General features: G+C 32.6%; 8 protein-coding genes and 1 pseudogene across 11 annotated transcripts; 4 read left to right on the top strand and 5 right to left on the bottom strand.

Annotated features, from left to right (window-relative positions):
- Positions 1-2,913: 2,913 nt before the first annotated feature.
- Positions 2,914-4,169, bottom strand: LOC108476220 (ethylene-responsive transcription factor ERF039-like). The gene has a single exon (XM_017778366.2). It carries the CDS (start codon positions 4,082-4,084, stop codon positions 3,461-3,463), a length of 624 nt encoding a protein of 207 aa, XP_017633855.1. The 5' UTR covers positions 4,085-4,169; the 3' UTR covers positions 2,914-3,460.
- A 5,919-nt stretch (positions 4,170-10,088) lies between these two features.
- LOC108476231 (protein DYAD) lies at positions 10,089-12,880 on the bottom strand. The gene is made up of 8 exons (XM_017778377.2): positions 12,832-12,880; positions 12,657-12,757; positions 11,892-12,571; positions 11,431-11,814; positions 11,203-11,320; positions 11,041-11,124; positions 10,327-10,941; positions 10,089-10,235 (listed from the first exon to the last, which is right to left on the bottom strand). The coding sequence occupies exons 1-8, from the start codon at positions 12,878-12,880 to the stop codon at positions 10,089-10,091; spliced, it is 2,178 nt and encodes a 725-aa protein (XP_017633866.1).
- A 1,939-nt stretch (positions 12,881-14,819) lies between these two features.
- Positions 14,820-17,830, bottom strand: LOC108481087 (uncharacterized). Of its 3 annotated transcripts, none has more exons than XM_017784260.2 (5): positions 17,167-17,830; positions 16,656-16,797; positions 15,942-16,168; positions 15,512-15,769; positions 14,820-15,341 (listed from the first exon to the last, which is right to left on the bottom strand). In XM_017784260.2, the coding sequence occupies exons 1-5, from the start codon at positions 17,206-17,208 to the stop codon at positions 15,036-15,038; spliced, it is 975 nt and encodes a 324-aa protein (XP_017639749.1). In that variant the 5' UTR covers positions 17,209-17,830; the 3' UTR covers positions 14,820-15,035. The 3 variants fall into 3 exon arrangements, with proteins under 3 accessions (XP_017639749.1, XP_017639756.1, XP_052886683.1); XM_017784267.2 differs by lacking the exon at positions 17,167-17,830 and adding an exon at positions 16,368-16,559 and having other exon boundaries at positions 16,656-16,787; XM_053030723.1 differs by lacking the exon at positions 17,167-17,830 and adding an exon at positions 16,368-16,498 and having other exon boundaries at positions 16,656-16,775.
- Positions 17,213-19,616, top strand: LOC108476237 (hexose carrier protein HEX6-like; annotated as a pseudogene).
- A 2,068-nt stretch (positions 19,617-21,684) lies between these two features.
- Positions 21,685-24,677, bottom strand: LOC108458930 (uncharacterized). Its single transcript, XM_017758322.2, has 5 exons — positions 24,225-24,677; positions 23,712-23,853; positions 22,734-22,960; positions 22,304-22,561; positions 21,685-22,133 (listed from the first exon to the last, which is right to left on the bottom strand). Exons 1-5 carry the CDS (start codon positions 24,483-24,485, stop codon positions 21,828-21,830), a joined length of 1,194 nt encoding a protein of 397 aa, XP_017613811.1. The 5' UTR covers positions 24,486-24,677; the 3' UTR covers positions 21,685-21,827.
- A 640-nt stretch (positions 24,678-25,317) lies between these two features.
- Positions 25,318-29,442, top strand: LOC108483814 (hexose carrier protein HEX6-like). Its single transcript, XM_017787409.2, has 3 exons — positions 25,318-25,737; positions 27,056-27,378; positions 28,258-29,442. The coding sequence occupies exons 1-3, from the start codon at positions 25,608-25,610 to the stop codon at positions 29,338-29,340; spliced, it is 1,536 nt and encodes a 511-aa protein (XP_017642898.1). The 5' UTR covers positions 25,318-25,607; the 3' UTR covers positions 29,341-29,442.
- Positions 29,443-44,572: 15,130 nt separating this feature from the next.
- LOC108472229 (U-box domain-containing protein 35) lies at positions 44,573-49,485 on the top strand. 2 transcript variants are annotated; one of them, XM_017773741.2, is made up of 11 exons: positions 44,573-44,968; positions 45,245-45,319; positions 45,416-45,652; positions 45,808-45,929; positions 46,009-46,130; positions 46,393-46,592; positions 46,667-47,034; positions 47,373-47,474; positions 47,639-48,067; positions 48,166-48,918; positions 49,096-49,485. In XM_017773741.2, exons 3-11 carry the CDS (start codon positions 45,451-45,453, stop codon positions 49,276-49,278), a joined length of 2,481 nt encoding a protein of 826 aa, XP_017629230.1. In that variant the 5' UTR covers positions 44,573-44,968; positions 45,245-45,319; positions 45,416-45,450; the 3' UTR covers positions 49,279-49,485. The 2 variants fall into 2 exon arrangements, with proteins under 2 accessions (XP_017629230.1, XP_017629235.1); XM_017773746.2 differs by lacking the exon at positions 45,245-45,319.
- Positions 49,486-50,759: 1,274 nt separating this feature from the next.
- LOC108468135 (acid phosphatase 1) lies at positions 50,760-52,547 on the top strand. Its single transcript, XM_017769002.2, has 3 exons — positions 50,760-51,479; positions 51,563-51,772; positions 52,228-52,547. The coding sequence occupies exons 1-3, from the start codon at positions 51,067-51,069 to the stop codon at positions 52,403-52,405; spliced, it is 801 nt and encodes a 266-aa protein (XP_017624491.1). The 5' UTR covers positions 50,760-51,066; the 3' UTR covers positions 52,406-52,547.
- A 1,068-nt stretch (positions 52,548-53,615) lies between these two features.
- Positions 53,616-55,985, bottom strand: LOC108485990 (L-type lectin-domain containing receptor kinase IV.1-like). Its single transcript, XM_017789824.2, has one exon. The coding sequence runs from the start codon at positions 55,756-55,758 to the stop codon at positions 53,731-53,733; it is 2,028 nt and encodes a 675-aa protein (XP_017645313.1). The 5' UTR covers positions 55,759-55,985; the 3' UTR covers positions 53,616-53,730.
- Between the last annotated feature and the right edge of the window lie 4,963 nt (positions 55,986-60,948).

Raw genomic sequence — 60,948 nt, 5'->3', positions numbered from 1 at the left:
TTTTTATCTTATTTATTTTTATTATTTTAACTTTTAACTTTTAGTTTAATTTGTTTTCTTTTAAATGAAAAAATTAATTGAAGCATTAAAATTTTAACAATACTGACGTGATCATTCGTGTACAATACATGTACAATTCATAAAAATAAAATTATTAATAAATTTAAAAAAATTAATAATTATTCATGTTAATAGTGAAATATGTGTAGACAATTATATGTTCTGTCACAGCAATACAATTAAATTTTATTTAAAAATTAATTTAATTAAAATTTGAAGGTTAAGAGTCGAAACAATAAAAATAAAATGAGCAAAGTCACAAAATAGTAAAAGTGAGGAGCTAAATTTATCTTTATACCAATTTTAAATTAGATAATTATTAATTTAGGCCCTAATATTTACTTATTTTATCACTTAGTCCTTTTTATTATCACTTTAACCATTATCCTTTAAAATTTGGTTAAATTACATTAATATACATGGAGTGCAATGTTAAATGTGATGCCAATACTAATACAATTTTAGTCCATCAGTCAAAATTTTCGTTTAAAAATTATAATTTAATTAAATTTAGAAAATTAAAAGTAAAAAAATTAAGATCTAAATGAGATTGTAAATTATTCATTATGTATTTTTAATTTTATAAAATTTATAAAATAAAATTAAAAGAATGGATTTTTAGCACCATGACGTGGGCTAATCTTGTCCAACCATTGTCTCTCATTTACCACAAGCGATGGTTTTCCTTTTTAACCTTGGTTAATACCTTCTTTAATGCCTCGTTTTTCATTCCTTTTCAAATCGTTTTCAAGTCAAATCAATTTTGATGTGAAATCATACTCCTCATATGTATAAATTATAAATATGATTTAAATTAAATTTTAAATAATTTTATATTAAATGTTAAAAAATATAATAATATTAGCAATGAGTTCTTATAATTTTGTATACTTTATTATAATAATTTAATTCTAAAATGATATTTCATATATCATAATATTAACAAAATTATTTTATTATTATTATTTTATAAAATTATAATTAAAATGAATATTTTAATTTTATAATATTTTTAACTTCACTGCTAAACAGTCGAAATTTAAAAATATTTTTATAGAAAACAATGTTAAACTAAAGAAGATAGAAATAGTAGATAAAGGAAAAATCCAGATTTAGAAAATATAAACGAGTTTAGTTCTTTTATTAAATTTTTATATTTCTTGTTTTTTTCTTTGAAAGTAATAACTCATTCAAATTGGCTGGGATTTAATGTAGATGGGGATGATAGGGGCAGTACGGTCTCTTTGGCTGTTCTTCCTTTTTCTTTAATTAGACTTCAATTTGTCAATTTATTATAATTATCATAATTTTCATGCTCTCTTTTTTTTTTTTTACCAAAAAAATAATTTACTTTTTGGGTTTGGATCATAAATTAATTTTTTTTTAAAATTAAAAATGTTTCTAAAAAGTGATTTTGGACTTAAATGTAAAAAGAAAAAACAGATTTGAAATCAATGACGGGCAATCTAAAAAGGCTGATAAGGGCCTTGATCCCCTGAATAAAAGGATTGTATTGCAATTTTAAACTTCGTTAAAAATTATCAATTTAATTTAACTTTTTAGCTTTAGCCCCTCAATGATTTGTATTTTTATCTTGGTCCCCCAATCAAGAATTTTGACTTCGTTCTTATTTTTAACCTTCATTTATAATTCGATATATTTTTATGTAACATTTATATGAAATATATAGCATTTGAAATTGTAATGGTTATATTTTAATATTTAAAATATAATTTTATATTCAAATAAATTTTTACAAATAATTAACATTAATTGTTTAAAATTACATAAAATTTATATTTTAATATTTAAAATATTAATAATGAGTTATAGTAAATTTTTATTTTATTTTATTGAAATATCATAATATTAATAAATTACAACATCGTTTATTTTTTAATTTAACAACATCATGTCTAATACTTTTTTCACAATAATATTAAACATTTAAATTTTAAACTAAACTTTTAAAAACAATACTAAACTAACTTTTATTCTCGTCAATTTTATAATTTTTCTCAACTTGGTTTTCGGACTTTTTCTATTCATATGATTCCTCAAACTTGAATTTCATCAAACGAAATAAATTTTTTTCTTAACACCATTAAGAGATTATCAAAGTGTCACAATATCACTTGAATTTTTTTTAAAAAGAATATTAAAATATACTAAAAATGGACGTCGTAAAACATTCGTAGTCATTTTGGACATACATTTTTAATAATTTTTAAATAAATATTTTAAAAACCACAAAAAACACTAAATTTGTCTTTTATCTTTTTGTTTTTAAATCAAGATCGTGCCTTTTTTTCTTCTTTTCTTAGGCTAAATTATTAAAGCCCCAATTTTTCTTTAGATGAAAAGAGGAAGGATTTGACTCTTGCTATTTGCCATTAAGAAATGACATGAAATAAATTAAGACTTAAGGAAAAGCATAAAGCAGAAGACTTTACTCTAGTTGTACGTAGCATGCTTCACACTTTCAGATGACATTCTGCTGGATTATTTGTATCAGAGATCTCCAAATTATTATTTACTTTTTAAATTGATCCTTAAACTTTAAAATATTCTAGTTGAATCCTTAAATTATTAGTATCTTTTATCAACCATGTAATTGAGTCATTCATTTGAATGTTAAATATGCTCCAATTTGAATTAGAATTGATGCCTAAATTAATAGGTTATTGATATTTTAAGATGTCAATTATGTTTTGAAATTTAAGATCAATAGAAAATTTCAGTCATAATGTGAGAACTTTTGATGGAATTAACCCCATCCCTAATTTAGCCTAACAGATAACTTTACCTTACCTGAAAGAACAGAGAATAATTACAAACTCCAAACATACACGATAGAATAAAAAGTTTGATGAGATTATTATTATTATGAAATCTTAGCAAATAGAGTGGAACCCATTATAGCCTGACCTAAATGAAATCTTCAGGTTCCATTGTTACAAATACAATGAACTAAATAGTCTTTATACATGTAAAGTTGGTGAATAGAAGAACCTCCACAGCGCCCCAAATTCTTTAAACAAAAGCCATTAGCTATGATGATGAGGTATTTATTATAGAAGTTTTTATACTAAGAGTTATATTATATTTTATTCTCTTTATTAAAAATTTAGAGAAATTAATCTTTATACATTAGATCAAAGAGTAAACTGGTGATTTTGTTAAAAAAATTCATCCAAATCCACAGTTAAAAACTGGTATTTTGTACATTTAATCAGTTACTCCAGTTTTCAATAGTGAAAATGAATGAAATTTTAAATATAAAGGATCAGTTTACTCTTTCATCTAACATACAAAGATTAATTTTTCTATTTTTTGAATAAAAGAGACAAAATGCAATCTGCTCCTAATACAAGGGCCTCTATAATAATTTTACCTGTATTCATTCCATCATCGTTTCCTCAAACTGGAAATCAGTGTGAATTCCAGCTTGTTCATGTTGCCACCATGAATTGAAACCAAATCGATGATGGGTTCCATCTGGTTCAAGTGAGAGATCAGGAAGGTCAAACCACATACTCAGATCACTATCCTCCGATGACATTGTAGTCGAACTTGTTGCTTCCCGTTCAAACCTTTCTTCTTCTTCTTCTTCTTCTTCTTCTTCTTCTTCACCAACCATGCCATTGCCATTCCCATAGGCTGCTTCATTAGCAGCCTTTTGAATATCCGTATGGCTACAAGTAGCAGGACGAGGAAGTTGATGAGCTAACTCGGGAAAATTAAGGTAAGCTGATTCACCTTTGACAGCTATGGAGGCTGCATCGTGTGCTCGAGCTGCCATTTCCGCCGTGGGAAATGTGCCCAGCCAAATCCTTGAATTCTTCTTGGGTTCACGTATTTCAGACACCCATTTGCCCCAACTTCGCATCCTCACACCACGATACTTGCAACTCTTTTCACGATTGTTGCTGGCGTTGGGTTTCATTGATGACACTCTAGGTTTTTTTTCTGGGTTTGATGATCTTTTCTCCCTACGGGATTTCTTTATATACTTTAAACCCATTAGAACAACGTCATCTATAGGGATATTCAATTTTTGATACTAGTATAGCTGCTATTTGGAGGAGACTTGGAGCAAGGGGACGTCCCAAAATGGGAGAGTTTGGCACCTTTAATACACTTTATTGGGACCCAATGTTTTAATTACTGCAACAGTGATGCAATAAAATTTAGATTTTCGATTCAGTCCTTGTTCTATCAATAATGAAAAATTCATAAAATTTAAAATATTAAACTGATTCAACCCTCGATATTTTGGATTCACCTAGAGCTCTAAACCCTTATGTCTAGATGGGCCTTTTTAATACAAGATTATGCCTTGAAAATTTTGAGTTGTTAAGTTTAAGACTCAAATTTTGTAAATCCTTTATGTGGGTTTACAGTCTAGAGTTATTTTGTTTGATGTTTAGATATATTTTGAGTACTAATTTAATCATGTTTTGTAATTATCAGATGGTGATAGATATTTGTGGTTGTAATTAACTTAAAAAAGTAGAAGTCTAATTCTGCCCCCAATCCCAATTGATAGCACTATTAGCCGACTTTTATCAATTGAAATTTAAGTTTTAAATTAAATTTTTAAATAAGATAATAACAAATCAGATTTTTCCTCCTGATTTCTAGCATTTTCCTCATGGGACAAGTATGACGTGGAATCACAGTTTCATACTATCTCTTTTCTATTAATTGGATACGTTTTGAAAAATAATTAGATGAGCAAAAGCAAATATATAGATTTTTTCTTTCAAAAACTTGTCCTATGGCTTCACATGTTCCCTAACTTGTGGGTTTAGAGATAATTTTCAAGGGAATTAAAACTCACATTGATTGTAATTTTGCAAGCCATTGAATATTGTATATTTACAAGAAGGCTTGTTATTATTTTATATATGAAATTGAAAGAGCAATTGCTTGTTCTAGCGAGGAACTTATTTTTTTTTTAATGCAAAAATTATTATAAGCAAGTTGCTGGTGTTGTTCAATTTGCAATTAAGTTTTGAAGTGAAAAAATCTTAATAAGAAAGCGATCTAGTTTTGTATAGGAGAGAGGTTGCAACTTGATCGCAGAGCTGGAATTAAATCATGTATTGGACATATTGATTTATAATGTATTACTCTTTGGGAAACACAGTATAAATGTAGGAAGCTTCCAAATTGTGTAGCCAAACTTCTATGTCCATCTTCTATTACAATTGCTAGTAAGTTAGACTAATTTCAACTGAGCATACATCTAAAAGGCAAAATAAACAAACTCACAACTAGTATTAGATCTAGGAACATTGCATAGCAAGTTGTAACCCTAGTTGCAACTGAGGGTGAAACTACTATGGAGGACTTGCAGGAGCAGTTAGCCCTTTTTACTCAAAATTTTAATAGGGCGTAATAAGCTAACCAGAAAGAATAAGAGATTTGAAACCAATACAAATTATTGCAAGGGAAAGTGTCAGGGAGTTGTGATCAATAAAGATGCACCTCAAGAGAAAAAGAAAGGAATATAGTGTCATGAGTGTCGAGGTTTTTGTTATATGCAACCTTCTAAGTAATAATGAGATTGAGAATAACCTATAAAATATTGATTTGGTCCTGTGTTTGGTTTTTTGGATTAGAGCAACTTTCGAAGTAATAATGAGATTGAGAATAATTAGGAAGATGATAAAGTGAGTAATTTCTCAATTATTTGTGACATTTCTCCTTTTGAACTATTCTATTTATGTTCTTAATTATATTAATTATATTTATATTTTATTTATTATTAATTTAGGGAATATTTGAAAAAAAATAGCTTAAAGTTTATTTTTAGTAAATTTTTTGCGATTTGAACTTTCAACATAGTGCAATTTCAATATTTTGGTCATGACTGATATATGACACTTGCATTCTTTTAGCCAAAGGGCATTACATTGTAACATAATACTTCATCCTCCATGATAAAAGAAGTCTTTTCTTGATCATTTAATGCCATTGCAATATAGTTGTAACAAAAAAAATCCATAAATCTCATGTATTTATAACTAGATGATACATTAGTTAGTCTGTCAATTAGGGGTGAGCGTTCGATCAAATCGAATAAAAAAACTTCGAGTTAATTTAGTTGACGAATCATGTTTTATCATCCTGACTTGATTTGAAATTTTCTTGAATTGGAGTTGAGTGAGATGGAATTTGAATCGAATCGAATCGAATATTTTTGTTCGATTTAAATTAAAAAATAACTTTGGGTCCTTGTAACCACTATCACCACCATAATAAAATTTGTTATTTACTTTCATCCCTTCATAAATTATTTATCAATCTTTTATATATAAGATAGTTTTTTTGTTTGCTTAGTTGCTTCAATTATCTTCTGATTCTTGTCACTATGTATTTTGAAATTTAAAAATATATTAAATGTAAAATGTGATTTTTAATAAAATTTATCTTAAAGATAAAATGTGAAATTGATACTAACATAAAATTTTAACATGAATATTTTATGGCATCATCAATAATTCAATTTTAACATAAATTTATAAAGATTCAAACAATTCAATATATAAATAGTACAAAATGTGAAATTTAATTTAATAATATAAATAGTAGATATAAATAAAATTATTACTATTTAGGTTTAGGATTTTTAGATGATTTTATTTTTGTTTTGGAGTAAAATGTGAGAAGTAAAATTTTAAAGGGAAAATAAAAGTTTGGGGAAAAAGTAATGGAGGAGTAAAATTTGGGAGGGGGAATATTAAAAAAAAAAATGAGGGGAAAATATGTTAGGAGTAGACGGAATGGGAGGGGAGTAAAAGTTTTGGGGAAAAAAGGTTTAAGGATTCGGGGTAAAAATATAAAATATTATAATTTAATATTCGATTTATTTGAATTATTCAAGTTCAAAAACTCAACTTGATTCAAACTCAAAATTTGAAAAAAAATTGAATTAACTAGAATAACTTGAAATTTAATTTTTTTTTTAAATTTTTTAGAAGGTAAAAGGAAATTAGCTATCCTTGGGCACACTTTATTTAAAAGTTCTATTCTTGAAATCTAGACCACAAGTGGGGAGAACGATTTCTTCTTATTTATGGGCTTAATGTTTGGAGTTCAAACTTAAGGTACGGTTGATGCCTAGGATGGCCCACCAGGCGAGCACATCAATGTTTTATTTTAACAAATTGCTGAATATACCTTTTTCACTTTTGGGTAAGATTGAAGATACATGAGTCACCTTTTCAAGGTTGCCATGAAAGAGTTGCAATGCTTTTGCCCTCTCTGTTGGCTTTGGTTTATACAAGTTTTTGTATGATATAGAATTTAGGGTTTCAAAAGTTGTAATAGACTTATCAACACATCAGCTCTCTCTTAAGCTTTATGTCTTTTATTTCTAGGAGGTCTTCCTCTACTATTAAGGTTTTTTCGAAAAACTCTATTTATTTTGGTGTGGATGACAGATAGGTCTATATTTTTTTGGTTTCAATGAGACTTCTTATGAGCATTGTTTCTATCTACTATTATCTAAAATTATCGAGTTATTAATGACTGGGCAAAATCAAGAAATAACCCCTCATGTCCGAAATTATAAAGGATCCCCTTTAAAATTAACTTATAACCAAATCTTTGTTGGAGCATTTTCAAAATATTTATAATGTTCCAATATTTACAAATGAACGATTACAAGTTATCAAAAAATTATATCACTTGATTATTAACCAAGAGTTATCACTTTTTATTGTGATGAGTTATGTCTTTTAAATTTAAAATTTATGTCATTTGATTATTAACAAAGTGTTATGATTATTTTAGTAGATATTTATTGAATAATTATATTTCTTGTTAAAAGATATGACTATTCGATTGAATAATTGTGTTCATTGTTAATAAAATGTCACTATTCAAATATGCATTTATTAGATAGTTATGTTTTTACGATGAGACTTGTGAACTCCTATAAATAGGAGTCAAATTTCATTTGTTTAGAAAAACCATAAATATAGAAACTTTTTTTTCTTTTATTTCTCCTCTATTTTATATTATTATTAGATTGTTCTATAAATAATTATTGCAGACATTCTTTATAGAAATTGATATTCTTGCTATGCTATGCTCAATGCTCAATGCAGAGGCGATTCTAGGGGGCTAGCATGGGCACCGGCCCCCTAAAATGAAAAATTGTCATTTAAGCCCTCTAATTTTTTTAAAAAATTTTAAATTAATAAAGGTAAAATTACATTTTGGCCTTCCTAAAATTATAAAAATTTGATCTAATCCTTTAAAAATTATAAAGATATAGACTATAAAAAATTAAAATTTCATTCAACCCTCTAAAAAATTATTCTTACTTCGCCCCTGGCTCCGTGGATTGTTTTCATCAGTTCAAAACGTAGGCAGTCATTGGGTTTCATTGCATCCTCAAACCTTATTTGCCAATAATTCTTTTACACATCAACATATAGGTGGAGGCAAATAGAACCTTAAAAAAAGCGACATTAATACACGTCTTGAAACCTTCATTAATTTTTTAAAAGTTTATTTTTATCCCACACTTCAACAATCCTTAGATTGGCTCATACATTTTTGCCTAACTGCTTTGAATGAGAAAAGTTAACAATTTGCAAAGAGAATTATAAAGATGCAATATGCCATTACATTACTATTTTTAACCTCACGCACCAACACAAATTACTTCACTTATTATCACCTTATTGCTTCCTCTATGAAATCATTTAAGAAATACAATCTTCCATTTGTGGCCAACATTATCATAAAATCTGACCTACTCGATAATTTTAATTATAACAATTTATAATTTTTAGTAAATTTATAGCTTTTTAATGATTTTCTACATAGAATTTGATTTTTAAAATATATATTTTTAAAATTTCATATAACTTTTAGATTTTTTTGAAAATTTATGTAATTTTATTTTATATATTTTAAACTTTTAAAATGTTAACTAAATTGATAGAATATATAAATATTAAAAATTAAATTTATTATTATATCAATAAAAAAAGTTGGTATTATTATGGAGATGATAATTTAAAAAGTTAGTAAAATGAAAGTTAAAAATAATATCTATAATTTTGATATTTTAGTAACCAAAAGAGCAATACCTTAACTATAATTGAATAGCGAGAAATATAGTTTACCCTATGTAACAGTATCTACGGAACTGTCATTGCCTCAGCCGCTGTTTTTGCACGCAGTTCACAAATTTAGTGGGCTGAAAACTATATGCAGCCCATCGCAACTTATTCCGCACAAATCCGAACCCAAGTCAAGAAGTCTTCACTTGCTCTATTATATGATTTTGGGTCGTGATACCTATCAATTTGGATTCAAGTTATTTAGGTTTCTTTGTTAATATGTTTTGGTCTAATTAGAGTTTTTTTTTTTTGAATTAGGGCTTTGTTTGTGTTTGAATCTTGGGTTTGGGCTTATGACTATTTCTGGTTTAAATCATTTTATGTTAGTTTTATGGTTAAACAATCGAAAGGACGAAATTGATTAGTTTGGATTCAGTAATAACCTGCAGTGACATTACTTGGCTTTCAATTTCAGTTCCAAGTACTAGTTGATAAAAATCGATGAGTTCTAATCTGAGTTGGTGAAGTTATAATAAGCTTATATTTAAGCTTACTTATATAACTAAATTTGACTATAACCTAATTGTGTTGAATTTGGATCCACCGATGGAGTTTTGATTCAATTTCATTTTTACTTTTTTGTTTAAGGCAGAAACAAACACTGAATTCCGTAAGCATTAAAAAGTTTGAGAGATTAGCTTTGATTGAACATTGATCTCCTAGGGGTTGGTGATGATGATGATGCAAGTAAATAAAGAAACCTGGAAAAATGTTTTTAAGATATAGGATAGGGATTTGATTACTTTAAAGGTATGTCAAAAGTTTAAATATGGGTATTACTGTTCCCCAAACTACAATGTATATATGTGTGTATATATTATGAAAATTCCAGTATAAATTGTTATTTTAGATGATAATATATATTAGTAGTGTAGTGTTCTTCTAGACTCGCCTGGGATTCTTGTTCATTGACGACCTGGGAGCAGATAGAGCCAACCATGTTCTTGGAGAACAAGGTGAATGCGATGAGTATCCCCTTTCCTGTTCCTCCCATTGGCTTGTCTCGTTCTCTTTCTTAGTATGCATCATCTATAAAAGAAAGTGAAAGTACAATGTCAGTTTCAGTTATGTTAGAACTAATTTATGAAAAGGGTATTGCGGGAATATATATAAAATATACTCGCGGCAAGGAAGTGGAGGTTGTCCAATGATGATGTCTTCTCTGGTAGGTGAGTGGACAAGGTGAGCTGTGAGACCCGCAATATCCATGGTCATGGAGGTTGCCGGGGACCTCATTGAGGTTGATGAGAGTAGTTTCAGTCGTTGCCTCTGGAGGCAGAGGAGGCGATGTGGGTAAGTATTTGATAGCAACAGTTTGTCGTCTCTCAGCCAGTGGTTCGACAGTGGAAGTCGGTTGGGGACTACGACGGGGAGCTGTGGTGGTGGAAGAGCTGACAGAGGGAGGAGTGGGGACCGCAAGTAGGTCATCAATGCGAGCAACAACCTGACGAGACAAAGCCATGTTTGGCCATAGGAAGGTCCCTTGTGGTTTGCATATTCTAAACCCACTCTTCAGCCTTTGAATTTTTGCTGCTTTATTTTCTGTGGTTGCCACTGGGTTTCTTCTTTTTCTAGTAACTGATGGGATCCTTTCTTCTGGGTAACCATCTTTTTCTTCATCTGAAACTACCAGCATAGCTTTGTCACTATCAGTGTTTAATGGCGGTGTTGTTGATCCCATTATGACTAGGGCATTTGCAGCTTCCACTTTTGATCTTAGCTTCCCCATCTCTTCCTGCATGATTCATCATCCACTCCATTTCATCATCACATTCTGTGAAAACGCAATACATGAACTTCAGCCAAAGGAAACTGAGTGACTCATGATGAATACCTCCACTCCACATAAAGATTTTGAGATCTCCCCGAGCTGCCCCTCAAGATTAGCTTTCCATTTCATCAAGTCCATGTACTTTTCCTGAGCAAAAATCCAAGAATGTTCTAAGAGAAGAGCATATGGGATGGTAAACAATATAAGTCAAGCTTTAATATCTACCTTCAATGGAAGTAACATAGTAGTAGCATCATGAACCATGTTTTTGCTAGCAACAGAAGAATTTGGGGTGATAACAAGAGCTAGATTTTCATCAGTCTTTTTGGCCTCCAGCATATCCCTATTTTTTTTTATAAATGAAAGCAATTCGAATCATATAACACGTATAAAGGCCAACACCAGCTAGCAGTCAATGATAAAATATTAGTAAAAAGAAGAAAAGGTCTATACCTTCTTAGCTTGGCTATCTCTTCTCTTAGCTCCTTCAGCTCTCTGGCACAAACTGGATCCTGGGTAGGGTTATCACCAAGCTTCCAACCAGCAGGAGGGGTCCAATAAGGATCCTGAACCCCGGCCTCTTTCCTTATGTCCATTAAATCAGCACTCTCCAACCAATATTCCATAGCCCCATCGGCATTATGCCGCCTCATGAATCTTTCTTCACCTCCAGGAGCCACCTTCCAAGCCATGTGTTTAAGCAAATGATCCAACAATCCAGTGTCCCCAATCAACTTCCTTGCTTCTGCTCTCAATGCTGGCCTTAGTATTGGGTTCCCAAACACTGCTCCCTTCTCCTTCATAATCTTCAACATGTTTTTCTCAGCTAAATTATACCTTCATGGAAAACCAGCTTTATATAATAAAAAAAAAATAATTAACAACAAAATTAAATCAATAACACTATAGCTCACCTCTGAACAGACCATCGTTCAATGGAGTTTTTGACTTCTTTTCTCTTACTTGGCTTGTAAAGAGTAATTTGTTTATCATTCTCCTGCTTCGGTTTCTTTGCTGTCTGTGTTTTGAAGTTTTCTCCATGGAGCTTCCTCTTACAGTTATTCCCATCTGTCTCCATGATCTCATCATCACTAACTGTCTCTTCTTCCTCCTCTTTATTATCTTCTTCATTGTCTTCCTCATTTTCCTTCTCGTCCTCTTCTCCTTTAAAACCTATTGACCCTCTCTCTTCCACGTAGCGTCCCAAAAACCTAACCTGCCTACGCCGACCCCATCGGAGCATCCCAGCGGATATCAACTCAGACCAGCACAATCCTTTCTTAATCACCATGTTGACATAGCTGGTAATAACAGCTGGGCTTGGGCTCGGGTTCTTCCCTATTTCTTGTCCCTTGGGAGAAGAAACCCCCATTACCCAAAAACTCCATCGATTCCTTTGCACTGCAATCACATGCGGTGGAATCCTACGATATAAAACATCTCCAGCAGTCTCCGATTCCATGGCGTACTGTTCATCTAATGTGGGTAACATCTTCGCATCCACTTTCCTCCGGTTCCGTTCGCTGAAGTGTGCTCGAAGAGAATACATGCTTGGGTACCTTAACGACACGCTGCACTTAGACTTCTTACTCACCTTACAAACAAAAAACACCAAGCACACAGTTATCACCAGGATTCAAAAACTAAATTCATAAACAAAAAATTTATTTATCTATTACCATGATAACACGAACTAACTTGAGGTGCTCTGGGGTTTTAGTGGGAAGCTTGGAATGATCAATTTCATAGTAAGACCCAACTCTAATATGAGCAACAGCATCTGATATAAAATAAAAAAGTATGAAAAGGTGGGCATTAATGGAGCATAATGAAGAAAAAAAAAAGAGTACGTACCATCGAGTGAGGAAGGGAGCAGCAATTGTCTGCCCAAAGCAATCTTCATTGCGGCGTCAAATCTGATATTTACAGAAAAGAAAAAACCATAAAAAAAGAAGACGAAGTAATTTGAATATAAAAAGATGCATGAAGAGGAGTGAGTTAGGGCTTCTGAGAAATACTGAAAATGTAATATACTAAACAAAGAACCGAAGTAATAACAATGGCGGCTTTGTTTATTGATTTTAGCTCCATCTATAAATTTTTAAATGACATATAAAAAGAAGAAAAGGGAGATAGCTAAATGAAAAGATCAAACAAGAGAGGTAACGGAAAAACTTCAAAGTACAAAAAAAAAAAAAACTAAATTAGTTAGTACTGCATATTTTGTTTTCTCTGAAAATGCAAAGCAAATGATAATGATCAAAATGAAAAAAAAGAGACAGAGAGAGAGAGAGAGAGAGAGAGAGAAAAGGGAGATAACATACACTGGGTTTGTTGAATTAATCTGAGCACAAAAAGCCTGGAAATCAACAATAAGAAAACAATGGGAGACGTGAGGGGTGAAACGAAAGGAATAGCAGAAGAGAAGCGAGGAAATGAAGGCAGGCAGGATATATATAGCGTTGGGTTATGAAATTAGAAAAAGTGGATCTCAGTGTGTGCGTGAGTCTGTTAGTAATGAAGCAAATAGCAGCATTTGCACAGGAGAGAGAGAGAGAGAGAGAGAGAGAGAGAGAGAGAGGCAATGATGACTTTTATTCCTGTTAGTGTGCATGAGCTATTTTTCCCGCTACCCCCAAACTAATATCCAAATTTAACATTTAAAATTAAACTAAAATCGATTTATTTCAAATACAAACACACTAATGGGGGAGGAGGTTAATTATAATAAAATATTAAATTAAATTTCTATATAATTAAATTTATAACTTATTTAAAATTAATAATTATTTAATATATATTTATTCAAACAATTTACTTAATTATTATATAATTATAAAAAATTTATAGCCAATAAATAAATTATTTTGAAGACTTTTAAATTCGTTAATTGTTAGAGTAGTATATAATTAATAATAATTTTATTACTAAGCTTATTTTATATATTTATAATAGAATTACTAATATTTGTGTTTGATTATTTTATATCTAAAATAAATATATATGTTTATTTATTATTATTCATGAATATTTTTTTAAACACTATTAATTATATGCTCACGAACATATTAGTTTAATATTTACAATCATGTTTGTTTAATATTCATTAATAAATTCATTTAAAGTAAAATAATAAAATAAATACATAATTTTGGATAAACAAACAAGGACGCAAATTTAAAATTTTTAACAAACAAGAATAAACTTTAAAATAAATAACAAACATGAACAAAAATGTAAGGTAAAGTACTTTGAAACCTCTTATACTAGGAGGTAGATTGTAGTTTGACTCCTCTATTAAAAAATTTATCCATTTTATTATTGCTAAATGATAGCGTGTGATTGTTGATTACTTGAATTAGTTCTGCCACGTCAAAAATTGCATTCATTGCACCCTATGTATACAAATTTAGCTATTTTTTCTATTAAAAATTCTATTAATTTTGCTTGAATTAGTCCCTCCACGTCAACATAAGATATATATGGTACGCCACATATCATTTTTTGATTGCATCATCAATCATGTCAACACCTAACAGTAGAAATAGGTGTTTTTTTTAACAGAAAAATAATATACTCTTTAAATTAACATATAGGGATTGATTTATCATTTTTAAGACAATACAAAACCTTGATGGTACTTTTACCATTATCCAAACTTACTTCATTTACATTCACCAATCTCCATCGAGGCCAAGGCTACTGCCCGTCGGACCAGTGAAGAGGCCTAACTTCTGGATTTGTGAACATAGTAAGCAACTCAATGTCCTTAACATTCAAGTCCAATAAATTAATTTCCATTGAGGTGCACAAAATTTTGGATATTATTTTTGTACCACTGATTTTCTTTTAATCCTATTTTAACTTATCATTACATAAATCATGTGTGTGTATATATATACATGCTTAACTAATAGCAATAAGTTATTTAGCTGCGGCTACAAGCCTTCAATATGCAATTCCATATACATAGATCAAGTTCTTACATAATCCTACACGTTATAGTTTTTTTTTTTTTTCTCATGCAATTGGTGTTCAAAGCCACAATGGATATGCTTTCATGGAATCAGCACAATTGATCCAGTTGTTCTGCGATTCTCGAGGTCTGCATGTGCCTGCGATGCTTCTGACAAAGGGTACTTGTGATTCACCCGAACCCGCAATATGCCCGATGCAACATTAGCAATCACTTCCCCTGCAGTTTCCAGCAGCTCATCCCGAGTTGACGTGTATTGCATCATGGAAGGCCTAGTCAAGAACAATGATTTGGGTGCAAGTGCAGACAACGGAACCGGATCTGGTGTACCGGATGACTGCCCAAAGCTCACCATATAGCCACGGGGCTTTAAACATTCCAACGAGCCCTAACAAAATATAAAACCTTTAGTAGAATGCTACAAAGTTCAGTGAAGTTATATCATCTGTCTCCGTGGATATTGTAATCCTTTAATGCCTCAACTTAAGAATAGATTCACCCTAAAAGTAAGAACGAGCAAAGTAGGCGATAGAGCATCAGTCACAGAACCATGATTACCTCAAAGGTATTTTTCCCAACAGAATCATAGACAACTTCCACCCCCTTGCCGGATGTCATCTCATTTACACAGGAAACAAAATCCTCTTCCGTATAAATTATTACATGGTGACATCCATCTTCCTTTGCTTGAGCTGCCTTCTCTTTGGTCGAGACAGTTCCGATGACAGTGGCACCAAGTGCATTTGCCCATTGGCATAATAAAGATCCAGTCCCACCAGCTGCAGCATGGACAAGAACTGTGTGTCCGGGTTTGACCTATATTACATGATATTGTGTTAAAACCTTTTGTTAATACAATTACGACTCTTGTTCTACATTTAAATAAGATTAATTGATGAGAGTTAATGTCAGGATAAAGAGAAAATAACCAAGCACCAAACCTATAATATGATTAAAGTTATGAACAACTTGTATCCAAACAACCTACCTTGAAGCAACGACGTACTAGATACTGGGCAGTCATACCCTTCAGCATGATGGATGCAGCGATAATAGGGTCAACCAGAGGAGGAACTGGTACAACTTTGTCTGCCGGAAGAATCTGCTCCTCGGCATAGGAACCCATACGATCACCAGCATAAGCTACCATATCTCCAACTTTCCTGCCAGTCAGTCCAGGTCCCACAGCAGTCACCTCTCCAACAACTTCCATACCTGTAGTTAAAGAATGGAAACAAATGATTTCTGTGATAATCATTACTGGCAAAGACTCATGCTAACATAGTGAACACATCCTTTTCCCAATCCATGGGGTTGGCTACCACGTGATGAGATGGAAGAGAAAGAAAATCTCGAAAATATATTCAGTGTTCCATTTACTTCAGGACATGCAAAACAAATACAGAATACTTACTGAAAAAGACCGTGAGAGAATTACTTCATTCCGATTTTAATTTAAGTTTAATATAGCCTGCATCGGACATCTAAAGTTCCATTGGTTAAAATAGTCACAACACCTTCCTGATCCATAAAAGAGTCCAAGGCCTAGCATTTAGACAATACTCAATGAGAAGAGACTAGAAAGACTTTCTGTATATCTACTAATCTGCAAAACACGTATCATATCAGACTGGAATGTTCTGCATTTCTCATAATGTAAAAACTCGTTCTACTTTTAAACTTTCACACAAATCGAACCAACCTGGAGTGAAGGGCATGGTAGCAGCCTTATAAACTCCTTTCCGAAAATAGATATCGATGAAATTCGCTCCAATAGCTTTGTTTTTAATACGTATCTCACCCTCTCTGGGTTCCACAAGTTCCACATCCTCCCATTGAAAGACCTATATAGCCAATGCAAAGTAATCAATTTAAGCAAACCATAGCCGTAAACACTCCAACCTAAGCTCCGTTTTAAAATTCGCAGGATGTAAACGACATTCATAACAAGAGTATGATCCTTCTTTATCAAAAAATTAACTTTCTAAAAAACCCAGAATTAATTCAATCAAAATTAAATAAAAAAAGGCCAAAACAACAAAACCCAGAATAATTGAATCAAAGTTGAATAAAAAAGAAGGGCAAAACTGCAACCAGCAAAGCATGAAAAAAACAAGAACACATATTTTTAATTTCCCAAAAGAACTATTCAATCAAACTCATAAAAATTGTAATAGCAAAGTAATGAAGCATTGAAAAGGGTAAGAAAAGACCTGAGGTCCACCGAGCTGATGAACCCTGATAGCTTTCACCATTTTTATGGGCTGTGCTGTGGCAGCTGCTTCAGTACGTAGTGCCTTGGCTATTACAGGATTAATCCTGGGAGTATAAGATAACGATGAGTGGTTGGTGGTGTTATTGTTGGTCAGGTTTTGCACTCAAAAGGTAGATGGGGAGACATTGGAAGACTGTGGTGGAATAAAACGAAGCAAATGGAAGCGTTGATTGTAGAACCCAAGTTTTAAGAGGCCCATTCGGTTAACGTTTCCGAATTTGACTTGTTTAGCTTACATAATCACAATATCTGTCGTCTTCAAAGAGGCGTAGAGATAATCAGATGCCGGCTCTTTTAAGAAACTGACCCGAAATTTTTTACTTATTTATGAAAATGACTTGCAAAAATTAAAATTTTAAGGTGCCGCAGTCAATTGTTGACTTCATTTACGTCCTCACTCTACATAGCTGGCCTTATTTCGTCTATCTTGGCATTGCCGGTGACCGGAGCCTTTGGCCGCAAGCCCTCCATCTTTATAGGAGGAGCTACATTCCTGGCTGGTTCAGCACTTGGTGGTGCGGCTGTTAACGTCTACATGTTGATACTCGGTCGTGTCTTGCTAGGCGTTGGGGTTGGGGTTGGATTTGCGAACCAGGAATGCACAATAGTTATATTTGCTGTTTAATTATGGTTTTAGTCCCTCCATTAGGCTTAAATTTTGTGATTTAATTTGGCATAATTTTGAGGATGAAACTAGAAATTTTGTATTAGGAGGTTGAGATAAAATTATAAGCTTTTGGAGAGGTCAAGAATATAGGGGATTAATGGGAATTTCCTAAAAAATATCAGTCTAATTAAAATATTAAAGAACTTTTTTTTTGAAAAATTTAAAGGTTTTAAATGAAATTTTCAAACATTTTAAAAGACTCAATGACAATTTTCCAAATCTTTTACAAGGCCAAGACCTCCTTTGACTCGTTCAACCCCTGAGGCTTATAATACAATTTCTTAATTTAAAGCAAGGGGGCCAAAGCATCTTCCCTTTTGGATCCCTCTCTTCATATTTCGGTCCTCTACTTTTATGGTATTATTAGTTTGTCTAAATTGACAATAGGATTAGTTGTTTTCATTAAAGTGAAAATTACATCTATTTTTTTGGTTTTATCATGAAAAATTCATTAAATATTTTTAACTAACAATAAATTTATGTCTATCAAATGCTTAAGATTGTTCAAAAAATTCGTGTACACCTAAGTCAAATTAGAGTAGAGAGATTAAATCTCAACTTTTAACATTATAGAGGGACCAAAACCAAATTAGACCTTCTCTTTGAATTTGCATATATTTAGGGACCTAATTGTGTTTTTGCTTTGTTGCATTTGGTTTACAGCCAGTCCCATTATATGTCTCTGAAATGGCACTTCCCAGACATGGAGGAGCAATGAACATTGGCTTCCAATGAGGTGTTTGTCTCGATGTTCTTTCGCCTAACATTATAAACTTCGGCACCTAAAAGATCAAAGGTGGATGGAGTTGGCGAATCTCCCTCACACTTGCCGCATTACCGGCCTCAATCCTAACAATTGGAACAATCTTCCTCCTCGAAACACCCAACAACTTAATCCAAAACAACAATAATCCTGAGAAGGCCAAAATCGTGTTGCAATGTATACGTGACACGATCAATGCCCAAGAAGAACTAGATGATCTCATCAAAGCAAGCTCGATTTCGTAAATCATCAACCACACATTTCAGAAAATTATAGATAGAAAATATAGGTCTCAATTGGCAATGGCAATAGCTATACCATTTTCCAACAAGTAATATTAGGCATAAATGTCATCACATTTTATACACCAATTTTATTTAGGATCATTGGCCAAGGTGAAAGTGCTTCACTCATGCCCGCAGCTGTGGCTGGCCTTGTTGGTACCATCGCAACATTCATATAAGCACTCGTGGTCGAAAAACTCGGTCGAAAGGCCTTGTTTATAATAGGAAGAATTCAAATGTTTGCGACACAAATAACAATTGGAGTAATTATGACTATTTTGTTAGGGATCATGGCGGATTAAGCAAAGGGTATGCTTATTTAGTTTTCGCTTTAATTTGTGTACTTTTAGGATGGTTAGTTCCTAGTAAAAATTTCCCACTTGAGATTATATAAGCAGGACAAAGCATTGCAGTGGCAATTGGATTTCTCTTTACATTCATCATTGCACAAGCTTTTCTAGCTATGCTTTGCCGTTTTGAGTCCAAGATTCTTCTTTTTCGGAGGATGGGTTGTGGGCGTGGCAATGACCGCATTCGTGTACTTTTTGTTGCCGGAGACAACAAATGTGTTGATTGAACAAATGGAAGAAGAATGGAGGGATCATTGGTTTTGGAAAACAATTGTTGGAGAGGCGGATGATGAGAAGAAGCCTTACACACAACAAGGGACATAATGCAAAAAAAAAAAAAAAAGCAAAAAAAAAAAAGGAAGTTTGCATGACTTTATATACAATGCATGATGAAATTCGATAAAAGGGTTGAAAAAAACTATGTGAAGAGCTTTTTCTTAAGAAAAATATAGCATACAAAATAAATGTTTTTCTTAATGCTATTATTTTCTTTTGGTCTAATTTTGTTTTTAGTCCCCCTCATAAAATGACATAATTGGATTCCTTTTAGTACCCTAAAAGATGAGATCCCTTCTCAAAAAAACTAAAATAATTTAATCCTTGTTAATTTTGAAAGTGAGCAAAAAATGACAATTAATCAAGACATTAATATTTTGATTGGTATAATAATAAATTTAGCCCTCAAAGTTTACATTTTTGCCAATTTGGTCCTAATTTAACAAATTTGTTCCATAACATTTGTGTAATTGTGTAAACATTTAGGTTGAATTTGTTGAATTTATAAGAATTAAGGTCATATTGAAAAAATATGTAAATATTGAAGTCTAAATTTATTACCATACCAGCCAAAATTATTTACAATCGACGAAAGACATTAACATAATGGTTAATTGTCCTAATTGCTCACTTTTGAAATTAACAAAGAATAAATTGTACAATTTTTTCGAGAGAGACCAATTTGCTCAAATTTGAAGTTGAGAAGAATTGGAGAGTTTCATTACTGTAATTTTATTACTAGTTGACAACAGTTCACTGTGTAGTTCATATTGTGCGATGGAATAACAATAAAAAAAAATCATGCCATCATTTTAGCGATAACAACTAATGGTATTTTCAATTTGGATCTACTAATAATATTTTAAAAATAAAAATAAATAAATTTATGTCAAGTTAGAATAATTAAACTTCAAATTTCTATGTCGACCAAACCCGTGATACAGTGAATTCCTAACGTCACAATTAATCCTTTTCATTTTCAACTATAGTTTGTAGTGAAGTAACACTAAATTTCTTAAAACTAATGTGTAAAATGAAAAACCTTGGGGAAGTGGTCCATAATTTCATTAAATTTGTCACTATATAAGCCACAAATTAACAAGGGAAAATGAGGGCAAAAATGCACTATTCTACTTGATGTACATCTTAATCTTAAGCATCAAAATAATTCAATGTTAGTCCATGTCATTTGATCATCTTTATACTCCATCATATCTTTATTGTTTTATTTTAAACAATTAAAACTTCAAATCTTATTTTTATGGAAATTCTAAAATCTGAATCCAAACCATTTATACTTCAGATATAGGTTAATTTCTAAATAAGAAAATTATAATGAAATTATAAAAACGACTAAAAAATCAAGTTTAACTATACTAACAAAAAATTCTGTGGTAAAAGTATTTTGAAGGCCCATATATTAGGAGGTGGATTGCAGTTTACCTTAATTACTTGAAAATGGATAAATTAATCCATATATATTAAGTCAAAAAAATAAATTAGTCATTCTATTAAAAATTTTGCCCATTCTATTGCTAAGCGATGAACGTGTTATTGTCTAATTGCTTGAATTAATTCCACCATGTAAAAAGTTGCATCCACTCTGTCAAAAATTTCATCCATTTTTTCTATTAAAAATTTCTTCTATTTTGCTTGAATTAGTTCCTCCACATCAGCATGAGAAACACATGATGCCCCACATGCCATTTTTTAATTGTTTCATCAACCATGTCAATACCTAACAGTAGAAATAAATTTTATAACAGAAAATAATTTACTCTTTAATTTAACAGGAATTAATTTACCTTTTTTTCAGTAAAAAGATCAAAATGCAATCCATGAACTAGTATAAAACCTTCATGGTAACAACCACCTATCTCCACCGAGACAAAGCCTACTACCCTTCCGACCAGTGAACAGGCCTTACTTCTGGATTTGTGAACATAGTAAGCAACCCAGTGTCCTTAGCATTCAAGTCCAATAAATTAATTTCCATTGAGGTGCACAAAATTTTGGATATTATTTTTGTACCACTGATTTTCTTTTAATCCTATTTTAACTTCATCATTGCATAAATCATTGTGTATATATATGCATGCTTAACTAATAGCAATAATTTATTCAATTCTGGCTTCAAGCCTTCAACATGCACTTCCATATATATATAGATCAAGTTCTTACATAATCCCACACGTTATAGTTTTTTTTATTTTTATTTTTCTCATGCAATTGGTGTTCAAAGTCACAACCGAGATGCTTTCATGGAATCAGCACAACTGATCCAGTTGTTTGGCGATTCTCGAGATCTGCATGTGCCTGCGCTGCTTCTGACAAGGGGTACTTGTGATTCACCCGAACCCGCAATACGCCTGATGCAACATTAGCAAACACTTCCCCTGCAGTTTCCAGCAGCTCATCCCGAGTTGACGTGTATTGCATCATGGAAGGCCTAGTCAAGAACAATGATTTGGGTGCAAGTGCAGACAACGGAACCGGATCTGGTGTACCGGATGACTGCCCAAAGTTCACCATATAGCCACGGGGCTTTAAACATGCCAACGAGCCCTAACAAAATATAAAACTTTTAGTAGAATGCTACAAAGTTCAGTGAAGTTATATAATTTTTCACCGTGGATATTGTAAACCTTTAATGGCTTAACATAAGAATAGATTCAACCTAAAAGTAAGAACGAGCAAAGTAGACGATAAAGCATCAGTATCAGAACCGTGATTACCTCAAAGGTATCTTTCCCTACAGAATCGTAGACAACTTCCACCCCCTTGCCACATGTTATCTCATTGACACGGGAAACAAAATCCTCTTCCTTATAAATTATAGCATGGTGACATCCGTCTTCCTTTGCTTGAGCCGCCTTCTCTTTGGTCGAGACAGTTCCAATGACAGTGGCACCAAGTGCATTTGCCCATTGGCATAATAAAGATCCAACCCCACCAGCTGCAGCATGAACAAGAACTGTGTGTCCGGATTCGACCTATATTACATGATATTGTGTTAAAACTTTTTGTTAATACAATTATGACTCTTTTTCAACATTTAAATAAGATTAATTGACAGGAGTAAATGTCAGGATAAAGAGAAAATAACCAAGCACCAAACCTATAGTATGATTAAAGTTATGAACAACTTGTATCCATGCAATCTACCTTGAAGCAACGACGTACTAGAAACTGGGCAGTCATACCCTTCAGCATGATGGATGCAGCAGTAATAGGGTCAACCGAAGGAGGAACTGGCACAACTTTGTCAGCTGGAAGAATCTGCTCCTCGGCATATGAACCCATAGGATTACCAGCATAAGCTACAATATCTCCAACTTTCCTGCCAGTCAGTCCAGGTCCCACGGCAGTCACCTCTCCAACAGCTTCCATACCTGTAATTAAAGAATGGAAACAAATGATTTCTGTGATAATCATTACTGGAGAAAACTCATGCTAACATAGTGAACACATCCTTTTCCCAATCCATGGGGTTGGCTACTACATGATGAGATGGAAGAGAAAGAAAATCTAGAAAATAAATTCAGTGTTCCATTTACTTCAGGACATGCAAGGAAACAGAGTACTTACTGAAAAAGACCTTGAGAGAATTACTTCATTCAGATTCTAATGCAAGTTTAATATAGACTGCATCGGACATCTAAAGTTCCATTGGTTAAAATAGTCATAACACCTTCCTGATCCGTAAAAGAGTCCAGGTTTAAAGATTGAATATATTTGATTGTGCTGATCATTATCTTAAAGACCTAAAATACGGTTAGTATGGTTAAGTAAGCCAAGTAAATTAAATTATGAAATGGAAATAAGTATCAACAATCAACCATAAAGAGTAATTTATAAACTTTTATGCTACTCTTTTCATCTCTTGCTAAATGTTAACTCAACTATTTTTTCCGGAACTTCGGTGCAATCACATTAATTTGTTCAAAGAAAGTACCACTAAAATTCAAGTGACAAGAGTCCAAGGCCTAGCATTTAGACAATACTCAATGAGAAGGGACTAGAAAGACTTGCTGTATATCAACTAATCTGCAAAACATGTATCATATCAGCCTGGAATGTTCCGCATTTCTCATAATGTAAAAATTTGTTCTACTTTTAAACTTTCAAACAAATCGAACCAACCTGGAGTGAAGGGCATGGTAGTAGCCTTATAAACTCCTTTCCGAAAATAGATATCGATGAAATTCACTCCAATAGCTATATTTTTAATACGTATCTCACCCTCTTTGGGTTCCCCAAGTTCCACATCCTCCCATTTAAGGACCTATATAGCCAATGCAAAGAAATCAATTCAAGCAAACCATAGCCGTAAACATTCCAATCTAAGCTCCGTTTTAAAATTCGCAGGATGTAAACGACATTCATAACAAGAGTATGATCCTTCTTTATCAAAAAATTAACTTTCCAAAAAACCCAGAATTAATTCAATCAAAATTAAATAAAAAAAAAGGCCAAAACAACAAAACCCAGAATAATTGAATCAAAGTCGAATAAAAAAGAAGGGCAAAACTGCAAGCAGCAAAGCATGAAAACAACAAGAACACATATTTTTAATTTCCCAAAAGAACTATTCAATCAAACTCATAAAAATTGTAATAGCAAAGTGATGAAGCATTGGAAAGGGTAAGAAAAGACCTGAGATCCACCAAATTGATGAACCCTGATAGCTTTCACCATTTTTATGGGCTGTACTGTGGCAGATGCTTCAGTACGCAGTGCCTTGGCTATTACAGGATTAATCCTGGGAGTATAAGATAACGATGAGTGGTTGGTGGTGTTATTGTTGGTCAGATTTTGCACCCAAAAGGTAGATGGGGAGACATTGGAAGACTGTGGTGGAATAAAGCGAAGCAAATGGAAGCGTTGATTGTAGAACCCAAGTTTTAAGAGGCTCATTCAGTTTACGTTTCCGGATTTGACTTGTTTAGCTTACATAATCTTAAATATCTACCGTCTTCAAAGCGGCGTAGAGATAATCAGATGCCCCATGTCTCCCCGTAGAGATAATATATTTTTCGTGTATGCATGTTTACCTGAATCTTCCCACATTTTGAGCATGGATAGGTGCGACCCTAAATGACACAAAAATTATTAAAACTTAAATTATTAAATTGAAATCGATTGGATGATAAATCTAAATTCACATTTAATATTCTTAAAGGTATTGTAAAAGTTAGAATACATTTTATTTTTTATTTAAAAATAGATAAATTGATCATTTTATTTAAAAAATAAATTAATTATTTTATTAAAAATTTTATTTATTTTTATCTTTGAAAATTAGTTATTTTATCATCAATATCAGTTTTAACAGTAAAAATAAATAAAATTTTTAATAAAATGACTAATTTACTCTTTAATATATTATATATAGATTGATATTCTTATTTTTGAATATATAAATAAAATATCACTTAACTCTTAATACAACAACTTCTATATTACAGTAGTTAGGCAAAGCGAATTTAAATTTACATTGTATATGGTCATTTATTTAATCAAGTGGTCTGTTTATTTAATTAGTTTAGGCAGGACTAATTTTGGCTACCTTAAAATTAAAAATTTATGATATAAATTGTTAATAAATGTTTAAACTAAAAATTAATTTATAATAAAAATGCAATTTGCCTTGAAATGAAGAGAATTATGTTTGATATTTCAATCTTTAAATGAATTTTTGAATTCCTCATTGATATGGATACAGATGGAAGCTGTCTTCTCCATGGTTAAGATAATGTGAATATTCAAAGAAAATTTGGCAAGATGTTGTTAAGCTCTCCCAAATTAGAAGAAGAGTTGGGTGCTGAATCACCATTATTTTGAAGCTTGCGTGGAGTGCCTATATCCACTCGTTTTGGTGAATCTCATAAACCAGAAGCTTACATTTTAAAGAAGATTAAAGAGTCAAAGAAGACGGTACAGTCCGGTCTTAATTATTAGCTCTATAACACAATATTCAAACAAAGTCTGCTCCATTATCTAAAATCTCAAATCTCTCTCTCTTGGTGGAATTGAGCCATGGCAGTTGGGTTAGCTATAGCAAGTGAAGGTGGCCAATACAATGGCAGGCTAACTTTGCTTGTACTTCTTTCATGTATGATGGCTGCCACAGGAGGAATCATCTTTGGTTATGATCTTGGAATTTCAGGTTCTTTTCTAATTTTATCTATTTAACATCAATATGCAAGATTTTCTTTTATATTTCATCTAGACTCGAGTGGGTTAGATTGATTTTCAGTCGAATCAATCTGAATCATTTTGAATTCGTGCACTTATTCTCTACTCTTGTATATAGTCTCTATTGTCTTAGTATGGGAAAAAATTTCATCCTTTTGAAGTTGATGTAATGGCCTACATAGGCATTGAAACATTGTCAATAAGTTTTATAACCTTATTGGCATTTGCTTCGGTTCAAATAGAATGATTGGAACAACTTCATTATTGGCTGAAACTTTTTGTTAAAGCAGTGACTATTTTATGAATTTAAGGCTAATGAAACTTAGTTTTGAAAAATAAATCGTCTAATTAAGTTTTAGTCCCTCTGCTGTGTTGAAATTTTGGTTTTTTTAACTTTATAATTTAATTTCATCTTCTACTTTTATAATAATACGAGTATGGTGCTCAACCCACTCTTTGCGTTGGGTTAATTATTTGATTGGGAAAAATTATAGGGTAAAAAATTTGGAAGTTGAAATATACTCCAAGACCATACGCACTTCGTATAATTGAAATTTAGCTCTCTTTTATTTTTAAGAATTTAATTTTTTTTTCTTTTCAGATTTAAAAATTTAGGTTCAATTTTACCATCATTAAAAAATTCTTCTAACTTCATTGGTGTTACATTTTGAAATTAAAAAAAAAACTCTCAATTGCCATGTAACAAAAGATGACCTTAAAATGTTGATATGAATATTGTTTTAGAAACACCTATTCAATTCATCAAGATAAAATAATTTTTGTTGGAATAATATTTTAAGAAAAATTGGCATTAACGTTTTAGTTAACAATATTAACTATATAGACTAACTAATGACAATATAAAAGTAAAGAGACAAAATTGTACTAAAAATTAAAGCATATATATATTAAATTTCAGATTTTAACTTAATATAAGGATCAAAATTAAAATTTGACCATTATATTGTGATGTCAAAAAAAAAAGAGAAAAGCAAATCGGGAGTCACTTGTTAATTTCCAGTCGTATAGATAAGTAGGACCAAATTTATACCACAGCTAGTAGTAGTTGTTGCCATTAGTGTGGTGATTTGAAAATTTTTTTACAGCTTTAAGCCTCATATTGATATGTAAATTTGTTATTAGTTGAATTCTATCGATTTAAATTAAAGTGGTTAAATCTCAAAATTTAATATAATTGAGGGGTTAAACTACAATTAGACCGAAACAAATTGACACTTCAACTGAACAAAAGTCAAACTTATGGAGGCATGTGCTGTGTTGTAACAAAGGTGGAGTGACGTCGATGGAGCCATTTTTGAAGAAGTTTTTCCCAAAAGTTTACACAAAGATGAAAGAAGATACCAAAATCAGCAATTACTGCAAATTCGACAGCCAATTGTTGACCTCATTTACGTCCTCACTCTACATAGCTGGTCTTATTTCGTCTTTCTTGGCATCGCCGGTGACCGGAGCCTTTGGCCGCAAGCCCTCCATCCTTATAGGAGGAGCTGCATTCCTTGCTGGTTCAGCACTTGGTGGTGCGGCTGTTAACGTCTACATGTTGATACTCGGTCGTGTCTTGCTAGGCGTTGGAGTTGGATTTGCAAACCAGGTATGCACAATAATTATATTTGCAGTTTAATTATGGTTGTAGTCCCTCCGTTATGCTTAAATTTTGAGATTTAATTTGGCATAATTTCAAAGGCGAAACTAGAAATTTTCTATTAGGAGGTCAAGATAAAATTATAAGCTTTTGGAGAGGTTAAATTCAGAGTTTTTTTTTAATCAAAAGGGCATAAATGGAATTATAAATTTTTAGGAGGGTCAATAGTGGCGGAATGTAGCATAAGTTTGAGGGATCTAATTGAAATTTTCAAAAATTGTAGAAGTTTGATTAATTTTTTTGAGAATATTAGGGATTAAATGAGAATTTAAAAAAAGGGTCTAATTAAAATTTTTAAAATTCTGCGAAAAATTAATAAGAAATTTTAAAAATTTTAAAGGTTTAAATTAAAATTTTCTAAACTTTTGTAGAGCTTAACATTTTGAAAGACTTAATGACAACTTTCCAAAATTTTGATGAGACGAAGAACTCCTTTACTCCTCTTACTTCCGCACCTAAGATTTATAATACAATTTCTTAATTTAAACCAACTCCTCATAATTTGGTCCTCTACATTTATAGTATTATTAATTTGTCTAAATTGACAATTTGGGGTTAATTGTTTCCATTAAAGTGATAATTGGTCACATAGTGAGGGCAACATGAAAATTTCGTTAAATATTTTTAACTAATAATAATTTTATATATATGTGAAATGTTTAAGATTGTTAAAAAAATCGTGTACAACTATGTCAAATTAGAGATTAGAGATTAAATCTCAAATTTTAGGATTATAGAGGAACAAAAACCAAAATTAGACCTTCCCTTTGAATTTGCTTATATTTTGGGACCTAATTGTATTTTTGCTTTGTTGCATTCGGTTTATAGTCAGTCCCATTATATATCTCTGAAATGGCGCTTCCCAGACACAGAGGAGCAATGAACATTGGCTTCCAATGCGGTGTTGGCCTTGGCGTTCTTTCGGCTAACATTATAAACTTTGGCACCGAAAAGATCAAAGGTGGATGGGGTTGGCGAATCTCCCTCGCACTAGCCGCATTACCGGCCTCAATCCTAACAATCGGAGCAATCCTCCTCCCCGAAACACCCAACAGCTTAATTCAAAATAGCAGTAATCCTGATAAGGCCAAAACCGTGTTGCAACGTATACGCGGCACCACCGATGTCCAAGCAGAACTAGATGATCTCATCGAAGCAAGCTTGATTTCAAAAACCATCAACCGTCCGTTTCGAAAAATTATACAAAGAAAATATAGGCCTCAACTGGTAATGGCAATAGCTATACCATTTTTCCAACAAGTAACAGGCATCAATGTCATCACATTTTATGCACCAATTCTATTTAGGACCATTGGCCAAGGTGAAAGTGCTTCACTCATGTCCGCAGTCGTGACCGGCCTTGTTGGTACTACTGCGACATTCGTATCAGCACTCGTGGTTGATAAACTCGGTCGAAAGACCTTGTTTATGATAGGAGGAATTCAAATGTTTGTGACACAAATAACAATTGGAGTAATTATGGCCATTTTGTTAGGGAATCATGGTGGATTAAGTAAAGGGTATGCTTATTTAGTTTTAGCTTTAATTTGTGTATATGTAGCTGGTTTTGCATGGTCATGGGGACCATTAGGATGGTTAGTTCCTAGTGAGATTTTCCCACTGGAGATTAGATCAGCAGGACAAAGCATTACAGTGGCAATGGGATTTCTCTTTACATTCATCATTGCACAATCTTTTCTAGCTATGCTTTGTCGTTTCGAGTCCGGGATTTTCTTCTTTTTCGGAGGATGGGTCGTGGTGATGACCACATTCGTGTACTTTTTGTTGCCGGAGACCAAAAATGTGCCGATTGAACAAATGGAAAAAGTGTGGAAGGATCATTGGTTTTGGAAAACAATTGTTGGAGAGGTGGACGATGAGAAGAAGGCTTATAGACAACAAGGGGCATAATGCATAAAGAAAAGAAGTTTGCATGGCTTTATATATGATGCATGATGAAATTCAATAAAAGGGTTGAAAAAAACTCATGTTGAGAGCTTTTTTTTAAGAAAATTATAGCATACAAAATGAAAATTTTTCTGTAATGTTATTATTTTCTTTTGGCGTAATTCTATTTTTAATCTCCCTCATAAAATGACATAACTGGATTCTTTTTAGTAGCCTAAAACATTCGGCTAACGTAATTTGATAAAAAAACCTCTCCAATCTCTCTCAATTTTAAAATTGAACAAATTGGTCCCTAATAAAAAAAATCAATTCAATTTAATCCTTTTTAATTTTGAAAGCGAGCAAATAAGGACAATTGATCACGAAAGTATCATGATTTTTATTGGTATAATAATAAATTTAATCTTCAAAGTTTACACATTCTATCAATTTGGTCTTAATTTAACAAATTTATCCCGCAACATTTGTGTAATTGTATAAACATTGAGGTTGAATTTGTTGAATTTATAAGAACCAAAATCAAATTGGCAAAATATTGAAACATTGAAGGCTAAATTTGTTAGAAGCCAATCATAATTATATACAAATGATGAAATACATTAACATCATCATTAATTGTCCTTAGTTTTTCATCTTTAAAATTGGCAGTGATTAAATTGGCCCAAGTTTTTTAGAGGGATTGAAATTGAAAGGAGCTGTAGAGGTTTTTTACAGTAATTTTACTACTAGTTGTAAACGATTCACTATGTGTTTCATATTGTGTGATGGAATAACAATAAAAAAAATCATACTACCATTTTAGCGACAACAAGTGATGGTATTTTCAATTTGGATCTAAGGATAACATTTCAAAAATAAAAAAAAAGAGAAATGTATGCCAAATTGGAAGAATTAAACTCTAAATTTCTATGTCGACCAAACCCATGTTACAGTGAAGTCCTAATGTCACAACTAACCCTTTTCATTTTCAACTATGGTTGGTAGTGAAGTAACACTTGAAATTTCTTAAAACTGATGTGTAGACCGTCCAAAAAGAAAAATATTGGGAAAGTGTTCTATTAAAACACCCTAACCTGACTCAATTGCCGGATTCGGACTACAAGGTACTACACTCCATTACTAAGGGTGGGTTTGGATGGGCGATTGGGTGCGGTGCGTTTAGCTTACTTTTTATCTTACGCTACAGTATCTAATCTCACCGCCACCACTGCTTTTACACTAACCGCAGGTAAACGCACCACCCATCCAAACTCACCCTAAATCTACCTAATATGTTCATTTAAAAAAAACCACCAATTCAAGTCATGTAGTACTAACTCTTATTTATAAAAGCTTACCTTAGTACGACCCGCATGCTGAATCAAATTAATAGTAACCATTTATAACCTAGTTAAGTAATTTATTTCGTCAAAGGAATTTAATACAATTTTAAGACCCGTATAAAACAATTTACATCGGAAGTTCTACTACATTGAGATAGCTACTTGGTTTTAAAAGTTGATATAATATTTCCAAACTTAATTACAACTCAACTCGAACCCTGAGACTTCGTTTCTGGGTCGCCCCGCTGTATGCATATTATATCAAATAAGGAAAGTCGCATGAGCTCAGCAAATCCTGGCCTGATCCCTCATCGAATCCTTGAATCGACATAATACTTGCAATTCATGACAAAACACTAGTAAGTTCAATTGAACTTAGTTAGTGATCCATACCTGAAACCATCATAATGCTAACAAGCTAATACTTCAAGGATCTGAATTCACATATGATGTTTTCTTGTACAAGAACATTTCATCAATCTTGCTGGCGTAATCTTTACTTCAGGTAGTTTAACTTAGTTGGTACTTTTTGAGAACAATTCAGCTTGCTAGGTTGTATTAGATCCAGATCAAATGATGGATATCAGGAGAGCACACGTTCTGGACTACTCGCAGTCTTGCCCATATAAGGCTTTCCCTTACGAGAGTTCATAGATAGGTAATCACGAATACTGGTCTATATACGTTTGATATTTTGGCGGACAATACCTGCAGATTCTTTTTTCAATAGTTGTCCTTGCAGAATCTTGTGCAACCATTCCCTTGAGAGTTATTCTTCGTGGATTCTTACTTGGGAACTTATGAAAGAAAATCTATAGATAAACCCCATAGCACATCTTGTACCAATAAATCCAGATAACCAATTAAGACGAATCTTAGCGAATAGTTCCTTTTGCGGACTGCTAATTTGTCCTAACGGACTCAAATTTATAGTACGATCCAAATGGGTTCTGGTTTCAGACCCAATGATGCATATTCATACCTTGCGAAACATAAATGTGGATCCATAAAGAAGACCCCATTAAAGATTAAGTGGAAATCTACTCACCTCAATTAAATAAACATTCTAGCGGACTGTCATATCCTGCCTCTGTCTCGCAAAAATAGATAGCCCATTTGTTAACATTATGATTAATGGTAGACAATTTTAATGGCAAACAATCCAAGTGGTGCAAGTTTAGCACCCTAAAGTTGACTTTGAAAAAGTGGCATGGGATAATTTTTTTTTGGTCCTTGAGATAATGGGCTATTTATTGTTTGGTCATTGAACCTCAACTATAAATAGGCCTTCTCATTTCTCATTTCAATTCATCCCAACCAATCTTTCTCTCTTAGATTTCTCTCTTCTCCCATTTGAGAATTCTTAAGGAATTCTATTTGTTTGTAATATTTTGGAGATAGTAAAGTTATCATCGGTGTTAGTACAGGGGCGTAGGTATAATTTACGAACCTCGTTAAAACTCTTGTGTTCTTTTTTTGTCCTATTTTTCTTTCAATATTTGAGGGTATAATAGTAGTATTTAATTGTGCTATTAAATTACTATAAAGGGATATTCGACTAAGGAAAGACTTGGTATTTAAGAGATCCTTGTGATCCACCTCTCTTCCTTGGGAATTGAACTTTGTGTGATTTTTAGTACAATAATTACACGCTTCCGACCTATTGGAACAACAAGTGGTATCAAGAGAGAAGGTTAATCGTAGTATGCTCTGTGGTTGCAGTTTAAAGCGATCTTCCACATCGAAAAGATTTCCTTAGGTATATTGAAAGATTATGGAAAAAGCGGTCGGTTTAGGAGCTTCAACATCGTCCATGTGGACAAGACCGATAATTGCAAATGCAAGATTGGCGTGGAGATCTTTGATGGCACGAGCCATTTTGGTATGTGGCAAAGTGAGGTTTTAGATGCCCTTTTCAGCGAGGTCTAGACATTGCCATTGATGAAGAGAAACCGGATGATGTACGGAGAAAGATTGGAAGGCGATCAATCGGTTGGCATGTGGCACAATTCGATCATGCCTTTCTCGAGAGCAAGAGGTATGCTTTTTCAAAGGAGACTTCGCAAATAAGTTGTGGGTGGCACTTGAAGAAAATTTTTGAAGAAAAACAGTCAAAATAAGCTCCACTTGAAGAAAAGACTATTTCGCTTCACTTATGTCCCAGTACCACAATGAATGATCACATCACCAAATTTAATCGGTTAGTCAGCGATTTGCTAAATATGGATGAGACATTCAAAGATGAAGATTTGGCTTTGATCTTTGTTGGGGTCACTTCACGGGAGTTTGAGTTCCTAGAAACTACTCTACTTCATGGCGGGAGTGATATATCTCGGCGAAGTGCATGCGGCCTTATCTGATTATGAGCAGAGAAAGAAGGACAAGCAGAAAAACTCAATCGAGATCTGAAGCTTTAGTAGCCGAGGTCGTTCATACACTCGGAAGAAAACTTCGAAGGGAGATCAAAGTCAAAGTCCGGACTCGGGAAAGATGAATGTGCCTTTTGTCATGAGAAAGGCCTTTGGAAGAAAAATTGTCCAAAGTGAAGAATAAGGAAAAGCTGCTGTAGATGCTTGTGTTGCAAAGCATGATACTAGTGACTCGAACTATCCTTTGGTTGCATCATCATCGTCATTCCATTCGGATGAGTGGATTTTGGATTCGGGTTGTACCTATCATATGTCTCCTAACCGGGAGTGGTTCTCTGATTTAGTAGAACTAAATGGAGGAGTTGTTTATATGGGCAATGATAATGCTTGTAAAACTGTTGGGATAGGGTCAATCCAATTAAAGAATCAAGATGGATCAACCAGAGTTCTGACTGATGTTCGGTATGTGCCCAGTTTGAAGAAAAATCTCATCTCATTGGGAGCCTTGGAATCCAATGGTTCAGTTGTTACTATGAGAGATGGGGTTTTGAAAGTGACATCTGGCGCACTTGTGATATTGAAGGGCATCAGGAAAAATAACTTGTATTACTACCAAGGTAGTACAGTTATTAGAACAGTCGCTGCAGCTTTCGGTAACAATGACTTGGACTCAATGCAGTTGTGGCATATGAAGTTGGGACATGCCAGCGAAAAATCCTTGCAAATTCTGGCAAAGCAAGGATTGTTGAAAGGTGCAAAGGCTTGCAAATTAAAATTTTGCAGTATTGTGTTCGGGAAAGCAAAGAGAGTGGCGTTCAAGACTTGCTATCCATAATACAAAAGGTATTTTGGAATATATTCACTCGAGATGTGTGGGGCCTTCCAAAACACCTTCGTTGGGAGGAAAACACTACTTTGTTACTTTTGTTGATGACTTTTCCAGAAGAGTTTGGGTGTATACCATGAAAACTAAGGATGAAGTGCTTGGAGTTTTTCTTAAATGGAAAACTATGATCGAAAACCAGACTGGCAAGAAAATCAAGCGGCTTAGAATGGACAATGGAGGCGAATATAGAAGTGATCCGTTATTCGATGTGTGCCAAGAGTATGGTATTGTTCGACACTTCACAGTTAGGGATACACCACAGCAGAATGGAGTGGCAGAGCGTATGAATCAAACATTGTTGGAGAACGTTCGATGTATGTTTTCCAATGTTGGGTTGGGCAAGCAATTTTGGGCTGAGGCTGTGACATACGCTGGCCATCTTGTTAATCGTTTGCCATCATCGCATTAGAAAGAAAAACTCCTATGGAGGTATGGTGCGGAAAACCGCTCTGATTATGATTCCTTATATGTGTTTGGATCCTTGCATATTACCATGTGAAGGAGTCAAAGTTAGATCCGAGGGCATAGAAAGCTCTTTTATGGGAATCACTTACGGAGTGAAGGGATTTCGTCTTTGGTGCTTAAGCACAAAGAAAATGATCATAAGAGAGATGTTACCTTTGATGAATCGCCACATTGAAAAAGGCGTGAGATAAAGATATTCAGACGAGCGATACTCCACAGCAGGTGGAGTGTACTCCAAAACAGGTGGAGTTTGAGCAGATGGGGATTTGCCCAGTTAATAAGTCTAATTCTCCCGCCACAATGGAGGAATTAGAGGTTGAAGAGGTTCTGACCCAAGAACCGTTAAGTACACCAGAACCAGTTGCAGTTGTAAGGCCACGGAGAGAAATTCGTAGACCTGCTCGATTTACTGATATGGTGCCCTACGCCCTTCCCGTTGTTGATGATGATATTTGTAACACCCCGTACCCGAGACCGTTGCCGGAGTCGAACACGAGGGGTTAACGGACTTAATTCATTAATTAAACAGCTCATACGATTCATTTTAAAATTTCCAGACAAGCTGGCTAACTGCATCACAGTCGCTTTAAAAATCATATCTTGAGTTACGAAACTCGAAATCCAATTCCGTAAATTTTTCCTGAAACTAGACTCATATATATATCTACTAATTTTTTCTAGAATTTTGGTTGGGCCAATTAGTACAGTTTATTAGTTAAAGTCTCCCTGTTTCAGGGTTCAACTACTCTGACCTCAGTGTATTACGAATCAGATATCTCCTGTACAGAGCTTCAATGACTATGCCGTTTATCTCTAATAAAACTAGACTCAATAAGGAATCTGTACATATAAATAATGACTTCTAATTATCTTTGTAAAATTTATGGTGAATTTCCAAAGTCAGAACAGGGGATCCAGAAATCGCTCTGGCCCTGTTTCACAAAAATTTAAACATCTCATAAAATATAGCTCATATACCTGTTTCGCTTATTCAATATGAAAATAGACTCATCAAGCTTCGATTCCATAACTTATTCATTATTTAATTCCATTTCTACTATTTTTAGTGATTTTTCAAACTCACGTCACTGCTGCTGTCTGAATCTATTTTATGGTAAATTTTACCTATTTCATGGTTTCCATGGATTAGCTAGCAATTTGACATACATAATACCAAATATGATCATGATTAGCCATTCCAATGGCTAATCATTACCAAGCATTTCTATCTCCATACCACTCAATAACCATATCATAAGACCATATATACAAAATGATTATAATGCTATACATGCCATACTCAAAATATACAAGCCATTATGTCAAGATGGTATACGGATAGTGTGGCGTGCCTCCGACCGTTTCCGATTTCGAGCTGGCTTGTCAACACTACAAGGAATGAAAAGGAGGAGTAAGCATAAATGCTTAGTAAGCTCACATGCAAATAGCAAGTAACATAACCATATAAGCAAACATAAAACATCATTTGCATAATCATCACCAAGACATTCATATCACCTTTTCATTTATCATCTTACCATATTGTTGTTATATCGAGTTTTCAACCCGAGGGTTAAGTACATACCTGTTCAAATTATCCATTTCACAACACTTACCAATACGTCCCTTTCATCTTGAGTATTCCTCCATTTGAGTAGAACTTTACCCGTTGAACACATCGGAATATAATTCGGATACATGAAAAGTTTGCACATAAGTGCCACATATGTAGCCAAGCTAACATGTAACCCGCCCATAAGTGAACTCGGACTCAACTCAACGAGCTCGGGCGTTCGCATCCATAAGTGAACTCGGACTCAACTCAACGAGTTCGGATGCCTAGTTACTTCTCACGAACTCGGACTCAACTCAACGAGTTCGGACGCTCGCATCCATAAGTGAACTCGGACTCAACTCAACGAGTTCGGATGCTCAACCATCCTAGTGACATGTCACTTGTATCCCAATCTATTCCTAAGGTTCAAGCGGGCTTTTTCCTCGATCTCACATCTTTGCCGTCTTCCACGGAATATCGAAATCGATACTTGGTGATAGTTCATACTCATCAAGTAATTCACATAATTACATATTATCAAACAATTATCACAAGTATAATATTTCATAATAATTATCATATCATTTAAAAACATTAAAACATTTAAAATAATAACTATGTTACCAACATTTACATATGAACTTACCTCGTATGCGAAAATGGCTATTTTACCATTTAGTCCACAACTTGGTATTTTTCCCATTTTAGCCCGAATTTCAGTTTTCCTTGCTCTATCATTTAAAATATAGTCTAATTAGGACTCACATTATTCAAATTGACCCAAAATCATATTTTGGAAAAATTACAATTTGCCCCTAAACTTTTGCATATTTACACTTTTGCCCCAAAGCTCGTAAATTAAAATTCAGCCTATTTTCTTATGTTTTATGACATGCTGATCATTTTTCCTTCTATGGCAACATCAAATTCTCACTCTAACATGTACTTATGACTATTAGGTATTTTACCGATTAAGCCCTTTTGCTCGTTTTCACTTAAAACCGAGTAGCACAAGTTGTCTAACATAATTTAAAACCTCATATTCTATCATAAAACACCAAAATACACAAATTTCACCTATGGGTATTTTTCCAAATATAAACCCTAGGTTAAATTATTGCTAGCATAAGCTAAATCGAGCTACTAGGGACTCCAAAAGCGTAAAATCATTAAAAGCGAGGCTAGAACGAACTTACAATCGAGCTTGGAAGCTTGAAAAACCCTAGCCATGGTTTCTCCTTGCTATATTCGGCCATGGGGTTGAAGATGAGCAAAATTGGCTTTAATTTTGTATTTTAATTCATTTTACCCTAAATGACCAAAATGCCCTTACTACTAAACTTTCCAAAATTCCATCCATGTCCAATTTTGTCCATAGACTTAGAAATTGGTAAAATTACTCTTTAAGGACCTCTAATTAATAATCTAATTCAATTTTATGCAAAATACTTCTAGAACACAAGTTTTGCAATTTATTCAATTTAGTCCCAAATTTCAAATTAAGCACTTTATGCATAAAATTTCTTCACGAAATTTTCATACAATCATGCAATCATATCATAGACCTTAAAATAATCATAAAATAATTATTTATATCTCGGATTTTGTGGTCACGAAACCACTATTCCGACTAGGCCCAAAATCAGGATATTACAATATTCCTATCACTTATCAAGAAGCAATGCAAAGCTTAGAAAGTGATAAATGGAAAAGCGCCATGGATGAAGAAATGCAGTCTCTCGGAAGAACAATACTTGGGAGTTGGCGCAATTCAAGAAAGGTAAAAGGGCAATCGGATGCAAGTGGGTATTCGCAAAAAAAGATGGATCTCCTAGCAAGAAGGATATTCGCTACAAAGCAAGATTGGTAGCTAAAGGCTACGCTCAGAAGGAGGGAATTGACTACAATGATGTATTTTCCCCTGTTGTAAAGCATTCCTCCATTAGAATTTTGTTGGCCTTGGTAGCACAGTTGAATTTGGAGCTAGCTCAACTTGATGTTAAGACGGCTTTCTTGCATGGTGAGTTAGAAGAGGAGATCTATATGACTCAGCCCGAAGGATACACAGATGCTGGTGGTAGAAATTGGGTTTGTAAGCTGAACAAATCGCTATATGGATTGAAGCAATCCCCGAGGCAATGGTACAAGCGATTTGATAGCTTTATGAGAAGGCAGAAGTACACAAGAAGTAAATATGAAAATTGTGTGTATTTGCAGAAGCTGCATGACGGATCTTTCATTTATCTACTCTTGTATGTTGATGATATGTTAATCGCTTCGAAGAGCCAAAAAGAGATAGATAAGCTGAAGGCTCAGTTGAATCAAGAGTTCGAGATGAAAGATCTAGGTGAGGCCAAGAAGATTCTCGGTATGGAGATAAGTAGAGATAGACAGAGAGGCAAGCTTTGTTTGAATCAGAAGCAATATTTGAAAAAGGTATTACAATGTTTTGGTGTAAATGAAAACACAAAACATGTAAGTACCCCACTTGCTTCTCATTTGAAACTTAGTGCTCAATTATCTCCGAAGACTAAAGAAGAAAGAGAATATATGGCAAAAGTCCCATATGCTAATGCGGTTGGGAGTTTGATGTATGCGATGGTGTGTCTGTGACCGACATTTCACAAGTTGTTGGAGTTGTGGCGGTATATGCATGATCTGGAAAAGGACATTGGCAAGTCAGTGAAATGGATTCTACGGTATCTTGAAAACCGTAGATGTTGGTTTAGTTTTGAGCGGGATGAAGCACTTGGTGGGTTTGTAGTTGGATATGTTGATTCCGACTTTCTTTGGTGATTTAGATAAACGTCGTTCAACTACGGGTATCTGTTTACTCTTGCTAAAGCCCAGTGAGTTAGAAGTCTACCTTACAGTCTCTGATGAGTGTGTCTACTACTGAGGCGAGAATATATGGCGATTCTGAAGGCATTAAGGAGGCTATTTGGCTTAATGGATTGTTGAAAGACTTGGGAGTTGTTCAAAGTCACATTAGTCTATATTGTGATCAGAGCGCTATTCATTTAGCGAAAAATCAAGTCTATCATTCAAGAACCAAGCATATCGACGTAAGATATCACTTTGTGCGGGAAGTCTTTGAAAAGGAAAAATTCTACTTGAAGATTCCGCGGTAGATAATCCCGCAGATATGATGACCAAGGTGGTAACAACAATCAAGTTTAATCATTGTTTGAACTTGATTAACATCCTGAAATTTGAGCACCTTCAAGTGTATGGCGCTCGAGGCGCATTTGGAGGCACTACAAAAGATAGCTTTATCGAATTTGGGGAGTTGAAGGAAGTGTGTGAAGATGTGATTATCCTAATCAAATCTTCAAGGTGGAGATTGTTAACATTATGATTAATAGTAGACAATTTTAATGGCAAACAATCCAAGTGGTGCAAGTTTAGCACCCTAAAGTTGACTTTGAAAAAGTGGCATGGGATAATTTTTTTTTGGTCCTTGAGATAATGGGCTATTTATTGTTTGGTCATTGAACCTCAACTATAAATAGGCCTTCTCATTCTCATTTCAATTCATCCCAACCAATCTTTCTCTCTTAGATTTCTCTCTTCTCCCATTTGAGAATTCTTAAGGAATTCTATTTGTTTGTAATATTTTGGAGATAGTAAAGTTATCATCGGTGTTAGTACCGGGGCGTAGGTATAATTTACCGAACCTCGTTAAAACTCTTGTGTTCTTTTTTTGTCCTATTTTTTCTTTCAATATTTGAGGGTATAATAGTAGTATTTAATTGTGCTATTAAATTACTATAAAAGGGATATTCTGACTAAGGAAAGACTTGGTATTTAAGAGATCCTTGTGATCCACCTCTCTTCCCTGGGAATTGAACTTTGTGTGATTTTTTAGTACAATAATTTACACGCTTCCGACCCTATTGAAACAACACCATTCTTAGTGAACAGCTCTTAGAAACATATAACATGTAGGCGAATTCATACAAGTGAATCCTTTTCTGTGGAATTTTACATGTGAGATAGCCTTAACGGACTATCATATATTTTATATATGGACTCACATAAACAGATAGCTCATACCTTTGGCCATAGATTACCAAAAAACAAACTCATTTTTGGCAGATTTATCAAGTAGACTCCATATTTATGGAAACAGAGTTGTGGACATAAACACGAATTTGCATACGCAAATTATCTTGAACCTCCATTGGATCTTGCCTTATAGGCAATTCTAACAGATTCGTAACCGCAAACTGTTTCGCGGACCTCCCTGGTTCACGCCATAACCATAGACTTGCATTCATTTATACGACTTAAGGCATCTAACTCTGTAGAGTCTTTTACCACCCATAAAGGGTTTTCATACGTCCATAAAGGGCTCTTGTATCCTGGTGCGCACCTTTCTTCATACAGTCCGCCCAAACCTCCGCAAAGCCAATATCATTAATGTTTAGTTTCTGTATAATCCGCCCGAACCTTTGCAAATCCTCCTTGTTAATTTGAACACATAAGTGTTCCCCCGCAAGACCAGGGTCATTTGCCAATATCGGTTTGCATTCACATGCCACACTAGAGGCAAACCTTGTAACATATCAAATTCTCCTTCTCCGTCTTTCATCTCAAACACACTTTGACAGCTCTCGACTACTCCACACAATTCATACACATGTATTTCATACACAAACAATCAACCAATACTACTGTTCAAACATGACACATATTACGATAACATTTCATCCATATCACATTAATAAACCTATGACCAATCTTACATTTGCATGTCAAGACATAGCACGCATCTTTTAAGACCTAAGTTAAACATACTCAGCACATGATACTGAAAATAAATAGACATCCTTTAAGATCTAAGTGTTGGAACTAACCATCTACCCCACACTCAGATAAACATACTCAGCACATGATACTGAAAATAAATAGACATCCTTTAAGACCTAAATGCTGAAACTAACCTGGAGGTTGACGCCAAGTCTACCTACTCAACTTTTCCATTGCTACATATTGAGCCTCCTTAGTCAACAAAGTATAACAATCAATTCAGAATTCTAACGAAGACAATTCATCATCATACAAACCATAATTCCTTTACATGCAAAGGCTATTTAAAATGATTACATTTAACTTTGCCTGATACAGAACAATATCAATGAATTAACTGAAATCGTTAACTTTCTCTCTTTTCCTTAAATACATGAACACAAAAAGATTAAGAAGCTTATCAGCTTGATAAATCATCAGTTACTTATGCACAGGCTTTATTTCCTTTCCTCCATGCAGACCGCTTTTTAATCTTTCTCTCTTATAACCAAACCAGTGAAGAAGATGAAGAAAGAATAGAAAAATGAAAGAACTCTCTCTCTCCCTTATATACTACTCCCGCACTTCCTCACCAATTTCAAATTCAACACCCTAGTGTAAAACTCCACAATTACCATGTCTCCCACTATGATATATTTCTAGTTCAAATATAACGAAACCAAAGTTAAAATCCAACTTTTCCTCAACTAGTCATCAATTCCTGTTATTTTCACTAGAACCCGCTCAATTTATAAACTTTTCAAAAAAAAAATACTCAAAATCACGATTTCAATTTAAACTTTAACATCTCCCATAATTACTTAAAATTTGTCACTATTCCACTTGATGTGCATATTAATCTTAAACCTCAAAGTAATTCAATCTTAGTCATATCATTTGATCATCTTTATCATAGTATATATATTTGACTATATCTTTATTGTTTTATTTCATACAATTAAAATTTCATATTTTTTATAAAAATACTAAAATTTGAACTACTCGTAAACAAAGATTGGAATTGAATTTAACAAATTTAAGATTGAAGTTTTAAATTAGATAACTTAGAAAGATAATTGGAAGTCACCTTCAAAGTCAAGCATTTATACCCAACATTAATGCAATAGATTACTTATAAATTTAATATTCACCTACCTAAGTGTCAATATCAATGAACATAATATTAATTTGTTAAGTGTTAGTTTTGGGTTTTACTACATATTTTATTAATTCACAAAAGTTGCGCACAATTTCTCAATTTACATAAATTAGAATCACGAAGAAATTTTGCAAAATTGCCTAATCTCAACCCTAAAACATTTTTTAAATTGATATAACAAGTTAATATATATTTAAAAATTTATTTTTTAAAAATAATAAATCTTTTAAAGATATTTTGGGTTTTATAAATTTTATATAATGTATTTAAATAAAATAACTTAAATTACCCTTAAAAATAAAAACTACACAAACAGAACTTAAATATTGTCAAATATTATTATTTTTAAATATATTTTATTACACCTTAAAAGAAGACTGGCACTTATTTAACTTTGGCCATCAATGTCCTTAAAAATCAATTTAAAAAAATACCTCATTTAAAATTAATCTCTTAAAAAAACTATCATTTATTCCTTCTAAAGAAAATACTATTAATTTAAAAATAAGTACATATTTTTCTCTGTCAAAAATATTTTTTTTATATTTTTGTTTCACCAACATAATGGAGTGATAAAAGCTAATTTGTACTAGAAAAACTTGTTTTGATGTATAGATATTGATTATTAAAAGTGTTCAAATTTTGGTTAAAACCAAATTAATTAACTAAATCAATTTAATTCTGTTAATTGATTTATTTTGATTGGAGATCGATTAATAATTTTTAAAAATTAAGTTATCGGTTAATTCAGTTAAATCAAGTAATTAATTGAATTAACCAAACTTAATTATATAGTGTTCTAAAACTTAAAATTTCGGTTAACTTACAAGACAAATGAACATTATCAATATACTTTTTGATATGTTTTATACTTGTTTTAACAAAAAAAACATATAAATTTTAGTTAATTTAGTTAACGAGCGAATTAACCAAAATATTTCGGTTCTATTTTTTTTGAAAAATTTTAATTCAATTAACAATTTAAAAACTATACAATTCAGTTAATACTAATTCTATTAGGTTAACCGTTTAACACCTCTAACCACTATAATCATAGCTCATGAAAAGTGTGGTATATATTTTATTATAATTTTGTACATACTACCTATATTATATTATTTTTAGTTTAAAATAATAAATTTGATTATTTACTGTATGTATTTTTCCACGCACATGTATATTTTAAATATGTTTATGTCATACTTGTGAGTGTTTTAGTAATTATTTTTTTAATAGAGATTAAAACAAATATAGAATAAAAGGGTAATTCCTAGCTTCACTAATCATGCTTCATATGTCATTTAAGACCTTTATTTGGTGGAGTTTTATTTTAGATAAAGAAGCTAAATATAATTTAGCTATAACATTAATTATATGTGATATCAACATTATTTTATAAAATTTTCATCTCAATTAATTAATGTTGTCATGGAATTTGCAATTATATTTGCTGGCTATGAAATAAATATTACTTTCACTTGACAATTCCTCGCCAACAGCTTTCAAACCATTTGTGTCAGATTCTTTTTTGTTTCTTCTATTTGACCATTAAGTATATTGACATTAACCAAACAATCACTTCCATCAATAATTGTTTTACGCCTCTTTTGTAAGTTATATCCAATCCGTTCATGATTGCCAATAGTTTCACATCAAGTGCAGAACAAATGCCTATATTTTGACTGTAACCAGTAACCCATTTACCTCGATAATCCCAAAATAAATCCCTAATATAGGCTTGGTCGAATATTTTTTTTAAAAATAGTTTTATTTATTCAAAATAATGAAAAATAAAAAAGAAAAAGCATAGTAGCATGCCATAATTGTGACAATCTTCTTGCCTCCTCGATATGTCTAAAATCATCAACAACATAAAAAAAAGCAGGGATTAAGTTGTTGATATTTCAAAAAATTAAGATTTAATCCCCATATCTTTAAAGTCAATGAAAATGAAATTTAGTTTAATTTTATATATACAATAAAATACATGCATGGGACCAAATCTATTTGACCACTCTTATTCTACAAATTAAAGATTAATACCTAAAAATAACATGCAACCAAAATAAACCCATTCTTTTGATTTAATTATGCTATTAATCCTTGTATTTTTACATATTTAAAATTTAATCTCATTACTTTTAATGTCGACCAATTAATTATTTAATTTCATTTTTCGATTTTAATAATTAAAATCTAATTGATAATGCAATAAAAAATAAAAATAATTTTCACGTACCAATAAAATGTTATAATTAGATTTTAATACGAAATCAAAAAGTAAAAATATTAAAATTTAAATGTGTGGAGAACCATAAATTAATAGCAAAAATAAAATTTTTTTAGACGAAGGTTCATGTGAAGAAATCGACCCACTGCCATCGAAATTAACTTTGAAAGGAAGAGCTCTATTTTTAGTACCAATAAATATCCTTGAATAGACACTTTCTATCATACTTGAATGGTCCCAGATTTCATCATTCTATTATGTAAAAATTAAGAAATTAATCCTTATATTTTATAAATAAAAAATAAAAAAGGTTAATAAATACGTAATTTTGAATATTTGCTTTTCACTTTTTTTTTTTTTTAGGATAGCAATTTAACCCAAGACATAGTTATCCAATTGGAATAGTTCCCAAAGTAGAGGGATTAAATTAAGAATTAAACCCAGCTGAATTCAGCTACAACTCAATCTCTTTGAACTAATCAAATTTGATAAATCTTACCATATTATCCGAAAAATATGAAGTCTTTTCTGATGATTTTCTTGGAAGGAATATACCAAATATTTGCATTTTTATACTAACCAGAAGCAACCAGCCATTTTCGTTTCCTTTAACATGAACAAACAACCCAGTAGCAGTGTAAAAAGAAAAAAAAAATCAATTAAAAATTGATGAAATTGTCGTCATCAAATAATGGTAAACGCTTCACGGCATAGTTGTCTCTGAAATCTGAATATATTATATGTTATATCAGTAATAGTAAATATATATATATTTATTAAGTATGATTAGTTTAGTTTCTTGTTTAAGTAAAAATGGTGGATTTCTTGAAGCTGTTGAGCTGCAAAGGAAGCTGGTATGTTTTTTTTAGTACTTTTTTTTTTCTCTTTTTTGATTTGATATATGTTTTACTTTTATGGGTTTCTATTAGTTCTTGATTTATCTGAATTAAGGGTATAGCTTTTCATTTATGTCTGTTTTCTTTTTTCAAGCTTAAGCTCCAATGGAAAATGCCCTTTTAATATATATATATATATATATGTATATATTTTTTTTTAATTTGTACATTTCTATACTTATTTTCATGAATTTGTTTCTTTAACTTGCCTTGATTGATTGTATGTGTATATAGGTATATATATTGTAAGCAAAAGGTGGCATTATCTTTCTCTATTGATTACATGCCAAAAGAGTACTAAATCTGCAGGTTCTTTCCTTGTATTCAAGTTCTAAGCCAAGTAGAGTTGCTAATGAATAATGAACAATGAATAATTGTAACATTGTATTTTCTATGAAGCTGCAGATTATTTGGTCTTATAAGAAGAAACTGGCAGAATAATGGAGAAGAAAGAAAGAGAAGAAGCAGAAAATGAACTGGTGTTGCCACCTTCTCCAACTTTAACTATTGGTATAGCTATCAATGGAAATAGAGAAAGCAAATATGTGGTTAAATGGGCATTGGAGAAATTCGTTCCTGAAGGAAATGTCATGTTTAAGTTGTTACATGTTCGTGCGAAGATTAAACTTGTTCCTACTCCAAGTGAGTCAAGGATCTTAAAGATTAGTGTATCTGCTCATGGATGATAGTTAATTTTTTTTGTTTCTCAAGAAACTTTTGTTAAATATTTGGGAAAATGTCATCAATTTAAGAATGCTATGTTTAATGCAAATTGACTGAAATCATATCGATTCTAGTGGGGAACTTGCTTCCGATTTCACAAGTTCGAGAAGATGTAGCTGCAGCTTATAAGAAGGAACTGGAATGGCAGGCAAATGAAATGCTTCTTCCTTATAAGAAAATGTGTGCTCAAAGAAAGGTATATTCTTGTTTTTCTTATTGAACATTATTGTGCATGTTCCCCCAAAAAGTGAACTAAATTTGCTTAAATTCTGAAGGTGGAAGCTGATATTATAATCATTGAATCAGACCAAGTGGCGAATGCAATAGCAGAGGAGGTTTCAAAGAACACTATTACTAGACTTGTTATCGGAGCTTCATCTCGTGGGATGTTAACAAGGTATTTAACACAACATAGCGAAAAAAAGCAATTCCCATACCTTTTTGGATATGAATCAGTTGCAGTTGTGTAAATCTACTGATGCATTGATTTTCATATTCTCGGAAACGGGCTATTGCATATTGAGTTTTCCTTTTCTCCTAGGAAAAGGAAAGTGAACATCAAAGAGCCAGTCTTTGCATATCTGTTTACTTATGAGCTCTATATTTACTGTTATCCACTAGCTCCACCAATAATTTTGTAAATATGATGATATCTGTAGGAAGCTTAAGAAAAATAACTTGTCTTCGAGAATATCAGCCTGCGCTCCAAGCTTTTGTACAGTCTATGCTATTTCTAAAGGAAAGTTGACATCAATTCGGCCATCTGATTCAGAGATGAATGGAAGCACTAAAGATGACAGTAGCGAAACAAGTTTTTCTTCCAAGAACTCATCGGACTACAGTTTCAGTTCGCAGACAGGTACTTATCTTTCACTAAACGATTGACACAAACTACTCATAGAGAACCTTCATTTCTCTTTTCTGTAACTGCAGAATTAGGCTCTGTGGCAACCTATGCTACTTTCCGTTCTCCATCCCTGCCGATGCAGAGATCTCAAACACTTTCAATGATAAATCAAACACATTTACATTCAAGAACGAGTTCTCTTGCTAGTAACCAGTTCAGATCGACTGAGTCCACTCAGTTTAAATCTCCCGATAACAACCATTCTCGATGCCAGTCTCTTGACAATGCAGCAGGGAATGATGATATGAGCTCTTGTCCCAACAGTTCAGAATCTAGAGAAGCAGTCAGTCGAAATTCCAGTCGCAGAAGCTTGCAAACCTATCAACAATCATGGTTACCAGATCAAATATCAACCTTGGATGCTCAGGCAGACAATAATCCGTCCGAATGTGAGGTAGGTTTGGCCTTTGTTGTTCAAAAACGGGATGAGTGTTATGCATCATTATAGCCTTATATGGTATTTCATTACTCATCATGGTAGCCTTATGAATAAGGATATTCATTCTTTTGTGTCATCATCTTTTCAGTTAATGGATATGCATAGGTGAACTCTGTAATTTTCACGGTGCTTAAATTATAGGATGCAGTAACTCGTAATTTGCATTGACCTCTAAGTAGCAATTTACCTTCAAACAGATGTTTTAGTGAAGAAAAATGTGATTTTTACTGAAAATGCATAGTGCCTTTGGGTTTAGTTTTGGAATTCAATATGAAACTTCCACGTATACGCAGGTAAATATCAACTTTGAGCTAGAAAAGCTTAGAACCGAACTCAGACACATTCGAGAAATGCATGCTGCAGCTCAAAGTGAGACCATTGATGCATCCCAGAAGGTTAGTTGCATTATATCGACTTTGCCTTCTTCCCGAATCACATCTTTGCTGCTATTTGGCATCCTGGTCACTGAGCTTCTTTACTTTTCTAAGTTGTTCTCTCCATCATCTGTTCGGGTTAACGGACTGATTCACTTCTTTCTCTGTCAACACTGTTTTCTCAGTTGAATACTCTAAGTAAACGTCGCCTAGAGGAAGCAATGAAGCTTAAGGAGGTATGTTTGAAAGAGGAGGAAGCTAAAGAATTAGCTAGACAAGAGAAGGCGAAGTGTGAAGCTGCTATAAGAGAAGCTGTGCATGTGAAGGGGTGTGCCGACAGAGAAGCTTCACTGAGGCGAGAGGCGGAGATGAAAGCCTCTCACGAAGCTAAAGAAAAAGAAAAGCTCGAGAATTATCTGACAGGTCCCCTCCAGCAATACCAGAAGTTCACTTGGGACGAGATTGTGTCAGCTACATCCTCATTCTCGGAAGATCTTAGAATTGGAATGGGAGCATATGGAACTGTCTATAAATGCATATTCCATCATACCGCTGCAGCGGTGAAAGTTCTCCACTCAAAAGAAAATGGTAGAACTAAGCAATTCCAGCAGGAGGTACAAAATTTCTTGGATTAAACCAAAGCCATAATAGTGCATAGATAATTATGAGGTGATTTGACACTGAAAAATCTTGTCTTTCTTCCCTGTTTCAGCTTGAAATATTGAGCAAAATTCGTCATCCGCATCTACTTCTCCTTCTCGGTGCATGTCCCGAACATGGTTGCCTAGTTTATGAGTACATGGAAAATGGTAGCTTGGAGGACAGATTGCTGCGGAAGAACAATACCCCACCAATCCCTTGGTTCGAAAGATACAGAATTGCTTGGGAAGTAGGGTCAGCTCTTGTTTTCCTCCATAACTCAAAGCCTGAACCAATCATTCATCGTGACCTTAAGCCTGCGAACATATTACTTGATCATAACTTTATGAGCAAGATCGGTGATGTAGGACTTTCCGTGATGATAACGACAGATTCTTCCTCTACATCCACCGTGTACAAGGACACTGGACCTGTTGGAACACTCTGCTATATCGATCCTGAGTATCAAAGAACTGGGTTGATATCTCCAAAATCTGACATTTATGCTTTTGGGATGATAATTCTGCAGTTGCTAACCGCAAAACCCGCTATAGCACTAACTCATGTGGTGGAAACAGCAATAGATAACGACAACTTAACCAGAATTTTAGATTCAGAAGCTGGAAACTGGCCAGTTGAAGAAACAAAGGAATTAGCTATATTGGGACTGAGTTGTGCTGAACTTCGACGTAAAGACCGACCTGGTTTGAAAGACCGAGTACTTCCCATACTAGAGAAAATGAAGGAGGTTGCAAACAAGGCCCGAAATTCAATCTCCAATATACAGTCTGCACATCCTAACCACTTCATTTGCCCCATATCAAAGGTATGCAGAGATAGTCTTCTACAATTTGTTAAATGAAAACAAGGATTTGTCGTCGTTGCACGTTGGATATACACTCAAAAGAACACACCTGCAGTAGCATATGCACTGATGCTTCACAATGCCCATTCCATTGCCTGAATGAAATTTGTGTTTTTTTTTTTTTTTTTGTCCTAACAGGATGTAATGGATGAACCATGTGTAGCTGCGGATGGATACACATATGAGCGCAAAGCAATAGAGAAATGGATTGAAACGAATGATATATCACCAATGACAAATTTGGCTTTGCCAAATAAGAATCTGCTTCCAAATTACTCTCTTCTTTCTGCAATTTTGGAGTGGAAGTCCAGAAAACAATGATTTCTTTTTCTTCTTTTTACTGTATATTCTTTCCCCTAATCCCACTACTGCAAATATATATATATATATATATATATGCTTCCTTTCTGCAACTTCGAGTCCACTATAAGTCTTTGCTAGTATTCCATCTGTAAGAAATGCAATTGTATATTATATATAGCGGAGGATTTTGAAATTTAGTTATGTTTTGAGCCAATATCAACATAATTCCATGGAACATGTTCTTGTTTTAACCATTCTTGATTAGCATTATTATATGTTTATATATTGTAATAATTATATTTATTTAATATAAAAATAATTTGTGTATTTTTTAAAACTGTTCAACTGGATCAAAATCAAAGTTTTATTTATATATTTGAAGCTTACACTAAATGATAAATCATATATCTAATCACACATTAGATTGAAATTTAAGTATAACTTTAAAATTTATCTTAGTTTAATTAAAGTAATACAATAAAAAAACACATAAAATTCAATTATAAACGAAACATATAAAAGTAAAAGTTGTTTTATGGGTATATTTAATCTAATTAAATATATATTATCTAGTTAACTATCAGTCCAACTAAAATATATGTAGCAAAATAATTTTCTTTTGAAATAAAGGGTGTAGTAACAATAATAAAATAATATTTGACAACATTCCAAATTTATTTATTGAGTTTTTTTACTTTACTGATAATCAATAAAATACATAGAAAATAAGAAAGTTAATTTTTTATACAAATAAATATTTGGTCTGATGATCTAGATTTAAATTATGTTAGTCGCCTTGTTATTAAGATTTTATTTTCTCTTATAATTTAAAAGAGAAATTATAAATTTAAAGGCTTACGTATTTATATTTTATGAATTTATATGTATTATATTAAAAGATAAATTTTTAAATATATGTTTTTAATAAAGGATTAAAATGATAATTATCTAAAATTAAATCCATCGAAGATTTCACTATATTCCTTTTCATTGGACCTCCGATGGAATTGATTAAAATATGTTTTCTATAATGTTTACATTATATGGTCAATTTTTAATTAATTATTTAATCTTGCCACATAAGAGAACCCAATTAAAAAGCGCCACGTTATCATCTGAGCCCAACCGACCAAAGGGGTCCCACTTAACAACCTCTTTGATCCTGGTTCAAAAAGATAAAGCCGACGCTACCTAATTCGTCACTTAAAAGGAAACAGAAGGGTCTAATTTTACCCTCAGTCTCTTACTCTTTCCATCTTTTAAACTTTAGTGCCTTTACTTTTAATTCAAAAAAATTAAACTTTCTGCTTTGCATAATTTAAATTTTAAATTTCAATTAATAATTTATTAAATTTTAATATATTAATATAACCATTTGGATTTTATTTTTTAAATTAAATATTTGATTATTAAAAGTTAAAAATTTAACATAAAAGGATAAAATTTCAAAAGTTTAATGTGTACAAGGACTTGAGTTAGAATTAAACTATAAAAAAACCTTGCCCTTTGTTGCATTCGAACAACACGTAACTGTGTTCTTCTTCTTCGAACCTGCAAAGGTTACTGTTTTTAAAGGGTTTTTCTTTTCTCTCTCCTAACTCCAAAGGAACGCACTTTTTTTAATCTCCATGTATCCGCCCACAAATAAAGCAAGCAGCTTTATTAATATCTCTTTAATTCAATTTTCCTTATCTCTCTTTGAGTCTTCAATTGATTGCCCAGATTTTTCTTCTTCTTCTTCTTCTTCTTCTTCTTCTTCTTCTTCTTCTTTCTCTTCAATTCACGATCTGCATTAGCTATTTTATCATGCTTTTCTTAAAACTTTTCCTTCTCTTTTCTTTGTTTTCCTTCACTTTCTCTCACGATGCCGCCTTTGACCCTCATCTTCTCCCCAGACCATTAATCATACAACCAGAAGATATCGAGACCCTGTTTGAAAAATTCGATGATGAACTCAACTTACACTGTACCAGTTGGAGATTTTCCGTCGAAGCCAACAATTTGAGTCCCTGGAAGACGATTCCCGAGGAATGTCTGGGCTATGTTAAAGAATATATGACCGGTCGTGGTTATAAACTGGATCTCGAAAGGGTTTCGAGTGAGGCTGGGGTTTACGCCAAAAACCTCGAGTTGAGTGGAGATGGAAAAGATGTTTGGATTTTTGATATTGATGAGACTTTGTTGTCCAATCTTCCTTACTACATTGAGCATGGTTATGGGTAAGCTGTTTGGTTGCTAAGAAATCGGGGGGAAATTGAATTTTGTGTGAAATTTTAATATGGGTTTCATTGATAATTTGCAGGTTGGAGATTTTTGATCCTATTGAATTTGATAAGTGGGTTCAAAAGGGAATGGCACCAGCGATTGAACCAAGCCTGAAACTTTATGAAAAGATTTTAGATTTAGGGTTCAAAGTTTTCTTACTCACCGGTCGAAATGAAAAACACAGGTCTATTACAATCGAAAATCTTACCAAAGCAGGGTTTCAACGTTGGGACAAGCTGATTTTAAGGTAAACAAACATCATACCTCTTTTGATTCATTATTTATAGGATCCTATTAGCTGAATATTTTTGGACTGGAATGGTGTTTTTGTAGTGGTTTTTGAGTTCTAATTGTTGGATACTAGTTTCTATGTTATGTTTGGCTTTAAATTTGTTCATGCCTTGCCAAAGCTTGTTGGGGCTTGACTCCTCATTTCATTAGGACCCGATGTGGCTATACCACATATTTGTTCATGCCTTCCCTGCTTGGAGTGAAATCGTGAGAGACTTTTGGCTTTACTGCCAATGTCTGTGCACAATGCTTATATCTGATTGAAGTTGAATGTTTGAAATTTCATTCTCACCTTAGTTTTCACTTCATGAAGCAATGGTTGCTTCTAGGAATGTTTTGTTTATCCTGCAAAAGCCGGAATTACTGATGTTTGTAATCGCCTACTGATAATCGTATTATTGTTCCATACAGGGACTCGGAACAGCACGGCAAGCTAGCGGTGGTTTTTAAGTCGGAGAAAAGGAGTGAGATGGTAGAAGAGGGATATAGGATTGTGGGTAACTCCGGGGATCAATGGAGCGATTTATTGGGCGCCGACCCATCGAGACGTTCGTTCAAGTTACCGAATCCTATGTACTACATTCCCTAGTAAATCCCTTTTAAATGCTTTTTAGTTTACCATATCTGAAATAATTCTTGTAAATACATTGAAAATTCTGGAATTGTTATCACAACCAGACTGTACTATAAAAGACTCAAAAAGATTGACATATGATTTAAGTAAAGGAAAATGTGAGTGATTGTATGTTATTATACTTTTAATTATGGTTTCTTCTGATCTTATTAAAGTTGTGGAATAGTGAGTGAGCTTGAAATTTTCTATGCCCTCCGAACCTGTGGATTCTGTGGCTAGTTCTAACCCAAACTTAGAAACTCGACTCAATTAATTTGAACTCAAACTTAATCCAATGAAAAAGTTAATCATTTGAACTCGAATTGACTTGAATGACAAAATTAAAATTGTCTTGAACCCGAACTTAAAATTATATAAAATGTAAATATTTGGCACGAAGAAAGTGACCTAAAGACCAAAAGTTTTCCTAAGCCTTCCATTCCATGTATGGGTGGGGCTGAGATTGAAAAGTTTCTATTAGCTTCTGCAGATTCAAACAAGACCACAACCCCAAAGCCTCCCCTTTGCTTTTAGCACTTATTTATAGGGCCGGTGCATTGGTCCCTAGTAGGTTGGCAAAAAATCTTCCCACCTTGACTTTTATAGACTTTGTGTTAAAAAAATATGATTAATATACCTTTTGGTACTTATATTTGGTTTCAATATTCAATTTGGTACCTAGTGTGGTTTTAAACTTTTAATATGTGTGCTCTAGTAAAAAAAAAAACATAGGTACTTAATTAGGACAAAAAAAAACTTAAATATCAAATTGAACATTGAAGTCAAACTTAGGTGTTTGTATGGGAGAAAGAAAAACTCTTAAATATCAATTTGAAAAAACTCAGGTACCAAATTGAACATCGAAACCAAATATAAGTATCGAATAATATATTAAGGTTTTGAGATCAAATTTATGTAAAATTTGCTTCTCATGTCTTCATTTATTAATTAAAATATTTATCTTTTAATTTTATAACTATTTTTAATTATAATTTCTTAAATTTTATAATAATGTATTACATGCATTTAAATTTTATAGATTTTTATCATTTTGGGAGAATATTAATACACTAATACACGAGTCTTATGCACCATTAATAAATAATAACATGACACATTATTATTGAATAAGACAAATAATAATAATAATAATAATAATAATAATAATAATAATAATAATAACAGATTTATAAATAAATACAAGTTAACTTTATTTAATCTTGAAACCTAAACCCAAATTCACCAGCACAAACTAACTACTTCTGACACAGTTTTTTAAAAACCCTACGAAAAGTTTACAATCATCGGCCACCGGAAAGTACAGACGGTGCAACAGAAGAAGAATGGGAGAATCCCTTGGAGAAGGAAGATGTATATGACATGGACTTGGCAAATTCATCGAAGCCTTCACGATGGGCAAATGCTAGGCCACTAGAGGAGAGACTAAATGATGATATTTCTGGCAAAGCCATATTCCTTTCTAAAAACTGAACAACATGGCGCATAGTTGGTCTTGCTTCAGGCTCCGAGTGAGAGCATATCAACCCAAGTTTTAAAACCAACTCAACTTCCTCTAATTCATAATTTGAACCCAAATTTGGATCCTTTGCCTCAACAATATCACCTTTGCGCCAACAAGAATACACCCAATCAACCAAAATGACTTCATCTACCGGGGATTGTGATATCGGCCTTCTTCCACAAGCAATTTCAAGCAGAAATGCCCCAAAAGCAAACACATCAGTGCAGGGTGTGGCTTTACCGGTCCGAGTATGCTCTGGAGCTATATAACCGATTGTACCCACAACATGTGTTGTGTATGGTTCAGTTCCATGATCATATAATCTAGCAAGCCCAAAATCTCCCAATCTTCCATTTAATTCACTGTCAAGCAAAACATTGCTAGCCTTAACATCCCTATGAATCACAACTTGCTCCCATTCTTCATGTAAATAAAGCAATCCTGATGCTACACCTTTGATGACTTTGAACCTTTGGCTCCAATTAAGGGTGAGCTTTGGCTGGTTGTACAAGTACTTGTCTAGACTTCCATTAGGCATGTAGTCATAGACTAGAAGTAGCTCACCTTTACGTCGGCAATATCCCAAGAGTTGAACTAAATTTCGGTGACGGAGACGACCAATACTCACGATTTCTGCCACGAATTCTTTCATCCCTTGTCTTGATTCATGTGAGACTCTTTTCACTGCAACCTCAAGTTTACTAGTTGGAAGAGTTCCTTTATAGACTCTTCCAAATCCACCAGCACCCAATAGCTCCTCGTCTTTGAATCCTTTTGTAACAAAGTATAGATCTTTAAACTTGAATCTATGAGGACCATACTCAAGCTCCCAATCTTCAATAACTTCAGCAAACTTCCTCTTCCTCCTTGTAGAATAAACAACACCTGAAACTGCTACCAAAATCGCAGTCACTAAAATGAAAGGCAACCCAATTGTGAAAAGCCTTGATATTTTCTTTGGTTTAGGAAGCTTTGGAAGTTGAGACAGGGTAAGGTCTTTTGCTTGACCATTCATCTTAAAGCTCCAACCCAAGACATAATGCGATGAGAGAATAGTAGCAGTTGAGGATGAAAACCCAACATACATCTCATTGTTAACAATTGAAGAGAGATCACGATGCAAAGATAGAAGTGGAGTCTTGGGTTTAGAAACTTTAAATGGAGCTAAAGTAACATCCATTCGCTTACCTACACCATCGTATTCCACCCAAACTTGTAACCTTTGCCCGCTGATCAGACTCAGGTTTCTAAACTGACGTCTGCCATTGCCATCCTCGTAATATCCAGCAGGAAAAGCTTTTTCAGAAATTAACCCATTAATATCAATCCCAACGTGATTCTCATTGATGTCATTCAAGTCGGTACTTTGTACTGTGTCGAGTTCTACAGCAACAATGTGGTTTGTAGCTTTTCCGTTACTGGACTTGTTGAAGAGTCCGAGATACTGGCTTCCACCTGCTCCGGAGAAGTTCCTGCAGGGTGAAATCACGAAAGCCATTCCGTTACTGCTTAAACCATGGTATTTGGAAAGAATAGCGAACACAAAGGTGGTAGAGAAGGAAGAAACGGAACTATTGGTTGAGTTCTTGAAGTTTATATGGTAAGGGTAGAAAGCTTGGCCTGTGCTTCTCTTGGTTTCATTGGTGAGCTTTAGGAGCCCAGTGGAAGTGAGCTGTGCGATGCCATTAAGGGTTAGATTGGCTGATCGGAAGCCATTGTAGATGAATTCAACATCATCGCTGCCTGCTAAGCTTATCATAAGGGATAGCTGAACAATTGCTAATCTGAAACTGAAACACACGTCCATGATCAGTATGGAAGTTCACAGAATCTGTATATCATGAAGAACCAGAAATTGAGCACTGTCAGTCACGCATCAATATATATATATAACATTATGATATAACATTCACAAAGCAAGCTTGATATTTAGTTTAGCTGTTAAATCACAGTCAGTCACACATCAAAATAGAACAAGGACATGGGAGACTATAGTGTCAACGCCATGATCCACACGCAAATTAGCCCCGCGCGATAAACAAATGTAACCTCATGATGATGAAGTAATTAACGAAGCAACCAGGCATTCACGCATGTGTTACATATACCGTTGACGTGGCGCACATCAATAAATATTTAAAAATTTAAAAATTTTCTAAAATTAAATAAAATTTTAAAAATTATTTAAAACATATAGAAAATTATTAAGGTGCATTCAGTATTTTTCCACCACAAAGCAACGAAGATTTATCAAATTAACCTAAAAAAAATTTGATATTTATAAAAATGACCCAAGTTCAAAAATAATCACTAAAATGACCTGAAATGAACAGTAGATTGAGATTTTGGCCTGTAAATGGCCGACACCAACTCGTATTTTGCACACATGATTGCCTGATGATTGTGTCAAGCTTTAAAAAATTAATTTTTTTGGTTTTGGCTTTGTCAATGGCGGCACTGAGTATTTTTTTCAAACTGTATCATCTTGGTATACAAAAATATGAGTTTTTAAAATATATTTTAATTTAATTTTAATGCTGCATATTTCATCCGGATAAAGTATGTATTATTAAAATTAAATTAAAATATTAAATAAGAAATAAAATTATAAAATAATATGTTACTTGAAATTAACTATTATTGTAATGAGATACATGTTTTATTAGGTATAAGTATTTAAAATTTTATTTTTGTAATGTGATACATGTGTAATATATATATAATCATATTAGTGAATCATAATGCGTATTTCATCCGGATAAAGTATGCATTATTAAAATTAAATTAAAATATTAAATAAGAAATAAAATTATAAAATAATATGTTATTTGGGAAATAACAATTATTGTAATGAGATACATGTTTTATTAGGTATAAGTATTTAAAATTTTATTTTTGTAATGTGATATATGCGTGTATATATATATAAATATAATCATATTATCGAATCGCTAATACATACTTCATCCCGATAAAGTATGCATTATTAAAATTAAATTAAAATATTTTTTAAAAACTTATTTTTTTGTAGACTAGTATGATACGGTTTAAAAAAAATACCCTAGTGCGGACCATTGACAGGCCAAAAACAAAAAAATTAATTTTTTAAAGACTAACACAATCATCAAGCAAACATGTGTGCAAAATACGAGTTGGTGCCGGCCATTGATAGGCCAAAACCCTAATTTACTGTTCATTTCAAGTTATTTTGGTGATTATTTTTAAATTTGAGTTATTTTTATAAAAATTAATTTTTTTGGGTCAGTTTGATAAAATAGCCAAAACACTTGACCTCTGCAATTAAAAATAGGCTGAAAAAGCCGAATGCAAAAGTTGAGATTAGGTGTTTTTGGTTTTTCCTTGAAAATTATCAAAATACATTTATTTGTATTAACTAGTTAAAAGATATATAAAATATTAGATTAATTTATATTTTATATATAATTATTTAGATATCATTTATCATTATATTAAATTATTTAAATCTTATTTATTATTATATTAAAATTTTAAAATATTTTAGATATCATCAAATTTACAAATAATTTATATTAATTACTTAAACTGTATCTTTTAATAAAATTCGACTGGATATTTATTATAATAAAATTAAGGAAAAAGCAAGCAAAAGACAAAGCAATAAATTGAAAGGAAAAAAGGAAAACCTAATATCTATCCCAGACGATCTCAACAGCTGGACACCATAACCCCATCGCCTCTTCACATCACTTATCCCATCTGTTTTGACGATAGCTATTTCCAAGATATTTTCTTCACATCACTTAATTTGTATTTAAATTTTATATTTTATATATAATTATATTTACTTGCTATTATCATGTCTAAAAAGGATGGCAGAATAATCCAAGTCGTACCTCAATAATATTTCCAAGCAAAAATTGATAGGACTTTTCTTTGATTTTAACTTTTCCATTGACTCGAAAAAGTTTGTTTTTTGTTTTATTACTATTCAACGTGGACATGGAAGAAGACACTTAATTTCTTTTGGTATTATTTAATTAAGGGTAAACTAGTTCGATACTCAATTTTTAAGACTTTGGTCATCTAAAATGAAATTTTTGTATTTTTATCACTTAATTTTTAAGGCACGTTTATTTTAGTCACTTAATTATTAAATTTTAACAATAATTAACTGTATATATCACATCATATTTACACTTTCATTTTAGGTAGTTTAATTATATAGATCACATCATGTTTATACTTTTATTTTAATCATTTAATTTTTATATTGCTTTTATTTTGATCATCTAAAATGTCTCTCTCTTTTTTAGTATTGGCTAGGTGAAAAAAATAAAATGAAAAAAAGGAAAAACTAAATAATACTTTTAAAGTATCAAATTGTACATGTTTACTCCTTCCTGAAAGTTCTATTTTTTAATATTAAAATCTTAAATTTCAAAACATCAAAATTAATTAAATAAGTTATAGAATTTTTTTGTCCCTTACTAGTGTTAATCAATTTATTACTATAATATTAGAATTAATTAATTAACGTCTTTTTAAATTTTAAAATTTTTAAGTGTTCAAATTAAAATCAACTCAAATAAATTATCTCTAATACATTTGGTACACTGCCAGTAAAGTTTTTAGACTCAATAAGTAGGATCAGGGGTTGAAAAGTGCCAAACAGGGATTTAGTAAAAGAGTGAGTATTTGGTAAAGTGACAGTGTACTTTTTTATTCTATAAGTAGACTTAAAAAAGTTTTATGTATCTTTTTTTTAAATATTTATTTTTTAATATTATATTATATCCCTATAGGACACTTGTCAACCTCTGACATGCTTGTAGAGTTTAAAAACTCCAATGACAGTGTACCAAATAATTTCCAACAGTAAAATATTAAAAAAATATTTTAAAAAAGAGACACATGGTAACTTTTTAAGGCGGCTCGGGAATAAAAAAAGTACATATTCGATGTACCAAATACTAACCCTTTTAATAATTGTACATGAAACTCAAGTTTATTTTAATTATATGATCTCAAGTCTTTTATACTAAGCTAAAAACAAAGAAAACCCTTTACAATTTGTTAGGCCCCAAAACACCAAGAGGGTGAATTGATATTTTAAAAATCTTTGCAACCTTTTTTAAATAATGAGGGAAGGAAAAAAAAGTTTGAATAATTTGACTTATTGTGGTTCGACCCTAATTACCTACCTCTATTACCTTGGTATACCTCAACCAAGGATTTACCAATTCACTATACTTGAAATTATTACTGTAACGAGTCGTTTTCAGTGAAATCGGAACAGCAATTTTAGGACCAAAATCTGATGTCAAAAAATTTATTTTAATATATTTTAAATATTTATAGTGTGTTAGAATCATGGTATACAAATTTTGTTAAGAAATCCTATTGTTTAGTATGCTCAATTTGTGAAATAGGACTAAATCATATAAAGTATAAAAGTTGTGTTCTTCTAGCTAAAGGTGTTAAATAGCTATAGAATTTTAATGTAGAGGTCTTTATTGAGTAATTAAATCATTAATTGAGGTAGTGGATGTACATGGATTTCAATCATGAAATTTGACAATGTTAGGTTGGTATTAGGTGTAGAAAAAGATTAAAAAAAAGAAAGAAAAACAAAAAAGAAACTATCATGATTAAAAAAAAGAAAGAAAAACAAAAAAGAAGCTATCATCCTTTCATTTTCTTTCTACCCCACCCGTTTCTAGTAGAAGAAAATAGCCATGGAAGCTTGAAAATTTCAGCCAAGCTATTCTCTTGAATATCAAGAAAAGCAACGCACAGAATTAGATTGAGGAAAGATCAAAGCTATTGATTAAACGATCGTTTTCCATCGTACAAGTTCAAGTGTTTCGGAAGCTTGCTCGGATTGGTAGTTGTCAAAGATCACTTCACACTATCGGACTCTATTTTAGTACTTTGAAATTTATATTTTGGGTTAAATGGCATGTATAGGGATTTTTGCTAGTGTGTCCTATATGTTTGTTGTGTATTTAGCGAAGTGATTTGACTTGAAAATGATAAAAGTTTTGTTGTGTGAATATGTAATTAGTCTTATAGTATTTGGTATATGGTTGTCATGTGAATGACTTGGTTGTGAAATGGTGTGTTAAATGCCAAATGATTGATTTTTAATAAATGGCATACATGATAAGTTATAGGCACAATGAGGCATGTATGTGTTTTATCACATAGACATATTATATATATATATATATATATATATATATATTTAGTTTGTATGAGCACAAGTAGTCCATTGAAGTACCTATGGACATTGTGTTATATGTGTGGATATTGCATGATTCAAACTTATTATTGGTTGGTTTGATTCTTTAATTATGCCTTGGTTATATACATATGGTTGTGGTTAGTTTGGTACCAATTTGGGTGAGAAATATGGCTTAGAAACTAGTTTATTTTGTCCATATTGGCAAGGACACCGGCATGTGTCTCGGCTGTGTGTGACACACGGTTAGGTTACACGGCTTTATGTCCTCTAATACCTCATTTGAAACAAGTCAGTAGCTTCACACGACCTAGCACATGGGTGTGTGGCATGCTTGTGTGGTTTAAGTCAATATACCCTACAGTTTTCGCACGGCCTAGTACATGGCCTGACACATAGGCGTGTGGCTTGGCCGTGTGACCCAAGTCAGAGAGTTACACAGGGTAAGAATGGTACCACTTGTATAAATATTAGAAAAATACTGTAATTTTTAAATGTATAAGAGGGATTAAGCAATTTTACCTTTTTCTGGTAGAACTAAATAAATTGGGACCACCCAATTTCAAGAAAATAGCTGTCTGCCACATATTTCTTATTAAAACAGGTAAAGGCAAATTTTTTTTTCCTTCAAGTCACTTTTTATGATTTGTCCTTTTTCATTTTTTTTCTTTTTAAGTTTTTATTTATTTGTCCTTATTTATTTTATTTTATTGTTTATTATTGGTTTTAAAAATTTGAAATGTATATTTGAAATGTTTTATAATATTATTTTTA

This window comes from Gossypium arboreum, chromosome 7 (genome assembly GCF_025698485.1).
Source record: "Gossypium arboreum isolate Shixiya-1 chromosome 7, ASM2569848v2, whole genome shotgun sequence".
Taxonomy (NCBI): Eukaryota; Viridiplantae; Streptophyta; class Magnoliopsida; order Malvales; family Malvaceae; genus Gossypium; species Gossypium arboreum.
The sequence above is the reverse complement of the archived record's forward strand: the minus strand, read 5'-3'. Positions and strand labels throughout refer to the sequence as shown.

Coding starts and splice junctions, on each gene's coding strand:
- LOC108476220 (XM_017778366.2), bottom strand. CDS start 4,084: ATGGGTTTAAAGTATATAAAGAAATCCCGTAGGGAGAAAAGATCATCA.
- LOC108476231 (XM_017778377.2), bottom strand. CDS start 12,880: ATGAAGATTGCTTTGGGCAGACAATTGCTGCTCCCTTCCTCACTCGAT. Junction 12,572..12,656: donor AGTTAGTTCGTGTTATCATG/GTAATAGATAAA, acceptor TTTGTTTGTAAG/GTGAGTAAGAAGTCTAAGTG. Junction 11,321..11,430: donor GAGATAGCCAAGCTAAGAAG/GTATAGACCTTT, acceptor AAAAAAAAATAG/GGATATGCTGGAGGCCAAAA.
- LOC108481087 (XM_017784260.2), bottom strand. CDS start 17,208: ATGGTGAAAGCTATCAGGGTTCATCAGCTCGGTGGACCTCAG. Junction 16,169..16,655: donor TACCATGCCCTTCACTCCAG/GTTGGTTCGATT, acceptor CTTTAACTACAG/GTATGGAAGTTGTTGGAGAG. Junction 15,342..15,511: donor TTGGGAAAAATACCTTTGAG/GTAATCATGGTT, acceptor ATATTTTGTTAG/GGCTCGTTGGAATGTTTAAA.
- LOC108458930 (XM_017758322.2), bottom strand. CDS start 24,485: ATGAGCCTCTTAAAACTTGGGTTCTACAATCAACGCTTCCATTTGCTT. Junction 23,854..24,224: donor ATCAATTTGGTGGATCTCAG/GTCTTTTCTTAC, acceptor TTGGCTATATAG/GTCCTTAAATGGGAGGATGT. Junction 22,134..22,303: donor TAGGGAAAGATACCTTTGAG/GTAATCACGGTT, acceptor ATATTTTGTTAG/GGCTCGTTGGCATGTTTAAA.
- LOC108483814 (XM_017787409.2), top strand. CDS start 25,608: ATGGCAGTTGGGTTAGCTATAGCAAGTGAAGGTGGCCAATACAATGGC. Junction 25,738..27,055: donor TTATGATCTTGGAATTTCAG/GTTCTTTTCTAA, acceptor GTTGTAACAAAG/GTGGAGTGACGTCGATGGAG. Junction 27,379..28,257: donor GAGTTGGATTTGCAAACCAG/GTATGCACAATA, acceptor TTCGGTTTATAG/TCAGTCCCATTATATATCTC.
- LOC108472229 (XM_017773746.2), top strand. CDS start 45,451: ATGGAGAAGAAAGAAAGAGAAGAAGCAGAAAATGAACTGGTGTTGCCA. Junction 45,653..45,807: donor TAAACTTGTTCCTACTCCAA/GTGAGTCAAGGA, acceptor TATCGATTCTAG/TGGGGAACTTGCTTCCGATT. Junction 45,930..46,008: donor AAATGTGTGCTCAAAGAAAG/GTATATTCTTGT, acceptor TAAATTCTGAAG/GTGGAAGCTGATATTATAAT.
- LOC108468135 (XM_017769002.2), top strand. CDS start 51,067: ATGCTTTTCTTAAAACTTTTCCTTCTCTTTTCTTTGTTTTCCTTCACT. Junction 51,480..51,562: donor TACATTGAGCATGGTTATGG/GTAAGCTGTTTG, acceptor GATAATTTGCAG/GTTGGAGATTTTTGATCCTA. Junction 51,773..52,227: donor TGGGACAAGCTGATTTTAAG/GTAAACAAACAT, acceptor TGTTCCATACAG/GGACTCGGAACAGCACGGCA.
- LOC108485990 (XM_017789824.2), bottom strand. CDS start 55,758: ATGGACGTGTGTTTCAGTTTCAGATTAGCAATTGTTCAGCTATCCCTT.